The sequence below is a fragment of the Rattus rattus genome, chromosome X, assembly GCF_011064425.1.
Source record: "Rattus rattus isolate New Zealand chromosome X, Rrattus_CSIRO_v1, whole genome shotgun sequence".
Taxonomy (NCBI): Eukaryota; Metazoa; Chordata; class Mammalia; order Rodentia; family Muridae; genus Rattus; species Rattus rattus.
In genome coordinates, this window is record NC_046172.1 from 65,843,790 (window position 1) to 65,915,878 (window position 72,089).

The 72,089-nt window shown below is 42.7% G+C and overlaps 1 long non-coding RNA gene, 1 other non-coding gene and 2 pseudogenes across 3 annotated transcripts; 1 reads left to right on the top strand and 3 right to left on the bottom strand.

The window, feature by feature from the left end:
* Positions 1-8,121: 8,121 nt before the first annotated feature.
* On the top strand, positions 8,122-47,706 carry LOC116888402 (annotated as a pseudogene).
* Positions 10,131-10,233, bottom strand: LOC116889449. The gene has a single exon (XR_004386407.1). It is a non-coding gene; the product is annotated as a U6 spliceosomal RNA (small nuclear RNA).
* Positions 29,736-37,304, bottom strand: LOC116888403 (annotated as a pseudogene). The gene has a single exon (XR_004386307.1). The product of XR_004386307.1 is annotated as an uncharacterized LOC116888403 (transcript).
* On the bottom strand, positions 38,149-40,067 carry LOC116888404. The gene is made up of 4 exons (XR_004386308.1): positions 39,959-40,067; positions 39,010-39,223; positions 38,656-38,796; positions 38,149-38,296 (listed from the first exon to the last, which is right to left on the bottom strand). It is a non-coding gene; the product is annotated as an uncharacterized LOC116888404 (long non-coding RNA).
* Positions 47,707-72,089: the final 24,383 nt, after the last annotated feature.

Sequence of the window (72,089 nt, forward strand, 5' to 3'; positions counted from 1 at the left end):
ATAATATAAGTGACAACAGTCAAGCTTGAGAGACGAATTTTCCATGGCTTGTGTAGTAAAGCGCGCCCTTCGCCTGTCGCCCCTGGGGCTGCAGCAGCGGAAGTGTTTAGTGCTGAGTGGGTCTGGGCAGCTTCCCCTGAGCTTATGTGTTTGTTTTTTTTTTTGTTTGTTTGTTTTTTTTTTCTTTTTTTTTCCCCGATGTCACTAGAGAACTCGGACATTTTGTTGCTAAAGAATCTCCCCTCCCGGGGTTGGGGATTTAGCTCCGTGGTAGAGAGCTTGCCTAGCAAGGGCAAGGCCCTAGGTTGGTCCCCAGCTCCGGAAAAAAAAAAAAAAAAAAAAAAAAAATCTCCCTCCCTCACCCACTTGCACTGTTGTGGGATTTTTTAAAGAGGAAACAGACCCAGACTCCTTTCCCGGCCCTCTAAACATGTATTCTGTGAGGTAACTGTGCCTGCGAGGAAGTGTTAACCTGGGGATTTTTTTTTTTTTGGTTCTTTTCGGAGCTGGGGACAACCCAGGGCCTTGCGCTTCCTAGGCAAGCGCTCACCACTGAGCTAAATCCCCCAACCGTATTTTTATATCATAGTCACAGACTTGTTTTTTTAATTGGTGTTAGATGACATGATTAATAAAAAAGGCAAGATATTTTCAGAATTTGAATTTCAGGGTTTTTTTTCTTTTGAAATAGCCCTTTAAAATTTTTTTTTTCTTTTCTTTTTTTTCGGAACTGGGGATCGAACCCAGGGCCTTGCGCTTGCTAGGCATAAAATTTTTTTATTATAAACAAAATGAAGAGAACCCTGTGGGCCTGGTCCTTCTACCACCCCTCAGTTAAGATCCTGAGAAGCAGGTGCGACAGCAGGCTGACTGGAGTGAATCAGGACTCGTGTGACTTGTGGGGTTTGGGGGAGGTGAGGGTTGTGTTTTGTTTTCTGTTGTTGTTGTTGTTGTTTTTTAATCCTATGTGACAATTCCAATCCTAGCCGTTATCCTCTGAGGATGAATAAGTTCCTCAACCCTGGGTTCTTTTGTATGCTGTGTCCTTTTGGGGTTTGGCCTTACCAAAGCAAAAAAAAAAAAAAAAAAAAAAAAAGGAGGTGCAAGAAGTGTGGAAATCTGCTTGTTTACATGCCCTGGACAAACACCACCACATAACCACGTAGGCGCACTCTAGCAGAAGTATTACCACTCCCTACGCAACATACTTGAATTCTTGAATCTCCTTTGGGGTGAAAAAGGATTTGAAACCATAAAGTGTTTTAAAGAAATGAAATCTTCAGAAACAGACTTTCTCCTCTTTTCCTTTCTCCTCCTCTTCACAGTCTGTGCTCTGTTCAGTTCCCAACACAAACGACGATAAACGGTGATGCCCATTCAGAAGGAAAAAAAATAGTAAAGAGAAAAGAAGAGAAACAGACAGACAGACAGGCAGGCAGACAGACAGACAGAGACAGAGTTTGAAGCCAGCCTGGAACAGTTAGAGCCGGGCAGTGGTGGCACAGGCCTTCAAATCCATCACTTGGGGGGCAGAGGCAGACAGATCTCTGAGGTGAGTTCGAGGCCAGACTGGTCTACTGAGGGAGTTTCAGGATAGCCAGGGCTGTTATATAGAAAAAAAACGTGTCTCCAAAAAATAAATAAAACTAACCAAACAGACACATATATATATATATATACGTTTGTGATATATATATGATATTTTTAGTTATACTTTTCATGTTCTACCACACACCTACCATATTTTATTCACATGCTCATGTGCGCATGCCTGTATGTGTGCGCACACGCCTATATGTGTGTGCGTGCGCACATGCCTATACGCATGCGTAAGTGTGTGTGTGTGTGTGTGTGTGTGTGTGTGTGTGTGTGTGTTTGTATGTGCTAGCTTGCAAATTATCAGTTTGAGTACAGGCACCAGGCCACAGCCCAGTGGCGACGGTGACAGGGAGGACCATGGCAGCGTGTAGCAATCAGAAGACAACTTTCAGGATTTCACTCTGTCCTAGAAAGGTAAAACTCTTCAGCTCACTTTTGTAGAAAAGATGTGGTGATTTCTGCCTGCACCTGACTTTATTACTTATGTCTATATATGTTTGCTTTTAACTGTGAATTTAACAGAAAGGAGAAATTGGGGCTCTGTCTGAGCAATGGTCTTTGGTTTCACATGCACTACATACACTGTTTTCAAAAAGCCTCTAAGTAGGGATATCTGAGCTTCTGTTTTTCTCGTAAGGCCTACGACAGTGTTCCAGTGTCGTATGATTTGTGGAATAAATTTTAAATGATTAGTGTTTCTCTGGAAGTTACTTCTTATCAAGAATTCCAGCAGCAGAAAGTGTGCAGACTCTTCTTTCCCACCGTCCCATGGGTCTCTGGGACCTATTAGTCTTTTTTCTTTCTTTTCCTTTTTCCTTTCCTTTTTTTTTTCCTTCATTTTTTTTTTTTTTTTGGAGCTGGGGACCGAACAGGGCCTTGCGCTTCCCTAGGCAAGCGCTCTACCACTGAGCCAAATCCCAACCCCTTCATTTTTTTTTAAGACAAAGGTTTCTCTGTATAGCGCTGGTTGTCCTTGAACTTGCTCGCTCTGTAGACCAGGATGGCTTTGAACTCAGTGATCTTCCTGCCTCTTGGGCGCTAGGATTACAGGTGTGCACGAACTACTATGGCCTGTTTGTCTTCTTAAGGGTAGTGTTGTGGGCCAGCCGCTGTCTATTAGCCCTCCACTGAACTTTCTTTTTACCTCCCTTACACTTCTCAGGATCAGCCCCGGAACAATAGAGCCAGATACTCACCCTCCCACCCCACCCCACCCATCAGCCCGGGTGCCTGACCGCTGGAGGACACAAAAACAAGTTCAACCAGACCCACGCCTTTAAATTCCAGCACTTGGGAGGCAGAAACTGTTCTCTCCTAACTGCAGCAGGGAGACCTATTCCAGAGACAGACTCTCTAGGGAAGTTTTACTTGTCTTGTTCTTAAGCAAACATGGAATGGCCTATCTAACTTGCACCTGACAAAACACCGAAGAAAATTGCATTAAGCCAGACTTTCAAAAATAATTTAGATATTTAGTCTTGCATTTAACTACAATTAATTTATTTACACATGGGATACATAGTTAAAATTTGTGTCAACTTTGTGTGTGTGTGTGTGTGTGTGTGTGTGTGTGTGTGTGTGTGTGTGTGTGTTTGGTTTGGTTTTTGAACGAGTGTCTAATGTGGCCCAGGCTAGCCTCAGACTCCCAATCTTCCTATCTCTAGTCTCCCAAATCTGGATCAAAGTTCTACAATTAATTTGTAGTTTTCACACTTACAAAGAAATAAGGAAATGTTTAAATGTATTTATTGTGTGTGCATGTGTTTGTGATGTATGTGCGCTCATGTGTGTGAGCTTTCGCATGCATGAAGAGGTTAGGAGGCTACTATAGTGTCTGCCTCTGTTTGTCTGTTGATCCTCCAACCTCTGCTAGCCTCAGTGCTGAGCTTATAGGCATGCAATGGACCACACTTAGCTTATTGGACCCAAACTGTGCTGTTCATGCTCACCCCACAAAGCACTTTTAACCATTAAGCCATCTTCCCAGTCCCAAGAAAACTCTTTTTTTTTTTTTTTTTTTTTTCGGAGCTGGGGACCAAACCCAGGGCCTTGCGCTTGCTAGGCAAGAGCTCTACCACTGAGCTAAATCCCCAACCCCCAAGAAAACTCTTAAATGCACGTTGTGTGTTGTGCATTCAATATCCATTTATTTAAGTCACTTAATGGTAGTTGATAATTTTTTTTTTGAGACAGGATCTCACTCTGTATCACAGATTGGCCTCTAACTCATGATGTAGCCCCAGGCTGATGCTGAAGTCGTGGTAATCATCCTGCCTCTCTCTCCTGAATATTGTGATTACAGGCATGAGACAAAATATTTGGGTTCAACGTTTTTAATTTAAAAAAAAAAAAAGTTTCAATATATCGTCATCCAAGTAAGCCTATATTTTTAATTGGCAGGCAAGATGTGCCACTGGTGAAATTATAGCATGAGAGATGTTTTAGTTTGCTCTCTATTACTGTGATAAAACATTCTGACCAAAAGTACCTCGAGGAGGAAAGGGTTTATTAGGCTTGCACTTCCACATTACAGTAGAAATTAGGGCGGGAACCACAAAAAGGATTACTTCCTGGCTTGCTCGCCTGGCTTGCTCACTTGTTTTTTTATACCTCCCAGGACCACCTGTCCATGGGTGGCTCCACCCACAGGGCTTAAGTGGAGTACCCCCCATCCCCCATCATCGTTAATAGAGAAAATGTCCCTCAGACTTGCCTACAGACCAATCTTATGAAGGCATTTTCTCCCTTAAGGTCCTCTCTTTGAAGGATGACTCCAGTTTGTGAATGAGCACAGGGTACCAACTATTTTATATTTGAGTAATTAACTTCTTTCTCATTGGAGTTGAGGCTCACTTCAGAGGCGGAAGTTCATGCCTTGTGAAAAGCCTATAGTGGGGGAGGTCATAGGCTCTAATGGAGAAGCTTACTACTATTACCTTCCTAACTGGCCACGTTGTGACTATCAAATTGTCTTGTAACCACGTATGCTTAAACCTGTAGATTAGTGCTACTGTCAACTTTGGTGAGAGTAGCTTCTGTTCATGCAGAGACTTTTAGCTCTGAGTACTAAGAATAGGTGATTGTTGCAGATCAGCCCTAAATGGTATCTGCACCTCCTCACTCCCAAGGTTCAGGAAACAAAACAGCAGAGGGCAAAAAGGTAGAGCTGGGAGGAAGGGAGTATTGTAGAGCACTGTCTTCCAAACAAAATGCGGGCTGGAGAAGTGGCTCAGCGGTTAGAGCACTGACTGCTCTTTCAGAGGTCCTGAGTTCAATTCCCAGCAACCACATGGTGGCTCACAACCGTCTGTAATGATGCCCTCTTCTGGTGTGGCTGAAGACATCCACAGTGTACCCACATACATAAAACATACATCTTTAAAAAATAACGTAACGCAGTGGTTGTACTCATAAACTCACAGCCACTATGATTACTTACACAAGGCCTGGACATAGACGGGAGACTGTGGCATTCCTTAGGATTTATAGGCAGTTAACAGTTCCTAGGGGGAAGGGGCCAAGATGCTTCGTTCCTCCTTGCAGAAGAGGTATTGGTAGTTATTGTTTGCTGAGGGAGCAGGGAGGGGAGATCCTTTCTTCATGAACAAAATGCATCTATACATGTACGGAATGTCACAATGATACCCATATTATATTCTATATCCTAGTAAAAATCTAAAGAGTTTTAGCTGGTTATTGTGGCCAGGCAGAGCTACATAGTGAGTTTCAAGTAACCCTTAAGATTTTTGCTGTAAATTGCGTCTTATGCCTGTAATCTCAAAACTATAGTGGCTGAGGGAGGAGGACTCCAAATTCAAGTCAAGCCCAGGCTACATGTGAGGTCCTATTAAAAACAGACAAACAAACAAACAAACAAACAAACAAACAAATCTAGGTTGGTTTTTTTTTGTTTTTTTTTTTTTGTTTTTTGTTTTTTTTTTGTCTTCTGGAGAGGCAAAATGAAAACCAACACCTTATCCTGCTCTGTGTAAAATGTGATGCTTGGTTTCCATCAAGGTCAGTAGGAACTAGTGCTGTTCGTTTTCAGGATTGTTTTGGCTATTCATGCACCTTCATTCATCTATATGTATTTTATAGTTATTTTTGATATTTCTAAAATACAAACAAATAAACAAACAAACAAACATTGGGAGTGTAGTAGGTATTGATTGAGTCTACAGATCACTTTGAACAGAAATAACATTTTAACAATATTAAATGTTCTAGTCAGAGGCAATTATCTCAGACTATTTTGTGTTATAACAACATTCCTTAAGCTAAATACGTCATGAATAGTAAAGATCAATTTAGCTCACAATTCTGGAAGCAGAGGCATTCAAGACTGTGCTGGCCAGGATTGTCTCTTTCTGGTAGGAAGCAATGTTAACTCATAGGACAGTTGTAGTAGGGAAACATCTATTTTGCCCAATATAATGTATGCACAAGAGCAATCAGGTAGATGCTAGGATTATTTTATAGCAACCTCCTCTTAAAACCCAAGAAGTCATCCAGTCTCCTGAGAAGTTAATTAAGTCCTCTTAAAGATGCCATCACATGGGGCTGGAGAGATAGCTCAGCAGTTTAGAGCACTAACTGCTTTTCCAAAAGTCCTGAGTTCAAATCCCAGCAACCACATGGTGGCTCACAACCATCTGTAATGAGATCTGATGCCCTCTTCTGGTGTGTCTGAGGACAGCAACAGTGTGCTCATGTACAAAAAATATATAAGTAAATCTTTTTTTTAAAAAAAGATGCCATTACACTTTTCAGCACCAAGAGTCAACATGAGACTTGCTAGGAGTAAGCCATCTATTTAAAGTATAACGCCAAGTTTGCTGTAGTGGTACATGCCTGGTCTACATTGTAAGTTCCAGGCCAGCCAGGGCTGTATCAAAGGAAAACAAATAAACAAGCTAAAATCTATAACACTGATGAACAAAGGGTTACCTTTGCATTTAATTACATCTGATTTAATTTCTCTCGTTAATGGTTTCTCAGTTGCCAGTGTCACTCATTTCATTGCTTAATCTCATTTCTAAGTGTCCAACCACACTTGACAATATTATAAGAATGGGATTTTTAAATTGTCATTTTCAAAATTTCTCTTTAATGCATAGAAGTTTAACTGACTTTTAAAATACTTTTATTTACTTATTGGGGAATGGATATCTTAGTTTGCCTTCTGTTGAGCTGACAAAACACCATGACCAATGGCAATTTGGGAAGGAAAGGGTTTATTTCATCTGACAACTCAAAGGGTGTAATCCTTCAGTGAGGGAAGTCAGGGTAGGAACTCAAGATGGAAACCTGGAAGTAGGAACTGATGCAGAGAACTTCAAGGAATGCAGTTTACTGGTTTGACCCCTGTCTCAATTGAGGTTTCGATTGCTGGGATGGACAAACAGCATATTCGGTGTGGGGAGAAAAGGGTTTATTCCAGCTGACAGTTTGTAGTCCATCACTGAAGGAAGTCAGGACAGGAACTGAAACAAGGCAGGTACCCGGAGCCAGAGGCTGATGCAGAAGCCGTGGAGGAGTGCTGCTTACTGCCTTGTTCATCATGGCTTGCTCGGTCTGCTTTCTTATAGAACCCAGGACCACCAGCCCAGGTGATGGCTCCACCCACACGGACTGGGTCCTCCCCATATATCATCAATCATGAAAAATGCACCAGAGGCCAATTCCAATGGAAGCATTCCTCCCCCTCACCCCTTTCTTTTCCCTTGTTTTGTTTCGTCTCACGGGGTCTTGTTATGTAGCTCTGACTGTCCTAGAACTCACTATGTAGACCAGGCTGGCCTTGAACTCACAGCAATCCTCCTGCCTCTGCCTCCCAAGTGGTGAGATCAAAGGCATTTGCCCCTGTGCCTGTCTTGGGCATATGTTCTTTTTTTCTATTCTTTTTTTTTTTTTCCGAGCTGGGGACCGAACCCAGGGCCTTGCGCTTGCTAGGCAAGCGCTCTACCACTGAGCTAAATCCCCAACCCCTTGGGCATATGTTCTTAATTGAGGTTCCTCTTCTCAGTTAATAGTAGCTTGTGTCAAGATGTCAAAAAAACTAACTAGGACAAGGGGCTCTGGAATGCCACAGTGTGCATGTGGAGATCAGAGGACAACCTGTGGGAGTTGGTTCTCTCCTCCCATCATTCAAATTTTCACCATTGACCATGTTAGCTGGGAGCTTTTCAAACATGGCCCTTATGTACTCAGACAACTTCCTCTTATTCCTGGTTTACTGAGAGTTTTTAATCATGAGGATGCTGGGTTTCTCAAGTAGTTTTTTATGCTGTCAAGATGATCTTCACTGTGCTCTGCTTGTATCATGGGAATATAGTGTGCCCCATTCATTGATTTTTGTATGTTGAATCAATCTCGCATTCCATGAGTAAATCCCAACTGGATCTTTAAATTCTATCAAACTAGGGTTACCAATACTGTGCTGATCATCAGGGGTGTGGGCTGTAAATTTTAACTTTCTTCTGTATGTCTTTCTGGCATTCATATCAGGACAACTCTGGCATCATGAGATGAGTCGGAAGCATCCCTTCTACTTCAGCTTTTGAGAGGTTTCAAGCATTGATTGTAAAGCCTCCTTTTGTAAATGTGATCTTCATTGAGTTTGTTAGTGGTGTAGCTTAGTTTTGTCTGCTTCTTAAAAACCTTTTTTCAAGGGGGCTGGAGAGATGGCTTGGTGGTTAAGAGCACTGACTGCTCTTCTAGAGGTCGGTCCTGAGTTCAAATCCCAGCAACCACATGGTGGGTCACAACCATCTGTAATGAGATCTGATGCCCTCTTCTGTGTGTGTCTGAAGACAGCTGCAGCATACTTTAGATATAATAAATAAACCTTTAAAAAAAGAACTTTTTCAAGAAAAACAGCATTATTGGTTTTTTTTCTATTTCCTATTTTTTTTATGCTCTAGTCTTTGTCATTTCTGTTTTCTGCCAAGGTTTTCCTGCAGGTGGTGAATCTAAGCCAGCTTCCTTCCTTAGGAATGCGCATGTGTAAACCCCTCTTCATGCGGCTTTAGCATCATCCTGTTAGGTTTTCCGTATTATCTCATGTTTTTATTCCATTTCCAGTTGTCTCCTGATATATTCTGCTTGTCTCGCAGTGTTTTTTCCTTTGTTGTTAGAGGGAGATTCTCCCTATGCATTCCAGACTGCCTTTGAGCTCCTGATCCTCCTGCCTCAGCCTTCCAACTTTGGGGATTACGGAGAGGCATCAGCAGCTAAATCCCTAACTAAATCCCTTCCCCTCACACCCCATTTTGTTGTTCTGGCATGTTAGCTCCAGATCTTCGTGAACGCTCAGCTCTTTTTTTTTTTTTTTTTTTTTTTTAAATTTATTTATTTTAGGTATATGAAACACTGTAGTTGTCCTCAGACACACCAGAAGAAGGCATCGGATCCCATTACAGATGGTTGTGAGCCACCATGTGGTTGCTGGGAATTGAACTCAGGACCTCTGGAAGAACTGTCAGTGTTCTTAACCTCTGAGCCATCTCTCCAGCCCGAACGCTCAGCTCTTAATGCTACTGATTCTGAGTATCGTTCTTTTGTGTTTATGGTTTTAAGCATCTTGTCTACGATTTCTCTGCCGGCGAAACGAGCCAATTCAAGCCAGATTATATTAAAGGTAGGTTTATTGGGGAACTGCTGTCTGGGAGTTCACTGGCCTCAAAACTGAGGCCAGTGGGGTCGCCGTGGGGAGAGGGGACAGGAGAAAAAGGGAGAAAGGGTACACGCGCCGCTGAGAAAAGAGAAGTGGGGTGGGGCGCAAAATGTCTAGATTAAGTAGGAAAGAACGTCTAGGAGAAGGGCAGCCCAGCCCCTGGGCTGAAAAGTTCAAGGTTGTGGCCGAGGTATGCCAGGTAGGGACTCCGGAGTGCAGTAAGAACCTGAAGGCCAGGTCAGGTCCGCTTTGATATGTAAAATAAGTACCTCAGTCCCTTGTTCCAGGGTCTGAAACCAAACTGTCTACTGTTTTGTTTTATTTTAGCACTTTTACCATGTTCATCATAATTAGATTTTCCATCTAATCGTTGCAGATGTCTACTGCACCTGAGTTTGGTTCTGATCTGTCTTTTTGTGAGATCTTTGTGTTTTAGTAAGCTTTAAATTCAGTCTTTGCTCTTGTTGGAAATGAGAGCTGTACCGCGTGTTCACTGTTTGATACGGCCAAGGGAATCCGAAGTTGGGGGATCTTCCAAGAGTCTTTAGTTTTCCTAATTTGTTGTTTTGGTTTCCCTAAAGCCTTCTCGGGTTCAATCTGAGTTGTATGATACCTTACTGCATTTCTCTGATATTACAGGAGACCTTAACGGTAGCAGGGTGTTGGTTAACTGTGTCTACACCACTGAACTGTGGTCATCACAGCGATTCTTCTTGGGTCTTGTACAATTTTTGCTCCCGTCGGTTAGGCAGAACTATGGTGGGCTAGAATTGGGCTCTTTTTTTTCCCCCTGCAGGTCATTTGGGGTTTTATGAAAGCTAAGGTGGGGCAATGTTTGAGCTCAGGAGTCAGCCTGACGGTTAAGGGGCTCAAATCCTTCAACTTCGTCATCCTTGCTCAGGGACCATGCTAATTCTGAATCATTCCAGTTTTAGTATATGTGCTGCAGAAGTGAGCACTTACTTGAACTTCTAATGAGTCACATTTATCTGAGGCAAGAGCTAGGAGAGCACACTGCTCTGAGAGTGTTTCAGAATGTTTTCTTTTCTCTTTCTGCTCCATTCCCTACCAGACTATGAAGATACTTTTCACCAAAAACATGCTCTAGGATTCCTATGAAGAAAAGTCACGAAAGTGTATTGGTAGTCCTAAGCTGAGATAGCCTGAATTATTTTATTATTAAATTTATTCGAACTGACCTCCCAAGAATGCGCCGGTTTATGTTTTCCTATGCTCACTCTGTGTGCCGGAAGGAGCTCTTTTTCGCTCATCAGCAGTGGCTGTTCTCTTCAATAGGCATTGTAATTTTGTGAATGCTATTTCCCTGATAAAGTAATTGTTCGTTTTCTCCCACTTTTTGTGATGCTAAAAATGATGGCTTTGGCCTGGTGTGGTGGGTTTTCAGTGGTGCTTTGTTTTTTCAGAGCTGGGGACTGAACCCAGGGTCTTGTGCTTGCTAGGCAAGCGCTCTACCGCTGAGCTAAATCCCCAACCCCGGTGCTTTGTTTTTTTGGTTCTTTTTTTTCGGAGCTGGGGACCGAACCAGGGCCTTGCGCTTCCTAGGCAAGCGCTAAATCCCCAACCCCCCAGTGCTTTGTTTTTAATAACACACGGAGTCCCACATGTACCACCCATCCATATATGCATGGATATAGGGTCATCCACTGCAAGTTGCTGGACCTATCAGAGGACCACACCACAAACTTCCAATAGATCCTCCGCTGAAGGTTTAGTCTCTCCCCCACTATTGGAATGAGGACTGGCTTGAATGTGTGTGAGCAATCGCAGCTTCTGTGAGTTCTTGAGCACCAGTCCTATAGCAGCCAGAAAATGTTGCTTCACCCCCAGCCCGGATGGTTAACTTTCTGCTCCCCTCCTCTGTGATTTTCTCTGAGCTTTGCACAGAAATGTGTGCAAACCCACCTGTTTAAGGCTGAGCACTCTAGAGGCTGGAGAGACGGCTCAGCGGTTAGAGCACTGACTGCTCTTCCAGAGGTCCTAAGTTCAAATCCAGCAACCACATGGTGGCTCACAACCATCTGTAATGGGATCTGATGCCCTCTTCTGGTGTGTCTGAAGACAGCTACAATGGACTTATATAGAATAATAAATCTTTTTTAAAAGGGGGGAGGGGCTGTGCACTCTACAGACACACTCTACAGATACTGTTCTCTCCACTTTGACTAATTGTTAGTTTCCACATTAGAGCCCTGGTCAGTGCACAAAGAAGTTTCTCTGGTGAGGTCTGAGAGCTACCCTAATCTATGGGTCTAGAAATATGTATTTAAAGATCACTTATTTATTGGTTTATTTACTTAATGTATATGTGTTCTATGGACAATGAAAAAGGAAATCAGATCCTATTATAATAGTTGTGAGCCACCACGTACTATGAGCTACTGTGTGGTTGCTGGGAATTGAACCCAGGACCTCTGGAAGAGCAGTCAGTGTTCCTAACCACTGAACCATCTCTCCTGCTGGAGGTCTGTATTTAGAGACGAGTTAAACGCTTTGTCTGGTAACACACCAGGGGTCTTTGAGTTCCCAAGTTGTGGGTTCTTGGTCAGATTTATAGCATCCATATTTTCTTATTGTGTTTTGAACTTTCTTTTATGTTAGTATTTACAAGTATAAATTTCCCACCACAACTATTACTCCATTCTGCAACTTCTGATGTGCTGTTACTTTGAGATGCTTTTATCCATCCTTGTATTTTATAATTTCCCTTCTTTGATTTTTTTGGATATTTATGCAAGCTGTATTTCAATGTATTTGTGAATTTTCCCTATAACTTTTTTGCTTTTATTTCTAGTGTAATTGTATGTGGTTAAATTCTTTTTTAAAAAGATTTGTTTATTTTATTTGTATGAGTACACTGTAGCTGTCTTCAGACACACCAGAAGATCTCATTTCAGATGGTTGTGAGCCACCATGTGGTTGCTGGGATTTGAACTCAGGACCTCTGGAAGAACAGTCAGTGCTCTTAACCGCTGAACCATCTCTCCGGCCCTGGTTAAATTCTTTTTTAATTTTAAAATTTATTTTTGAGAATTTATGAGAGCTGTATTCATATTATTTCTCTTCCTTCTTCTCCCATCAAAGTCTCCCATGTCCCCTCAACTTCTTCATAAATTTGTGACCTCTTATTCTTTAATTTCTTAGAACTATATTGTTTTATATATATATGTATATATATATATATATATCACATTATACACACACCACACACATTATACAGATGTATATACACATATGTATACATATATAGGTATATGTATACGTGTGTGTGTAATGTGTATGTTACAACTTACTGTGTTTCAATTCAATCTTTTAATATTTATTAAGGACCTCTGACAAGAAGCTATTGGACTGTTGGCATGAGTTTCCCTAAGAGTGGGAAAGAAACATGTCAACAAAATAGAATGGTGCCAACAGCCCAAAAATGTATCCATGCTAATTCAGTCTGATTTGAAATGCTTTTAATAAGAGTTACCTTTAAGCTATAGAGCAGTACAGAATACTGTAATCACTCAGTGTATCTACCACCCAAGCCACTCACTTACTTTCTATGGCTTTAAGAAAGTCTGGGCTGAGTGCTAGGATACCTCACAGGGTGAGCTACAGAACCCAGAATGTAAATATTTATTTTCAATGTTTTCCTGGACATGCCATCTGGGTTTCAGAGTACTTGCTACTGCATGCCTTTATTTTTCTGTAACCTCTCGTGTGTGTGTGTGTGTGTGGGGGGGTGATGTACCTGTGTGGAGAATAAAAAAAAACAAAAAAAAAAAAAAAAAAAAAAAAGTCTGGGCTTCTAGTGCCACCTAGTGACCAAATAGCAAAACACCAAACACTGACCTTGTTTGGCTGGAGTTTAGCTCCAGGCTGGCTGCAAAATGGAGCCGTCTAGGTAAAATTCTCAGAGCTAGTATCTTTGCAAAGGGATACCGGGCTAGCACCAGCCTTAGCACATCCCAAGGAAACCCTAGGTTTTTGCCCTAGGATACAGTCTTCTGAAGACTGAGGCCTACAAATGAGAAGCTTGCTTTTCTACTGCTGTGCCTTTGTACTGTTCTGAGTTATACAGTCAGATCACACTATCACTCAAGACCTCTCTTTGACTATCTCCTAGCTAGTTATACACTGGATTTTCAGGAGACAATTTTGATTCATTTCTATTTTTCTTTTCTTTTGAATTTAATTTAATTAATTTATTTATTTTTTGCTTATTTACTTTACATTCTGCTCACTGTCCCCCTCTCAGTCACCTTCTCCCACAATCCTTCCCCCATACCTCCTTCTCCTCTGAGCAGGTGGGGGCCCCTGGGTATCCCCCCACCCTGGCACATCAAGTCTCTGTGGGGCTAGGGGCTTCCTCTACCACTGAGGCCAGACTAGGCAACCCAGCTTGAAGAACATACTCCAAGTACAGGCAATAGCTTTTGGGGTAGCCCCCACTCTAGTTGTTCAGAACCCACATCTTGGAGGACCAAGCTGCACATCTGTTACATATGAGCAGGGAGGCTCTGTTTGTTTTTCTATGTACAAACCTTACATTCCTATATGTTTACTAACCTGGTCATTTGTGGTTGACTCCTTGACAGTTGGAATTTTATAATCTTGCCATTTGGGAAATAGATTGATTGTCCTTTCTTCCTCAGAGTTTTGACCACCTGCTCTCCTTCCCCAAGAATGAACAAGTTTATTTGTGTCACTTGCTACAGCACCTACAGCCATTTCCCCCCTGTTACATAATTATCACCAGGTCTGTTCCCAGGCAAACTGTCACTCACTCAACAGAGCTGAATAAAGATGGCCTCCGGCATCATAATGAAGACTCATAGAGACCTATAGAACATTCACACCCTGTGTGGGCTTGTCCCATACCAAAGATTTGTCACACTCCCACTGCTCATTAACTTGGAGCTCGTTTGCACTGGAATTTGAGGTGTAGATTTTTATAAAATCTACATTCTTCATTGTGTGTGGCCACTGTATTCTAGAGTTGATAGAATTTCCTTAAAGATTTGATACAAGGGGGCTGAAGAGATAGATCAGTGACTAAGAGCACTGGCTGATCTTACAGAGGACTTGGATTCACGTCCCAGCACCCACATGGCAGCTCACCGCTGGCTGTACCTCCAGCGCCAGGAGATCTGACTCAAGCATCTAATCTCATTACTGGCCATGCAGGGGGCGCACATGCTGGTAGTCAGTCAATACACATAAAAATAAAGGAGCGAGACAAAGAAATCTCTCCTAGGACTTGCAGATGGGCTCTCTGTACATTGAAACACTTTGAATGCCCATTCAGGTCATTCTCAGTGTTGCCTTGCACATCACTTTACTGCCCGTGTTGAATCTGAAGGCCAGTTACAATCAGATTAAGGACTTTTTTTCCTCCCTATTTCTCCAGAATGTGACTTGAGTAATGGGCACAAAGATGACTTTGTAGTTTTCCCCCAGAATGTGTAGAAACAAAATTTCAAGGCTCTCTTCCCCATCCTCACCTCAAAGCATCCCTTTTGCCAGCTTCGACTGTGTTGTCATAACCTAGATAGGAACACTATAATTACTTTTTAAATGTCCGCCTGAGGAAATTCATGTAAGTGGACCAATCATAATGCCTTGAATTGATCTTCAGGGAGCCACCAAACAATCAAAACACATAACCACAATTATTCGAGGGTTTTATGCCCACATTTTCCCACTCTACTCCAAGTAAACTACATCAGCGAGCAGAGCTGCTGGCCTTCAAATCCACCTCCATGCACTTTTGATCCTTGCGGCTTTGTAGGAAGTTTCAAAATCAACGCATGTGTGTGCAGTGCTTTTTAAACCTCCTAATTTTTCTGCAAATCTCTCTCATGTGTTTTCAAGGACTTGGCTATTACTACTTTATTCAGCAGGGATGAGTACTTAGCAGCCAGCTGTTTCCCTTTCCAGAGTTCTGACCGCTGCTATCCAAGCTGCTCTCAGCTATTTGGTCTCCGACTTAGGCATCTCCAGATAGCACTCAGATAAGCGTAGAAGCTAACAGACCTGTTATTCTTAGATCTTTCGCCTTCCTGAAAAAAGAAACTACTTCCCCCAACATTGTTACATTCCACCAGACAGGTAGAGCAAGGACCAAGAAAGTTTTCACAAACTTTCCCATTATTTTTCTGGCTTGCTTTGCTTTTTATCAAGGAATCTCTTATGACTGCCATGAAATTCAGGCTGGAATTGACAATGACAAAGCCAACTTCACTCCACTGCACTTTTTCTTTCCTTCTGGTTACAATTATGACTGCTCTTGCTTGCCCTTCAGTCCCTGTCCTTTTATTCAGAGAATTCCATAACCCACTATAAAAGTGGATTTTCCTAAGGTAAAGATAACTTTGGCTTCCCAACCGAAAAATGTCCATTTCGCTTTCACAAAACAAATAACAACTGCAAACCACAAGAATTGGGAAGGCCTCTGTTTCTACTATTTTCAATGTGCTCATCTCCATTGAGCTTTTTCTCAGTGGCTGTTACTGTTTTAATGGTTCCTCGAAAATCGGTCAGTTTATAGTTGTGTCTTAAATATTCCCTTCGGAAAAGAGGGGTCCAAAGTTCCTCTTTTACCTAATCTAGCCCCTTGTCGATGTCGCCATCTTGTGGGCTCTTTGCTCCATTACATAGCTTAGGATATGAGGATTCTGGAGCCGACCATGTTTGCCACTGAAGGCTTATACTGCCAGCAATTGAATGGTGGAGGCAGGAGCATAAGTTGAACAAGATATTCCAAGCTACCCGAGACTCCCCTTCCCCAAACAAACATAAACAACTGATTGTGGCAAATTTTTGTTGGACATTTGCGTACTCCCCACACTCATACTGCCCCCCCCCCATTGACTTGTGTTTTAACATTGATTTATAGATATTTTATACAGGATTTGTTGTTGTTGTTACTTATTGTTGACTGGTTAGTCTTTTTGTGTTTTTTTTTTCTTGAGACAGGGTTTCTCTATGTAACAGCCCTGGCTATCCTAGAACCTGCTTTGTATAGCTGGCTGGCCTTGAACTCTCAGAGATCCACCTGCCTCTCTGCCTCTCTGCCTCTGCCTCCTGTGTGCTAGAATTAAAGATGTGCACCACCACCACTTGGCTTTATTTTATATAATTTTAACGCAGTGATTTCTCAAGTATATTTGAATGTACTCATTTCTAAAGTGAGTATTTCCCTTTGATTGCTGCTTTATATTTTTAAACCTCACTTTTCATTTTATTACTATTTTTTCCTGCCAAAAATGACTCCAAGAAACAAAATAGGAAAAGCATATAATAAAACATTTACTAACCACATCCCCCAAATGCTAAGGAGAGAGGTACAGTAAACAGTTCCCAGATTATGGATTTATCTCTGACACCACTGATTCTTAGCATCAAGAAAACTTTCTCCACAAAACATACAACAAGGACAAATATTGAGCCCAAGGTTTTACAAGTTCAATGGGCCTCCTCAAGTTGATTCATGAACTTCATTTTCAAAAACAGTCTCCTCTCCCCAAGGACCAGTGAGCATGGCAGAAGAGGAAACAGAAAGACTTTGTGATGTACAAGCAAAGCTGGATGGGAGCAGAACAGGGCCTTCTGGACAGAAGTGCTGCACTTGCGAATTCAAAGCACCTATGGGTGCCTGACTATGCTTGCATTAGTCAACATTCCAGGCATAAGGCAGCACTAGAGTTGACAGCTTCTGGGAGAGGGAAAGGGAGGTTGTTTGTTTGTTTGTTTGTTTGTTTTGACTCCTGTACATCCTAGAAATGCTATCCTCTCACAGTCAACTTGTTTTGGTAGGTACTCAATGTTATCAGTTAGCAGCTTTCTATAATACTAAGCAATACCAGCATCCGTCCTCAAAATATTTTATTAAATATTTTGGAGTATTACTTTTCTACCTTCAAAAGGTAAAAGATATGCATTCCAGTAATAACATATGTAGAGTGGTCATTTTCATTCGTTTGAAGAAAGACAAATGAAATGGGCATTGATACTTAAACAAAGTGTCTCACTGTTAAAGCTTTAAATATCTTGAAAGCTCAACAATTATATATATGTATATGTACATACACACATATATATAATTGTATATATATAGTTGTATGAACAATGTATATGTATACACACACACATATGTGTGTATACAATTGTTTTATGGCTATTTTCAAGACAGGTTGTTTTCCCTGTATAGCCCTGGCTATCCTAGAACTTGCTCTGTAGATCAGGCTAGTCTTGAAGTCAGAGATCCCCCTGCCTCTGCCTCCGAAGTGCAGGAATTAAAGGGTCTCATGCATCTCAGCCTGGCCTGAATTCACTATATAGCCAAAGAGGATAACCTTGAACACCCAAAACATCTGTCTCTACCACATAAACCTAAGCGTTGCAATTACAGACCTGTGCCAAGCACAACAAACTGTAGAAACACTAAGAACATGGAGCTATTTCAGTATTCTTGGAACGGTAGGTGATTAGCTTGGGTGCACTTAGTGTGGGCTTCCATGAATTTTCATGAAATTCTTAAATTTCTACTGAGAATTAATGACTTCTGGGGAGAGGCCATTTTCCAACATTTGTTTGAGTTCAAAGATGGTACTAAGAACATGAAAGGGTTTCATTCCAGCTTTTCTTTGGTACTTTCTTTTGTATGTGAAAGATGCTAGAATTTTTAAAGGCTCCAATTCCTTTAATATTTCAGACTGTCGGGGTTGGGGATTTAGCTCAGTGGTGGAGCGCTTGCCTAGCAAGCACAAGGCCCTGGGTTCGGTCCTCAGCTCCGAAAAAAAAGAAAATGGAAAAAAAAAATTTCAGACTGTCTGAATGGTATAGAGGGCTTTTGCCAAAATAATCACGTTCTTGGAGAATTTTGTATTCATTTTACTTGAAGAATCTGCCTTTTGCACTCAGGATTTTTTTTTTCCTCCCTTGAGCTTCAGTAATGCTACATCCTATTTCTTTGTAAATAATTTTCCTTCATTTTCTACTTTTATAAAGTTTGTCTCACTTACCAGCAAAGTTTTGGCCACTGAAAATTGACACTGGGACTAGAATGAGGACATAATGCCCGAGAGCACACGCTGCTTTTGCAAAAGAGCCAGGGTAGATTCCCCCAATCGCCCACGCAGCAGCTCAGAGTCACCTGTAACTCCAGTTCCAGGGGATTTGATGCTCTCATCTGGCCTCTATGGGCTCTGCACACCCACACTCTTAAATTAGGTTTTTTTTTTTCCCTCCATCTTTATTAACGTGAGTATTTTTATTTACATTTCGATTGTTATTCCCTTCCCGATTTCCCGGCCAACATCCCCTAACCCCTCCCCCCCCCTTCTATGTGGGTGTTCTTTCCCCCATCCTCCCCCATTATCGCCCTCCCCCAACAATCACGTTCACTGGGGGGTTCAGTCTTAGCAGGACCCAGGGCTTCCCCTTCCACTGGTGCTCTTACTAGGATATTCATTGCTACCTATGAGGTCAGAGTCCAGGGTCAGTCCATGTATAGTCTTTAGGTAGTGGCTTAGTCCCTGGAAGCTCTGGTTGCTTGGCATTGTTGTACATATGGGGGTCTCAAGCCCCTTCAAGCTCTTCCAGTTCATTCTCTGATTCCTTCAACGGGGTCCCGTTCTCAGTTCAGTGGTTTGCTGCTGGCATTCGCCTTTGTATTTGCTGTATTCTGGCTGTGTCTCTCAGGAGCGATCTACATCCGGTTCCTGTCGGCCTGCACTTCTTTGCTTCATCCATCTTGTCTAATTGGATGGCTGTATATGCATGGGCCACATGTGGGGCAGGCTCTGAATGGGTGTTCCTTCTGCCTCTGTTCTAAACTTTGCCTCCCTATTCCCTCCCAAGGGTATTCTTGTTCCCCTTTAAAAGGGGGGGGCAGGAGGAGGCAAGACTGGGGAGGAAAGGGTTGCGGTGCAGGTTCCACAAACAAAACACTAAAATGGAGAGCTATAGTAGAAAAGGAGGCTGTGTTGCAGCAGAGCCTGGTGTCTTTAGGCTCTGGGCTCCCAGCATTCCAACACTCACTAAGGGCCAAGCGACCAGGCAAGCTGCTACCTGCTGGTCACCCAACGTCCAGAACTGCTTTCCCAGCTCTCAAAGGTAGGTAAATGGGCTCAGAATGCACCCATTCTTTTCTGCACCTCCCACGAGGTCCATACTCTCCTCCTCTAAGCTGTGCCCTCCTCCTTTGCACAGTCGGGTCAGCCTGCTAACCACGCCCTACCAGAAGGACCCTGCCTCGAGAGCCCTAGGTCCCTCCCCACACCTCCCTCAAAACTTCCCCGCGCCCCCTCAAACCTGGTTGGCGCTGCCCTCAGTGCCCCTCCTGTATCAGCTGCAGTCTCCGCTTGACCCGCAGAGGCGCTGTGTAGTACTCCACTCCTTCCCAAAAGGACCCGCCAGAGCCACGCACTTGCGCTCTGCCCGTTCTCCATTCGCCTCGCTTTCCGTATATCTCCGCTTCTTGAGTCCTGCAGTAGTTTGTGTAGGACCGGTACCCACTCCGGGCAGGCAGCTGCGGCGAGCGAGTGATGGAAGAAGCCAGAGAGGTGGCCAGAACGGAGCGGTGGGTGAGATGGGGGCTAGGGACAAGAAAGATGTCCGGCGGGACACTGGGGAGGTGGCTGGTGATTGGCGGGTCAGTGGAACGGTGTCTGAAGTTCCTGCGCGATAGTGGGGAGGTGGTTAACGTGCTTGGCGGGTCAGTAGAGAGGTGGCTTGAAGTTCCTGCCCGACAGTGGCGAGGTGGCTACGTGGTTGGCGGGTCAGTGGAGAGGTGGTTGGATTGCCTGCGGGTCAGTGGAGACGTGGCTTGAAGTTCCTGCGCGGCAGTGGTGAGGTGGCTAATGTGCTTGGCGGGTCAGTGGAGAGGTGGCTTGAAGTTCCTGCCCGACAGTGGCGAGGTGGCTACGTGGTTGGCGGGTCAGTGGAGAGGTGGTTGGATTGCCTGCGGGTCAGTGGAGACGTGGCTTGAAGTTCCTGCGCGGCAGTGGTGAGGTGGCTAATGTGCTTGGCGGGTCAGTGGAGACGTGGCTTGAAGTTCCTGCGCGGCAGTGGTGAGGTGGCTAATGTGCTTGGCGGGTCAGTGGAGAGGTGGCTGGAAGTTCTGGCGCGCAAGGGGGAGGTGGGTAACGTGGTTGGCGGGTGAGTGGAGAGGTGGCTTAACGGGGTTGGCGGGTCAGTGGATAGGTGGTTGGCTAACGTGCTTGGCGGCAGTGGTGAGGTGGCTAATGTGCTTGGCGGGTCAGTGGAGAGGTGGCTGAAGTTACTGCGCGACAGTGGAGAGGTGGCTAGAGTCCCTGCAGGTCAGTGGAGAGGTGGCTAACGTGTTTGGTGGGACAGTGGAGAGGTGGCTTGAAGTTTCCGCGCGACAGTGGTGAGGTGGCTAACGTGCTTGGCGGGTCAGTGGAGACGTGGCTGGAGTGCCTGAGGGTCAATGGAGAGGTGGTTAACGTGCTTGGCGGGTGAGTGGAGAGGTGGCTTGAAGTTCCCGCGCAACAGTGGTGAGGTGTCTAACGTGCTTGGCGGGTCAGTGGAGAGGTGGCTGGCTAACGTGCTTGGCGGGTCAGTGGAGAGATGGCTGGCTAACGTGCTTGGCGGGTCAGTGGAGAGGTGGCTGGCTAACTTGCTTGGCGGGTCAGTGGAGAGGTGGCTGGCTAACGTGCTTGGCGGGTCAGTGGAGAGGTGGCTGGCTAACGTGCTTGGCGGGTCAGTGGAGAGGTGGCTGGCTAACGTGCTTGGCGGGTCAGTGGAGAGGTGGCTGGCTAACGTGCTTGGCGGGTCAGTGGAGAGGTGGCTGGCTAACTTGCTTGGCGGGTCAGTGGAGAGGTGGCTGGCTAACGTGCTTGGCGGGTCAGTGGAGAGATGGCTGGCTAACGTGCTTGGCGGGTCAGTGGAGAGGTGGCTGGCTAACGTGCTTGGCGGGTCAGTGGAGAGGTGGCTGGCTAACGTGCTTGGCGGGTCAGTGGAGAGGTGGCTGGCTAACGTGCTTGGCGGGTCAGTGGAGAGGTGGCTGGCTAACGTGCTTGGCGGGTCAGTGGAGAGGTGGCTGGCTAACGTGCTTGGCGGGTCAGTGGAGAGGTGGCTGGCTAACGTGCTTGGCGGGTCGGTGGAGAGGTGTCTGGCTAACGTGCTTGGCGGGTCAGTGGAGAGGTGGCTGGCTAACGTGCTTGGCGGGTCAGTGGAGAGGTGGCTGGCTAACGTGCTTGGCGGGTCAGTGGAGAGGTGGCTGGCCAACGTGCTTGGCGGGTCAGTGGAGAGGTGGCTGGCTAACGTGCTTGGCGGGTCAGTGGAGAGATGGCTGGCTAACGTGCTTGGCGGGTCAGTGGAGAGGTGGCTGGCTAACGTGCTTGGCGGGTCAGTGGAGAGGTGGCTTAAGTCCCTGCGGGTCTGTGGAGAGGTGGCTAACGTGCTTGGCGGGTGAGTGGAGAGGTGGCTTAAGTCCCTGCGGGTCTGTGGAGAGGTGGCTGAAGTACTTTGCGAACAGTGGAAAGGTGGCTAAAATGTCTACTGGACAGTCGGAGGGGTAGTTAAAATGACTGCGGCAGAGATCCCTAAAATGCCTGCCAGCTGCGTGGAGACCTAGGTAAAATGCCTGCCGGGTCCTGAGGCGATACTTAAAATACCTGCCTGGTAGCCGGGGAGATAGCTAAAAGGACTGCCGGGTTCTGGAGGAAAAACTTAAAATGTCTGTCCCTTATCGGGACAGGTGGCTAGACTACCAAACGGGGACCTGGAAAGACAGCTAAAATACCTGCTCGAGACCCAGACTAATGGCTTAAATGGCTGCCTGGAACCATAAGACTTCCTGCTGGGGACCTGGGGAGATAAAATGCCTGCTTCATAAACCCTAGAGGTCGACTAAAATGTCTGTCAGACAAAGCAAGGGTAATGAAAATGTCTGGGATAGTGTAGAGGTGGCTGGCTAAAATGTTTTATAGGTTGATAAGCAAAACGATGAGAAAGCCTGGCACATAGCTGAGATGCGGTGTGGAGCAGAAAAAGAAAGCTAGCTAGCTAAGGCGTGGACTGCAGCCCTGGCTGGGATCCCCACCCTCACAGGCTATCAGGGAAGCCTCGTGCCCAAGTCAAATTCAACAATATTGTGTCACTGCAAGTGTCTTTTTTCATGTAAGATCTTTGCTCCTGAATATATTCTTTTGTAATAAGAGTTTTACCACCACGTGATCTAAACACCGATGTGCTTTTACCTCCAGTTTAATGGGGTTTTCTGATTGTATGCCTTTGGGTTAAAACTGCTTAAAGAATGTGGTGAAGGCACTCTTAGCCGAACCAAAGCGCAGATTCGGTAAAGTTGAAAATTTACTGGTAGCATGTGAAGTAACCAAGAACTAATAACTAAGGCTATGGTAACTTTCTTTGGGAGGCCCTGGAAGTCGAGACCTAAAATGTTGGTTCTGCATTCTGTTTATTTCTGTTTATTACCTGATCTCTGGTATCATTGAAATTCAAAAATAATCTGCTTTGAAAACCCATTAATATCCAGTCTTTACGACCTGGGACGAGGAGTATTTCCGGAGGTGGGGGTGGAAGGCAAGACAAAACAATTCTCAGTGGTTTGTAACTGGAAAAGTATACTCTTATTTACCATGGCATGGCAAATTCCTCCTGGAAGTGTTTATTCTGCATGTCCAGATGAGCCAACAATAGCACTAAAGAATTAATCCAGTTTAGAAAGGAGGGAAATTAATGACTAAGTTTGGTTTTGATGTGGTTTGGGGGTAAATTTCGTTTTTTTTTTCAATGTTTGCCTTATTTCTGAAACAAGGTCTCAGTAAATAATCTCAAACTCACAAGATCTGCCTGCCTCTGCCTTCAGTGCGACAGCGCTGATTTTGATTTTGATTTTTTTTTTTTTTTTAAGTATAGAATAGAGTTTATTCAGGACATGGGGAAGGGAGTTAAGAGGGTACTAGGGGCAGAGAAAGGCAGAGAGAGAGAGAAAGTAGAAGAGTAGAGGCTGGCCATGAGCATGTGGAGAGAGAGGGGGGAGGTAGGACGGGAATGGGGACAAGGGGGGAAGAGAGGGGAAGAGCAGGAGCCTGATTTTGATTTTAAAGGTTTGTTTTGCCTAATGTTCAGTTTTCAATGTGGAAGAGATTTGGAAAGTGCCGATTTTGTAATACTATGCAAATACTTACTTGTGTTAGTAGGCAGACAGACATTGAATCCCCAGAATATTACATTGGAGGAAGAAATTGAGGTTTCTAATCAACTGCCCTTGAGATAGAAAGATTCCCCTCTAAGATAAAGGTAAAAGCTTTGGTATAAATGCCACAGCATGGCAAAGTTTCTATGCCAAGCTATACACGTAGAGGAGGGGAATCACTAGCTAAGAAATTTGAAGCTGAAAAGGGTAAGGAAATGAGTTTTCTAAAACTTCCAGAAGGAATGCACCCCAGCTGATAATCAATTTCAACTGGGCGGCTCACATTGAACTTCTGACTTCTAAAATTATAAGGTTATCTGTAGAGCCGTGTTGCTTTAAGCCCCTAAGTTTGTAGTGATTTTGTTATAGCAAATAACGCTAGTGCTACCTGTGTCTTTGTATCTTCTTAGAGGTTAAGGTGGTTATGGAAACATCCAGAAAAAAATCGTGAGATAGGCTAAGGCACAGAGTGTGTCTCTGTAAAACACCTTTACCTAATGGCTGAATCAGCTCATTAGCATAATAAAATACTAGATTGGGTAGTTAGAGACCAAACAGTGGCTTATAGCTCTAGAGGCTAGACCTCTCTAAAATTGAGGTTGGGTTCTGGTGTTATCCCTTCCTGTCTTCTTAGATTGTAAATGGCTGCCTAATGGCTGCCGTGCATCCGGTAAAAAGACATGTTTAGGCTCCATTCTTTTTTTTTTTAAGATGTTATTCATTTATTTTATATATGATGAGTACACTGTAGCTGTCTTCAGACACACCAGAAGCAGGCATCAGATCTCATTACAGATGGTTGTGAGCCACCATGTGGTTGCTGGGAATTGAACTCAGGACCTCTGGAAGAGCAGTCAGTGCTCTTAACTGCTGAGCCATCTCTCCAGACCCGCAAATAACTTTTAAAAACCTTAAAATAAGTGTATGGGTATTCTGCCAGCATGTATGTCTGTGCATTGCTGCTGTGTTTGGAGCTCTCAGAGGCCAGAAGAGAGCACTGGATCCTCTGGGATTGGCGTTCTATATGCTTGTGAGCTATGTGAATACTACAAACTGAACCCAGGACAAGCGCTCCTAACTGCTAAGCCATCTTTCCAGCCTCTTAACCTTTTTGTTGTTTTGTTTTTTAAGATTTATTTATTTTATATGTGTGACTACACTGTAGCTGTCCTCAGACACACCAGAAGAGGGCATCAGATCTCATTACAGATGGTTGTGAGCCACCATGTGGTTGCTGGGATTTGAACTCAGGACCTCTGGAAGAGCAGTCAGTGCTCTTAACCACTGAGCCATCTCTCCAGCCCTAGGGTCCATTCGTAAGACCTCATTTGATTCGAAATTACATCTTTTATTTAAAAGCTTTATGTACATAGGCAGTCAAATTCAAATGATTCTTTTCTTGCATAGTTTGTGTGTGTGTGTGTGTGTGTGTGTGTGTCTGTTTTGTTTTTTGAGACAGCATTTCTTTGTGTAACAGCCCTGGGTGTGTTGGAGCTATCTCTGTAGACCAGGCTGTCCTCAAACTCCTGCCCCTGCCTTCTTCTCTTGTGCCGTTGAATAGATATAGCCTCAGATCTGGTGAATAATGAGTGGATTATTCAAAAGCAGATTTGGAGGCTTCTTTACGTGTGCTGGTATTGCCATGCCTGAAGCATCTACACAGCCTTTTCTGGAAAATGGAAGTCAGGCCTTCTATTGCAATCCTGGTGGAATTACACTGTATAGGTCTACTTTATTATCAGCATTGTTGTTAGATTTTTTTGTGTACAAGTATTCTGCTTGTTTGTGTGTTTATGTATCACCTGATGACTACCAGTGTCAGAAGAGGGTTTGCTAGGATCCCCTATAATGGAGTTACAGATGGTTAAGAACCACCATGTGGGTGCTGGGAATCAAACCAGGTTCTCTGTGAGAACAGGAATTGCTCACATTAAAAATAGTAATCCTAGCTGGGCTACATAGTTAGTTCCTGGCCAACCTCGCTAGAAAACACATGGTCTTCTTTAAAAAATAAATAGTAAACATGGGAGCTTACTATTTAAATACACTCAAGGCCCTAGCCAGCATTCATAGCAAATTATAAAACTATTTAGGAGGTCCTTGTATAATGAAAATGGAAGTTGGGGGCTGGAGAGATGGCTCAGTGGTTAAGAGCACCGACTGCTCTTCCAGAGGTCCTGAGTTCAATTCCCAGCAACCACATGGTGGCTCACAACCATCTGTAAAGAGATCCGATGCCCTCTTCTGCTGTGTCTGAGGACAACCACAGTGTACTCACATATATTAAATAAATAAATAAATAAATAAATAAATAAATAAACGAAAGTTGACTAATAAATATGAAAGCCCAAGAAATTAGAATGAGGCTGGAAGTGAAAGTCCAAGGTAAAGGAATTACAGCAAAAAAGTGAGGGTTGGAATGTTGATGTTAACTGGGGAGACTACACACAGAAAACCCTTAAGGCAGGCATTGGTCTAAGTGAGGTTTGATTGTGAAGACCAACTCATTTTAGACGGATGGATGTTATCTTTATCAGAATGCTATGTTTAAACACACCCTTAAATTGACTGCATTCTCAAGATTTCCTATGCTAGTAATTGCTGCTTTTAGTGTCGGATTTCACTATGAGTGGTAAAAATATGGTTGTAGAATTTTTTTTAAGACAGGGTCTCACTGTGCATCCCTGGGTAAACTGGAACTCAATTTGTAGGCCAGGGTGGCCTTGAATTAAGGGCGTGCACTGCCAGTCCCAGCGTGGATGTACCTTCTTCTTTAACCAGAGTCCTTAGTGGAGCTCTTGATACTAACATTTATCACTTTCAACTTTGTTTTCATAACTGTTAGCTTTCTGATGAAAAGGCTTGGAACCCATGTTTTCTGTCTGACTCCACCACCACTCAAAGTGGTACTCAAATTATCCTTGTCATGTTTAACCTCCACTCTGAGGCACACTGAAAATCTAATGATGATGAGTTAATATATCCTATTCCTTTTGGGACCATTAGCTCAAATATTACCTTGAAACCCTTCAGAGCTTTATATAAATTACTAGAGAGCATGAACTGAAACCGATCTTTTTTTTTTTTTTTAAGATTTATTTATTTCATGTATGTGGATGTATGGTTGCTGTGTTCAGACACACCACAAGAGGGCATGGGATCCCATTACAGATGGTTGTGAGCCACCATGTGGTTGCTGGGAATTGAACTCAGGACCTCTGGAAGAGCAGTCAGTGCTCTTAACCACTGAGCCATCTCTCCAGCCCATTGCAGGTTTTTTGTTTTTTGTTTTTATAAAAGATTTATTTACTATATAAGTACACTGTAGCTGTCTTCAGACACACCAGAAGAGGGCATCATTACACATGGTTGTGAGCCACCATGTGGTTGCTGGGATTTGAACTCAGGACCTCTGGAAGAACAGTGAGTGTTCTTAACCAGTGAGCCATCTCTCCAGCCCATTACAGGTTTTTTTTTTTTTTTTCTATTTTTCGGAGCTGGGGACCGAACCCAGGGCCTTGCGCTTGCTAGGCAAGCGCTCTACCACTGAGCTAAAACCCCAACCCCAGGGGTTTTTTTAATATAAAAAATTTATTTTATTTATTATATATAAGTACACTGTAGCTGTCTTCAGACACCAGAAGAGAGCATCAGATCCATTACAGATGGTTGTGAGCCACCATGTGACTGCTGGGAATTGAACTCAGGACCTCTGGAAGAACAGACAGTGCTCTTAACCTCTGAGCCATCTCTCCAGTCCATTGCAGGTTTGTTTTTGTTTTTTTTTTTATAAAAGATTTATTTTATTTATTAAATATAAGTACACTGTAGCTGTCTTCAGACACACCAGAAGAGAGCATCAGATCCATTACAGATGGTTGTGAGCCACCATGTGGTTGCTGGGAATTGAACTCAGGACCTCTGGAAGAGCAGTTAATGCTCTTAACCAGTGAGCCATCTCTCCAGCCCATTACAGGTTTTTTTTTTTTTTTTTTTTTTTTTTTTTCGAGCTGGGGACCCGAACCTAGGGCCTTGCGCTTGCTGGGCAAGCACTCTACCACTGAGCTAAATCCCCAACCCCAGGTTTTTTTTTTTTAATAAAAGTTATTTTATTTATTATATATAAGTACACTGTAGCTGTCTTCAGACACCAGAAGAGAGCATCAGATCCATTACAGATGGCTGTGAGCCACCATGTGGCTGCTGGGAATTGAACTCAGGACCTCTGGAAGAGCAGTCAGTACCCTTAATCCCTGAGCCATCTCTCCAACTCAGACGGGTCTTTTAAATAGGGGTTTTTCTTATTATAAATTTTTGTTCTTCGACCATTTCATAGGTATATAGAATGCATTCTGCTTACTTTCCACACACTTAATTTCCCTCCCACCCTGGCTAGCACCCCTTATCCCTTACAAAATGTCTCTGTCTTATTTGCTAGTTTTGTTTAGTGTTTCAGTTTACCTGGGACATCAGTGTGACCCTGAGTTTGGAACTAAAAGAGACTGGTGACCTCATCAGTGTGTACATTTGAGTGCCCCATGGCCCAGTCCATTAGTTGTGGATAATAAGTGGTAAGGTTTCATGGGGCTCTTGGAGTTGGGCCAGCCTTTTCCAAAGATGTTAAGATTTAACAGATCCCTCACTCAGACTCACTTGCAGCACCTTTCTATCTTTCTCTTACCAGTCAGGCTGTAGATAAGGTTTTTATGTTTTCGTTGGCTCCTTATATTAGCACAAGGTGAACCGATCTCAGGTAAAACATCATTGCCTTTCTGGCCCATTGGATGGAAATGAAGGCCCTATTTTGTTGGAGCACTTCTACTGGTTAGGGATGGCTAGGTAGATCCATGTCTAACTATAAACTACTTACAGTACAAACTTTCCTGTGAGAATTTATCTTTTCTCATAGGAGGCAATTTCACCATCTCAAATTCTAGAACGATTAGAGGCCCTTTTCTCTACTCAGGGACTTCTTTCTTGTTTTTTCATTTCCACAATCTTCCAAGCCGCCCACCTTTAGCCTCGGTATTTTACTTCTCTTGATTTTATTGGATTTCTCCCAAACAACTTAAACTCTAAGAAATGAGTCCTCAAGCTACCCACCAAACTGGGTGATTAAACTATGTTTTTAAAAAGAACTGGCTAGGCCTGGTGGTGTAGGCTTTAATCCCAGCACTCCTGAGTCAGTGGCAGATGGATCTTTTTCTTTTTTTTTTCTTTTTTTCGGAGCTGGGGACCGAACGCAGGGCCTTGCGCCTGCTAGGCAAGCGCTCTACCACTGAGCTAAATCCCCAACCCGGCAGATGGATCTTTATGGGTTTAGGGCTGGCCTAGTGTATATGGATTTCCAGTCAGCCAGATGGCCAGTGAGACCCATTACTTAGGGAATTAAAACTGAGGTATCCGATATGATAAAAGGACCACTGAGTTAGAAGCTATCATCTGGAAACCAGGCTCAGTGGTGCACACAGAAGGATCAGGAGCTCAGAGTCATTCTGGCTACTTAGGGACTTGGAGGCTACCTAGTTTTGGTTACATGAAAAAGAAAAGGAAAACGTGAGGGTGGTGGAACGTGACTCATCAGTTAAGAGCACTAACTGCCGGTCCAGAGGATCTGAGTCATACCCCTGCTACACACAAGATGGTGTCTGTAACTTTAGTTCTACGGGATCCAACACCCTCTTCTTGCCTACAAGGGTACAACACCCAAACCAAATGCATAGACTTGCATACGCACAAAATAAAATTTAAGGAAAGGAAATACAGCACATGTTTTCAAAATAAAGCATTTTATTTAACAGCATACTACCCTCCCACCCACCCACTCACCCCTCACCCACCCACCCACCCACCCACTGACTCATTGTGACATGTTGGTGGTCATTCATCAAAGCAACGCTTTTTTTTAAAAAGTCTTCAAAACACCCAAAGAGTCCACAGTTCACAAAGTCCAAGTGTCTTCCATTCCGCATCCGTTCCCAAGTCCAGGTGTGTTCCATGTATTTTGATCTAGAGCTCTTTCACAGTTGGTGGGAAGATGATGCCAGTCTTTCAACAGACTTGTTTGCAAGTTCATTTATATGACCAAAGCAGATGATGGTAGGACGTGCTTAATCGGTAGCAATATTGATGGCAGAAACTGTGAAAGGAACGCTTTGTTATTTTTTCCTTTGCACTCTCCAGAAATGTAAGCCCATTCCTACCCATACAAAGGGATAATACTGAGTCCAGCCAATTCCACAAATTAAAAGCTTATATTAGTAACACTTCTGATACCAGATTTTTAATGAAAATGAAAAGCAAAATATTTTGAACCACCAGACCTCTTCAAACTGGCTCCATGTATTCTGTCCCTTTTGTGTTTCCTTCTCTGAGGATTTTGTGATTGGCTCGCTGAGTAAAGTCTAGATACTTTGAAAGTATGCGTGGGCCACAGTGAATAAGAACCTTTACAGCAAATTGTGACTTCAGCTTTAAGGCAACTTGGATAAAGAGGTCACATTGATTGAACTAATATATTTCATTCCCATCAAGGCTTAGCTGATAGCCATTTAGGTGAAAATACATTTCCAGAAACATTTAGCGAATTAATATCAGTTTTGTGGAACTGCATTAAAAACAAAGCAGTCCAGATAGCTCTGACCCTTTCTTTCACTCGTCCTCCTGTCCCACCCTCTGTGAGTGAAAGAAAAATCGAAAGGGTCAAAGCACAGTCTGTCCTTCTTGTAGAAGGCATTTTTGGGTTTTGTTTTTTCCAAGTTCTTTCGATTTGGTCTTTCCTCCAATTTTCAATTTTATTATGCTTAAATTTTATGCAAGCATGTTGAACTTTAATGTTATTTTCATCTACTGGCATTATTTTACCATTGCAAACCGCCTTGAATATATACACTTTCTAGTAAGGAGAACATTTCTAAAATTACTGTGTGCTAACTGATGCTTTATGAGAGAGACCCAGTCAGGCAATTTACATGCATTAGCATGTAAACAGGTGAAAGGCAGAACACAGGCCAGTGTATTTATTTCACAGCCTGCTGCAGCTAAAAACAGGTTGTTTGCCACAGGATAATGCAAAGGAGCTAAGATTGTGGAATTTACATGGCCATCCTGGTGGTCACAGTCATAGGTAAAATAGGACTTGGGCTAGAACATTGAGCTTCTTTGCGTGGAGGGCTTTTGTAACTTTAGGGTCAGAGTTGCTACAAAACCCAGCTTTCTACTCATTGCAGTGGCCGGAGAAGAGATGAGGACGAAGGCTTAATTACATATTACTTGGGGACTAAGTTGTGCCACTATCCTGAAAGCAGACCTCAAAATCCAGCACTTCCTGGGAAGCTAAATCTGTTTGCTTCCTTTATTTTCAAGTCTCAGGAGCCAAGTGAAGGCTCAGGAAGAGACATGCAAATGCTCGTAGAACAGATGAGGCAGTCAAAGGCAAGTGTCCTTCAGGCTAGAAAATGTCTGAGCTAATATTTTTTTCATAAAGAACATCTCTCTGCTTTGGGAGGCATCTGTAAGTCACACGAAGTGCCTGCCCTTTGGAATAGAGGTGTTTCACTTAGCATCCAGTAGCATCTTCCGCAATGTGTGGAACTGAGTGAGGAAAGAGAACCTCTCTTATTTCCACTCTACCAAGCAGGCCCATAAGAAGAACAACTTATTTTTATTTAACTCTCCTCCTCCATGTCTTGATTTTTTTTTTTTTCTCCCCAGTTAAAGTGAGAGCTGTAGTCTCTTGTGTTACTGCAGTCCCCTCGTGAACTACTGAGGTAAAGTGCACTTTGGCTTACATCCTTTAAATGTCTTTGTTCTTTTGAGTACTTTTTTTTTGAGAACTGCACTTTACTCACCCTCGGGTTAAAAGTGTGAGTATGACAGTATTTTCTTATTGCTCACATGTCTCTGAGGCAGGCAATGAGCAAATATGTTTAGAATTATTCGTCTTGATTCTCCTTTGAAATACTTCAACTGTAAGGAAAGGAGAGCCGGTAATGAATTAAAGCCGAGACCTTAAGTCCTTTTGGCCTAGCTTCAAGCTAGGCCAATGAGGAAATGACCTTTGGAGCTTCCTTAGTTAGCTAGGAACATCTCCATTTTATGTTAAAGGAATCTTGGCCTTTGTTGAGTTTTCAAAATCTCTACGCCAAGCCAGTCAGTGAGTCTTCTAGGCCATACCTATTTAACTAATCCATCAAGCATAGCACCCTCAAGCAAACAGCCATTAAAATATTTATTCGGAGACTGGAGAGATGGCTCAGCGGTTAAGAGCCCTGACTGCTCTTCCAGAGGTACTGAGTGTAGTTCCCAGCAACCACATGGCGGCTCACAACCATCTGTAATAGATCTGGCGCCCTCTTCTGGTATGTCATAAGACAGCAACAGTGTACTCAACATACATAAAATATTCTTTAAAAACTATTATTCACTCAGTAATCAGATATATTCTACAGGCTGGGCATGGGTGCACACATCTGTAATCTCAGCACTTGAGAAGCTGTGACAGAAGATTCACCAATTAGAACCAGCCTGGGTTGTATGAGACCATGTCTCCTCTATGATCAGTGATATATGTACTAGGTCCACCCGACACTTTAGTTTTAGGACCTAGGTTACCATATTTAATTAGCTGTTGTGCTCTGCATGCTTGGTTTCTCCAGCCTGTACTTCTAATTTGAGAGGTTCTAGACCACACTAAATACGTAGCATCTGATGCTCTGGGCCCTTCCTTTCTGTTCCCTCACTGATATCCATGCTGTGGGATTACATGACTCTGACCCTATATTGTCACACCTTTACTGGCAAGGTGTTTGTAATTCATCTCCAGCAGCAGCATTCAACATTTAAGAAAAAGTACCTCTCATTGGTAAATTTCCATCTCCTCAGTCAAGCCCACCGGGAAGTATCCTTCTAGACAGGATAGCCCATTTAGGGCAACACTTAGCACACTGCCTTATACAAATCTATTTTTTTTTTTTCTGTTTTCATTTCCTCACTGAAGTGAAATGAGGCTTTGGTCTAGATTTTATTCCTGTGAGTACTACATAATGCTACAAAGCAATCTTGGTTCACTCAACACATAGCACAGTAAAATTATTATTAGGTGCCTTTGGGTGATAAGCATTCAGCCATTATGAAACTTAGAAAGTAATCAGTGTTCCCTGATAAAGCCAACGGTTAAGTCCTGGCTTTATAGAACTGTAGACTTCATAAAGCGCCACACAGATCTCTGTTGTGGATTAATAATGGTAATGAATTTTTGTATTTCCAGGTGCCATGTCTGGGGATAAAAGCAAGTAGTCATTGCTCACTAGGCAAACATTGCATTATATGGCAGCTTACAAATTATAAATTAATCTTGTATACAATTTCTTTAGATACACAGGACATTAAGAATGGTCTTCGCATCCCAATGCCTAGCAAGGGCACTGTTTTATAATAAATGATTGCCATTCAGTGCGGTAGTCATCAAATGCTGAATGCCTCATATATTCAGTGTTCCACAGTCACCTATTTACTTTATTTTCACAGTATAATAAATGTGGCAGAATTTTAAAAGTCTGGAAATTGGCACCAAATAAGAAAATGAATTGTTATATTTATATGGTACCTCAGAGTTCATAAAATGCCAATATATATTACTCTTAGCTGTGGACACAATGAAATGTAAGTCTGTGTATCTCTCTAGCACCCATAAAAGAGTATATATTTAGTAGACAATATTTCGCCTCTAGGTTTGAGATTGATCTCATTGAGGCTGGCCTCATTTCTGGGCTCAAGTGGTCCTGCTGCTTCAGCTACTTGAGCTCAGAGCATATGCTAGCACTCCCAGTGTGTTAACTATTTCTACTATTCTCATTGTGGGCCAAAAAAATACAATGAAAAGTTTGTAGACCACGCCTATTTTGTAGGCAGCTTTATTTCTATAGAAAGTGTGTCACGTCTTACACTTGTGAACTGCCTTACAGTTAAAGTACACAGTGATAACGTGTTTCTCCGTGACATGTATTACCATGCCCTCATCACTAAAGTCTTGACTGGTTAAGTTAAGCGTTAAGCATTATCTCATTCCTTGTAAATGAATACTACAGGGTGCAAACATTCATGACACTTACTCATGAATATTTCATGTACCCAAAACAATACCTGATACACGAGGTTAGGTAGCATTCATTCATCTGCACACAGGGAGCAATTAATAACTGTACAATGCTTTATTTTACAAAGCACTTGAACGCATTCTTTCATAAATTTTACTTCTGTGTAATGTCCCTCTTTGTTATTATCTCCAGTGCTGAATGAACACGGTATTTGGAAATTAGACGGTGATCCGAATGGGGTAATCAATCACCTGTATCTGTGGCCTATTTTGTAGTTTAAAACTCAGTTTTCGTGTGCTTTCTCTTCTGCTACCCGGTATAATACAACTTACTGAGCCTCACCAGAGCAGTAGAAGAAACACACTGCCCTTAAGTAGATGGGGTATCCTTCATTCAAGCCTCATTAAGTTTACATATGTTTTTATTCGTTATTCCTACAGCAATCTTTGTGCCTAAAGCACATAGAACTGTAGAATTCGGCTGGTATATAATACACACTCATAGTCAACACTGACTTGGAAGTTGTCGTGTGCTTCATGGTTTACGTATTCATACATTTTCAGGTTACCTGGTAATATCTTGTTACCGGGAGTGACCACAGTTAAACATCACATCCCTAGTACTCAGCATAAAAATATGCATAAAGAAGGAAATTAATGTTACTCAGACATATAAATGGCATTTATTTATATGAAGGCTTAAGCAAGTACAGGCAATGGGCCAGTCAGTGCCTTTTGAAAAGGTTTTTTCTTTATTTTAAAAAGAAAAACATGCAGCTGAGGCCAGCGGCCCACAAAACCTCAGGTACAGTCTTATGCCTGCCTTATATATAGGAAAACTCAAATCATGATTTCAGATGCTCGCTATGCATGATTGCCAATGTGCTGTCAGCATGTTAGTTTTTCACCGTATGTCTTTAAGTTGACTTCCCCTTACAGGGGAAGAGGAAGGCACAATAAAAATTAAGCCTGTTAAGTAGTCCCCAGATTCTCTCATCATTAAGCCTAAAGGTGAGTGTTAAACCCAGGATTTCTTTTGATGAAATACGTCAAATTACTCGGCCACTACTATGAACAGTGGGTTCAGACCTCATTTTGTCCCCAAACCATTATTAGAAATTCCACACCCTGCTCACCTAAGCCCAAAGAAGGAAGGTGATGTTGGCTGGTCCTTCTCAGAAGGTTGGCACATCTGCATATTGCTCGTCTAATTCTTCTCACTGGTCTGGAACAACTCTTCATATTTTCTCTAGATAGCCTGACATTGTTTTCCCCTAACAGCCTGATGTTTTCCTTGTCTTGTCAGCCTAGGGCTTCTGACAGAGGGAGAGTGGAAGCACAGTATCTGTATGGGTATCTGTATCCTCAGGGAATAGCAAATGTCAGACTATATATATATATATATATATATATATATATATATATATATATACTGACTGGATTTTGTTCTCTTGTCTCAAGTGGAGCAGATGTGAAGAGAAATGGAAGTTAAAACATCAAAAATTTAACAAATGCCTAAGATCAAGTTTAAAACAGACCCCTGCACAATACTATCAACCTAACAATATATTCCTTTATGGGGAATGACAACAATGAAAATTACATCCTCAAGGGAAGCCAGCTTAAATAGAAATATAAGAAATGGAAAGGGTGCTGGGGTTGGGGGCCTCATCTTCTTGATCTTGAGATTTCTATCCTTCCAAAGTTCTGGGCCATGGGCCTTTATCTCTTAAGACATTTTGTCCACATAGGATTGGGTCCTCGGGTTTTATGCTTGGACTTAGCTCAGGTTTTCTGTCTTATGATGTAGCTCCCGGTTCTTAGACGTCCCCGGCGTCCTGTAGAAACAGTCCCTCTCCTTTGAGTTGTCAGCATTCTGTCGAGCCAGCTCAAGATGGGCCATGTATGTACTTTGGTCCTTAAGTCCCAAGTCACAAAACATCTGTCTTCCGCTTTGGGCTTTTTAACATGTGTTCACTTCAGATCCACTTCAATTCTGACCGGACAGACGAAATGATGTATTTTGTCTTAGATTATTTCTCAGGGCAGACTGGTGTGAGGAACGACTCCACAGGTAACATTCTGGACCTATTGGGAAGGGGCTATGAAGCCCGTCACACACGACACACATGCACACACACATATGTACATACACAAAGAAATAGCCAAGAGAGGATTACTTTAGAATACGAGAGAGAGAGAGAGAGAGAGAGAGAGAGAGAGAGAGAGAGAGAGAGAAATGCTCAAAGTGAACAGGAAGAAGGAAACACATGCAAACACCAAGCAACAGAATCATGATGAGATAAGAAATCACCAACAGCAAAGAGACACAAACACAAAGGATGAAAAAAGAGAAAGTGGCCCAATAAAGGCAGGAAGGAAATGTAAACAAGAAAGTGCTAAGGATGGAAAAACAGCAGAAAGAAGAATGTGAAATGGTGAGTCGAAGGACTGACAAACAGAACTGGCACAAAGAACAAGTGGGGTGAGCACAAGAAAAAGAGAGGGATGCATACAACATGTGACCCAAAGGCGAGTCAGGAAAGACAGGAGTGAAAGAGAGCTAAGAGAACTAGCAACCAGATAGAAAAAACAGAGAACCACAGCAGACCCCACAGGCACCAGAGAAAGTAAAACAAAGCTCAAAGCTCTACAAGAAAAACATGCAAGAGAAACGTGGGGATAGGTAAGACAGTGCAGACAGAGAAGACACTTATGACACACAATGCAAAGAAGAAATACATACATAAAACAAGGAAGTAGATACATAAAACAAGGAAGACATGGACACACAAAGCAAGGAAGAAATAGATGTAACAAAGAATTAGACACACGAGGAAGTAGATACATAAAACAAGGAAGACATGGACACACAAAACAAGGAAGAAATAGAGGTGACAAAGATTAGAAGGAGGAAGTAGATACATAAAACAAGGAAGATATATATAGACACACAAAGTAAGGAAGAAATAGATGTAACAAAGAATTAGACACACAAGGAGGAAGTAGATACATAAAACAAGAAAGACATGGACACACAAAGCAAGGAAGAAATAGAGGTGACAAAGGAGTAGAAGGAGGAAGTAGATACATAAAACAAGAAAGACATGGACACACAAAGCAAGGAATAGAGGTGACAAAGGGTAGAAGGAGGAAGTAGATACATAAAACAAGGAAGACATGGACACACAAAACAAGGAAGAAATAGAGGTAACAAAGAAAAAGACACACAAGGAGGAAGTAGATACATAAAACACGAAAGACATGGACACACAAAGCAAGGAAGAAATAGAGGTGACAAAGGAGTAGAAGGAGGAAGTAGATACATAAAACAAGGAAGACATGGACACACAAAGCAAGGAAGAAATAGAGGTGACAAAGGAGTAGAAGGAGGAAGTAGATACATAAAACAAGGAAGACATGGACACACAAAACAAGGAAGAAATAGAGGTGACAAAGAATTAGACACACAAGGAGGAAGTAGATACATAAAACACGAAAGACATGGACACACAAAGCATGGAAGAAATAGAGGTGACAAAGGAGTAGAAACAAGGAAATAGATCCACAAAGCAAGGAAGACAGGCACACAAAGCACAGAAGGCATAGATGTAGCAAAGGATTAGACACCGAGCAAGGAAGAGATAAATAAGACAAGGAAGAAATAGATAAAACAAAAAATTGAACACACAGAGCAAGGAAGAAACAGGTACACAAAACAAGAAAGACGCATAACACAACACACTAATGGTTGAAAGAAGGAAGCAAAGACCACCAGAAAGAGGGTAACAAGAAACATGACACAGGGAAGGGCAAAGGAAAAAAGAAATAATTGCCATTAGTACAATGCACCAGACTATCCACACTAACTACTCCCCTGCTTATATATGTAACTTTAAGCTTAAGGCTTCCTTAACATAGGACCATAGAATAAGCGGGTAAACTCCGCCAAATGGCCTAGTCATGCAACTGCAGGACATACACTTGTTTGCCAGGCACTAAACTGAACACTTTCCATTCATGATTTCATTTGACCCTCACAGACAGGTCTTAGCAGAACTAAATTTGCAAAGGTCACACAACTAAGGAGTATCACATTTAAACACAATGAACTTCTCAACATTGCTACGTGGATTAATAACTTATGTGATCGACAAATGCTATAGGTGGCTGCGCATGTCAGCTTTGCTTTTTCCCCTTCTATTTAAGAAAATGGGCTTGGTTTTTACAGTCTTTGCAAGTCTGCTGGGTGCTTCGTGCTTAGCTTCTCACAGATGGAGATAAGAAATAAACTGTTTAAGGCTTTCCAATATTTAAGCCTGTAAAAATGGCAGGGTACCAAGCCAAAAACAAAAAAGAAAAAAACCTCGACAACTAGAGGCTAAAATCCTCTTGTGATAGAACTGGTAAGCAGATAATAGTTTGAGTTGCTGCTGTGAGGCCAGCTGATAACGTGGAAGCCTGTTCATCTTCCGTCGGGTACAGGGCCCTGCCTCACATTATCACATTAGATACTCTCCACCCAGCACCACCTTCCAGTAAATGCAAATCCTCAGGACTGCAATGCTGCTAACTTACCTCATTCTGTTGCCCTTAGGATGCTAAGTCAGACATGTTGATCCTCTGGTCGTATGTAAAGCTGGCATTCTTCCATGTGTTTACATTTCTTGATCGTGCTGAAGGTTCAGTTTTCTGTGCTGCTTTGGGGAAGGGTGATATTTGGTAGATGGCACTACAAAAAAAATAAATAAATAAAAGCTGTGTAAGTGTCAGGAAAGAAGTACTGGGACATCCTGGCTCTTTAACTTCTGCCTAATGATAGATACTTCTGTATGGATTCCTGCCAGGTTTTCCTGTAGTTAGAGGCATTCATCATCAGTAATGTTAGCCTAAAAAAGATAAGCTACTCAGGCTGGAGGGATGGCTCAGTGGTTAAGAGCACTGTCTGCTCTTCCAGAAATCCTGAGTTCTATTCCCAGCAACCACAAGGTGGCTCACAACCATCTGTACTGGGATCTGGCGCCCTCTTCTGGTAAGTCTTAAAACAGCTACAGTGTAATAAATAAATAGGTAGGTAGATAAGCTACTCACTTGTGTATTACTGGTAGGGTAGCAGAGTGCATCTTGAAGTGTGTAAACAGCTGGCAGCATTCTCCTAGCTTCCAGGGAGAACCAAATAGAGCAGAATGGCTTCCTCCTGAGGTCGGTGCCACTATTGTGGCAGCTTTTGTCCTAGGAAAAACATTTGCACAGTTTAGTTTCATGTCCATAATACATTGTGCAGGTCTACCTACTCACCCACATTCACACCCTTACAGTAAGATACTTCTATCACAGCGGACATGGGAAAATGATAAATTATAATACTCAAGTAAAAGGCTGACTATAATCGAAAACAAGATCAAGATCAAAATTAGTATTAGTACACTGTTCCAGAAAACTTACCTATTTTGATGTAGGGTGGCTAGCTGTCTTTGAGCCTTTGTCTTCCTTGCTGGGTTCTGGAAAGTGTCTCACTGAAATCGGGGCTAGGCCTGTTGCCCAGTGGTGGTGAGCTATTCCCCTGGAGGATCCTCATGCCCCATCTCCACCTAGGGATCGTCAAAGGGAATAGGTCGCCAGCACTGCAAAGCACCAAGCCCAGACTCTGGGGGGAAATCTGGAAAAGAGGTGACAGAAAAACCAACTGTTGAAGTCAAGAACACTGGGAAAGTTGTCTCATTATGTAGTAACCAGCAGTTGTGTTAAATAGACTTTAGGGGCGGGCTTGGAGAGAGGACCCTTAGGGATTTGTAGATCTTAATGTTAACTTAGAGACAGACATGAGAATTGCCCCATCTGAGTGCTTTCTGGCTTTTATTCTGTTACCTACTAATGAGTGATCCTTTGTACATTCACATACACTGGGGATCAAGGGGTTAAGCAAGTGAGAATCATTCCCTTCTTTTAATTTATGCTTTCAGTAAGTAATACCATGCCAGAACACTGGCAGAGTGGATAGAATTGGCTCAGTGCTTATGCTGTGTCTGTTCCTAGTAAGTGGTGTAGCATTGGACCTCGGAGTTCGAGGATATTCGGAGACCAGAATTGTGACAGGCCTACAGAATGTGACAATAGCCAGATCTACTCTACCAAGTACCAAAGGGTAGGGTGCGAGAAACTAGCCTTCATTCCTCTGATTATCTTTTAGGCATTTTAAAGCAGAAATATTACATACTCGAGTTGGTCATAGAACGGTGAGACTGATTCCAAGGCCTAATCAGAAGGCAAGTGTCTCATTGGCTATGCCAGGAGCCCAGGAGATGGGGAGTGCTTTATTGATTCGCCTATCTCATTCTCTGATGAATGAGATCAAATAGACAGAAACTCCCCAAAAGGGAATTCTTCAAACTACCTTTTTTTCCCCTCTGTGTGGCCTGTAAGCTTTTTCTTCAGATTAGCTAGGGCTTGAAGGGAAGAGCTGCTGGAATGGAATGTAGCCTGTATCAGCCGCTGGCAGTCTGTCTGTCACATCGGGATTGTTCCTGTGAAGAAAGACAAGGCTCTCATTAGACTACAAAAATTGTTGAGAAATCCAATGAGGGTATAAACTAGGAAGTATAACCTGACACAGACCCGTAAGGGCAGAGACTCAAGTCAACCAAGTAACGAGTACCTTTGTGCTCTCCAGCACTCTTCACTCCTCTAAATCCAGGCAATCCTTCTTGAGGCAGGGGCACAAAACCAACTCCAGATTCACCCCTGGAAAACAAATGCTCGTTATAACAAATGAAGCGAATGATAATTTGATTACTAACAATGCAATATTCATATGCACAGACCAGTGTTCCTTGAATTGGTGGAAAGAGCTAACTGGTGCTAAGAACTCAGGGTGTGGACATGTTCTCATGGATCCTGAGGTTCTTGAGAGATGGGAAAAGTCTTTGAAATTGAAAGCATGTCTACGTGTCAAAGACCTTTCATTTCTTTTCCTTTTTTTTTTAAAAAAAGTGCTCTATCTGCATGTGCGCCTGTGTGCCAGCAGAGGGCACCAGATCTCTTTATAAATGGTCATGAGCCACCACATGGTTGCTGGGAATTGAACTCAAGACTTTTGGAAGAGCAGTCAGTGCTCTTAACAGCAGAGCCATCTCTCCAGCCCTCTTCTTTTAAAATGAGGCAACGAAATTTTCTGATGACTATACAAATATAGCCACCTTCCCCTGGGACGAGCCAGAGGACTAAGTAGGGGACAGGCAGAACAGGATCACTGCACTGGGATGACAGGACACAGGTTAGGCAGTACACATGCAGAGATCTGGTCTGGTTCTGTCACGGGGTTTGGCACAGTCGGCTGGCAAAATCCACTACTTGCACTTCCCACCATGTAGTGGAGGTGTGATTCATAAGCATTTTCCAATCCACTTGTTCCACAGAATTCTTTGTTTACAAAGTCCTAAGTCTGGGTCAAGCCGTTGGACGGCTTGGGAGAAAGCTCATTGTTAATGTAGTCCAGGCAGCCTGAGGATGGCAGTGGCCAGCTGGTGGCTTTCCATTCCATGATTAGTGACAGTGAGGGCTGGGTCAGGACACAATTTGGGGGGAACTCTTTGTATTCCATCAATCATGGGACTCAAAGGTGGCCTCCAGGTCCTTACTTTTGTGAGATGGCACCTCCTAATGGATATCTCAATCACGGACCAGCTCATGTTCCAGATGTCTTACTAGATGTCCTAGCCAATACCATAAGGTGCCATTGAGGTCATTAGGACTAGGAATTGGCCCGGATCAATGAGCTGCCTGCTCACATAACCTGATCATTTGAATAGAAACTGTCAGTGATAGTGGGTTTACTGTGAATATCAACAGTACCAGCTTTCTCCGGGTCACTGGAGTCTGAGTCCTAACCTCTATTTCGGTCCGTAGGAGGCAAGCTGAAAGCTCTGGGTGCCTAGGCAAGCCTGGTGGGGGATGGGTTCAGTCTGCGGTACTGGAGTACTAAGGAGAGACGGAAGCTGTAGCGAACTGTCTTGAGTTAGTGTTCCCAACACATTCTTTAAAAGGATCTCAACAAGCTTTGTTCTTTGCAAGTGTTTCCTTCTGAAGCATTTACTTATACAACAATGGTCTTGTTTCCTAACAGTCAATAGCTCTACTACCTCCTAGTCAGCCAGACAATGCCATGCTTTTTCAGTGTGGAAACACGCTGCGAAGGAATTTACTGAGGAATTAAAATGGTTAAAGTACTAGAGGGTCATTTGCATGCACAGTGACAATGGGAAACAAATGCAAAACTGTTAAGTGTTATGGACAAAGATGTTTTTTCAGCTAGGCCTTTTTCTACACTGAAGTCAAGTGTTTGTTGTTTCAACTTAAAGTACCTGTTAAAGTACCTGTTAAGAAGTGCTGGTTGGGGGCCCAGTGTGGTGTGGGCCTTTAATCCCCGAACTCTAAGCGGAGGGCAGAGGCAGGCGGATCTCTGGAGTTTGAGGCCAGTCTGATCGATAGAGTTCCAGGACAGCCAGGGCTACACAGAGAGACCTTGTCGCAAAACAAAACAGAAAACAAACCAAAAATTAGTTTTAATTATTTTTCATTTTTAATGAAAAAGAAGAATTAAGCAAGGAGGTACATAAAGTAGGCCATAGTAAGACTCGTTCATAAAACTTTGATTTCTTCATTGTCCTTGTGATAAAAGGATTGTAATCTAAAAAGTTCTCATGGGCTGTTAGTTCATCTATCTGTTCTGTGCAGGAATACAGTGAAAATGATTGAAAAAACCAAATTATCAAATTTATATTTCCAATTCTTAAACTTAATTCACGAGCTCAAGCTTCCGAACTAAAGACATAATCCCTTGGCATATAGCCAGGGCAATGACGGGGCCGTTTACTTTTAATTTTCTTTCCATGCCTCCAAGAAGTAAAAACAGAAGGCATTCAAATCAACCAACCAGACTCCCCACATGGTACTACTCGTAGTCTGGATGAAGAGGGCAAAGTAGGCACTTGCCCTCTTTAAGAAGTCAGGAAATTTCAACCCCAGTAGACTTCCTAAAATACTTACTTTACAATTCCCACAGACAGGTACTTCACCATGATTCCCTAAAACGATCATATGTTTATATTCCATTAAGTCTTTATAATATAATCAAGGAAATTTTGTAAAATATCATTGCTTCCCATTTTAGCATACCCTGGCATAATAAGTCTGGGTACACAGTAGTAATTCTGAAGTTTCCGTGGCATTCATGTGTTGTGTCTACGTTAAGGAGAGCCAGAGACTTGGCAGTAGTCACTTTGACTTTTCAGTGGGTGGCACAGAAAGAAACACCAATGGGAAAAAGATCGCTTAGTAGCTACAAGGCAGTGCATACTTACTGTACTCTAAACAGCCACAGTCTGATGGAACTGAAGAGCCTTGGTTCAACCTGGATCCTGAGCTGGATGAGCTGCTTGATATCCTTCTCAGAAAAATAGTATCTTTTTTTTTTTCAGTAATGCTGAAGAACTGCTGTTGTGATGACTATTTTCATCGGCAATGTCATATGAGACGCTCGGCAGTGGGATGGCAAGATGGCTCGGAGGGTGAAGGCACTTGCTGCCCAGCCTGATGATCTGAGATTGATCTCCAGGACCCACAAGATAAGGTAGACGAACCAGCTCCCATTGTTGTCTGATCACCATGTGAATGAATGACTAGTCGCAGGAACATGCATGCGCACACATACACACACTCATACACAGTAGCTCTTAAAAAAGACCTTAAGAACTCGGCGGACGCAAAACCCTTCACGCTAGAGAAAGCTATTTTCTTATTCGGCACATCTCTCCTTGAAGTGTACACTTAAAGGAATGATTAGATCCTGGCATACATATTTTAAAATGTAAAGTGGGGAAACAGCTCTCTAACTTCCCACTTTATGGTGGTTTATTTCAAGCCACTTCAAATTACTGCCAGAATTTAATGGTGGATAGAATAAATGTGGCTTATAATTTTCGAAGGCGACTTGACATGTTCTCGAATTTAATTCTTCCACAGCCACCTTTTAAAAATAAGTAGGGGCTGGTGAACAATGTCAGACAAAATATAAAGATTAGGTCGTCTTCCTAAAAATTAATCATACTAAAGGCCACACAAAGATTGATTTTTGGCTTTTTAAGCTTGCAGAACAGACCAAGCAAAGACGCTTGTCTTAAACATTCTGCAGTATTGCAGTGCTCTATCTATGCACAGACTCACCGCCCTCAGCACACTGACCGCTTAGTCATCAAACGGCTATTTTTACTTGAGAAAAGCTAATGATCACACACAATCCACCTTGCAACTCAAATGCCTTTCTTAAAATGTAAAGCTATCAATAACTTTTCTGGCAGTTGGTACTGTACAGTAGCAAGCAGCAATATACAAAAGCCGAGTTTAAAGTTTCTTAAGCTCCTGGAGGAAGAATGGAGAGAAAAGTGCTAAACTTCCTTCTGTGGGAGACAATTTTTCTGTTGATACTATATAAGGAAAGCCCCAAATAAAAGGTGGCGATCCAACTCCCAGAGCACCTTGCCTCAAATATTTTGCACAATAAAGCATTAATAATGGTAGGCAAGACTGGTTCCTGGCCCTAGAATGTGCCAGCGATTGGAATTGGAGTAATTTTAGAAATGCAAGTTAAAGAAGGCTCATCCACCTAGTTTTGGCCTGCTTTTGCTATTCAGTATATAAATAAACACGTGCAAGTTTATTAATAGAAAATAGGGTGTTTTGGGCAATTAACATCACCCAGAATAATGCAAGAACTGGAAGTGTCTCTGTTCAATGGGACCAAGGAGAATGCAACTGAAGCATTGCAGCCATATGAAGGGAGTAAACTGATGGCTTCTGGGGGTGTTGACTTTAAGTCAAGAGAAGTCACTCAGTCAATACGGTGTAAACAAAGAGGCCAAAGGGATGATGGAGTGATGGGCTCGGGAAAGGGCACAAACTCTTCCTTAATGATGGGTTTCTGAGAATTAGTAGTCCAGAAGAGTGGTTCATGGACAAGCTAGGGGCCGGGCAAAAGGAAGACAGTATAAAGTGTGAAGTCGTGACTATTTACGATTTTATTTAGTAAAGCAGTGCATAAAAAGGGTCCAAATATGGGTCACTGTCGGGTGTACGTACTGTTGTGTTGTATTTTACTTTATTATATCAATGAGAAGTAGAGAAGGGGTTTGCTCAACAAGTCAGAGTAGAAAATACCACCAAGAACTGCCATTGTGCCTATTATAGTCCCGAAATAAGTTTAGGGAAGAAAAAGCAAGCCATTCGTCAGTCACTGTGCTCATGGACAGACAGTCTCGGGTGTCTTAGGTGGCTCAGCAAGGTCTGAATAATAAAGGGGGCTTGTGAGGACATCGGATTCTAGGCACGCAGTCATAAATTATTCACACTAACAATCATGGAGCTTGGTTAGTAGCCTTGATGGTATGGAAGGACAGCACAGAGGTCCTTGACACTTTTGCTCAGTAATCATCCAAATGCTGAGGTTATAGTTACACTCAGCAGCCCCAGTCAACAGGTAGGCATTTCAGATCCTTTTCTGCCATACAGGTCCATGATGTGGAAGGGGACATACTGACATTGTCAAGAGAAGTGCTCAGAAGTAACCAGCGTGCCTCTGGGGTCAAAGGAGTGCAAGGATGTAGCATCCTACTCCGAACGTAGTGCTGGACAATGGCATTAACGCACTTTGAAGTCCAAGTAAAGAGCACTTCGTGGAGCCCCCTTTCTGCTTTAAAGCTGGAAGAGGGTACAGTAGTTCTCACAGAAGTGCTTAGACATCGTTCGTGTGAACTTTCCAAATGACAAGTCTTGAGCAGAGACACCACCTGCTGAAGGTGGTGTGAGTGGGATCCTTGTCCAGTGCACAGAGCAGGAGGCAGTGCCTATGCAGACATAACCTATGATGACAGTCCGCAGCCTTGCTTATCAGCAGACCCTGATATACTGCAAATGAAAGGTGAAGGGCTCACCCTTGTCTACTGGCAAAGACAAAGGAAAACTCGCTGTATATTAATGGTCCACTAGCGGGAACCTTGGGGGGATAAAAAGTATAGTATCCCTTGCAGTAGTGCAAAAGAGATACAGTGGTCCTGAAAGTTAATAAGGTTGTGGACAACTGTGATTTTACACATTAAGTGCCCAAGTATTTTTATTAAAATGAATTGATCATGTCCCTGTCATGTATATTAATGTTCAAGGGACATCGTGTAATCAATTAAAACCACACCCTTTATGCAGATATTAAGTCCTTAAAGTAATAGACAGTCCTGGAAATTAAAGAATGGAAAGGAAGGGGATATCCTTACCCAATGTCCAGGAAGATGAAGAAGCTATAAGATTAGTAACCCTTGCTGTACCGCAAAAGGGTTTGAGAGTAGGATCATATCCAAACTGAATGAGCTGCGTGCAGTTAACGCACACTAATATGCAAGGCTCATGCTTGTGGCCATGACAGTTTTGCACTTTTGCTGTTCAAACATAAGGGTCTTTGACAATGCGCATTCCCTGCTGAAAGGGAAAGGCACAAGACATAAAGGCAGAGAGTGATTTCCTTCTGTAGTAAACAGAAAAGGACCACTACAATCAGTCATTATTAGTAAGCCACAAAAGGGGCCCTTATAGGTCAACACCACTTCTGTACTTCAACGTGAGGGCCAAACTGATCCTACTAAAATTGCCAGTATGTACACAAGCAGTTTGAGAAAGGGGTTTCAAGTGAACAGCACACAGTTCCATAAAGCCAAGAGAATATGAATGACAGAAGTCTTACCTTGAAGGACCATTGACAGTATTGCAATCATTTCAATCTGTGGTCTCATGAAAGAGGCTTTATATTAGCGAGCCCCTTCACTTTGATAAGTCCAGGAGTCCTGATCTAAAAGCCTCAGCTGTGGACATGAGAATATGTACAAGACAGTGAACACTGTGCACATTTACTATGTCAAGGATCTTAAGGACTGAGCCCCTCCTGCTGTAATACAAGTAAGGTCTTTACCAGACTCAGATTACTACAGCGAAATGAAGTATGCACGTCAAAGACTCCACGGCATAGTGGTAGAAATCGGTTATGCCAACACTTATGAAGCACAGGCTAGATCCTGAGCTCAAGGCCAGCCTGGGATCTATATATATATTAAGTTCTGGGCCAGCCTGAGATATAAAAACAGAACAGATTGATCTGGGTTCAAAGGTCTTGAATACAAATGAAATGACTTAGTTTGGTTTCTTTATCCAGTGCTTGGGAAGAGGGACTAATGCAGCTCTGCGCACAGAAACAGGCACGTATGTTTACATTACAGGTGGCAATGCCGGAAATTCCCGTAACTGGGACTGAGAAGCAAGAGGATTGAGTACCTGCCCAGCCCAGGATACGTAAGAGACTATTCCCTCAAACCACCACATGGTGGGGCTGTAGCTCTATGACAAAGTGCTTTACTCGCATGCCCAAGACTCTAGGTTTGATCCCCAGTACAGCAAAAAAGACCAGAACAGAGAAGTGGTCTTATTGATTGGCACTCTTTATTGTCACCCATTGGGGTATGAGGGTATGGGATCTTGGTTAGTAACAGAAGGAACTTGAGCAACGGCAGTTTTGCACAATTGTATAAGAGGCTTCAGGTAATCAGCAACACTCTTGACATAAAGCAGAGGTAGTATTAGGACCTTGAGAAAAGATTCAGGATCATGCATAAATATATCCATCTGTCCCAGGGCAGAGGTTTTTAACTGAAATAAGGAGAGCCTATGGGACTAGTATACAATATCATGAACAAATGAATGTATTCCATCAGTTAAAAAGATGTGACTGGGGACAGCACTTGTGCCAGCATCAAACAGTAAGTATATAGTACGCCCTTTAATGGCCAATGCCTTGGGAATTGGGACTGAGCACCTTTACTGTCCGATATCAGACCCGTGTTTGCCCCTTTGTTAAATGCACGTGGGGCTGGAATAGCTAGGGTCTAATCCAATGGATAAATTATGGGCACAGAATCATGCACTGCATAGAGTGCTCAAGACAATACGTGAGAAAAGACAACTGAGCACTGCTCAGAGACTTGGCACTGGGACTATTGCAGCAATGACAGAATGGTTTTTCCTTAAGGAAAGGAGGCTTGAGAGATGATAACCTCCATGGCAAGTCTCTGATATAAAACTCTTGTTCACTTGGTGTATCTTGATTAACATGAGGGACAAGAGTTCTTTGTTACACTGAGTCCATGGACAAGTAAAGTAGGACTGTGTGCAAAGTGAACTCGTGACTTAGGAAGTCATCGTGGGGGGGATATAGGACCTCAGTCTTGTAGGCTGAGTAGTGGACATTGCACTTTAGCACTAGGACTGTGCAAAGTGAATTTGTGATCTAGGAAATCAGTATGGAGGGGGTATATAGGATCTCAGTCTTATAGACTGAGTAGTGGACATTGCACTTTAGCACCAGGACTGTGCAAAGTGAACTTGTGATCTAGGAAGTCAGCATGGGTTGGGGTATGTGTGTATAAGATCTCAGTCTTATAGGCTGAGTAGTGGGCATTGCACTTTAGCACCAGGACTGTGCAAAGTGAATTTGTGATCTAGGAAGTCAGCATGGGGGGGTATATAGGATCTCAGTCTTATAGGCTGAGTAATGGGCATTGCATTTTACTATTAGGACTGTGCAAAGTAAATTTGTGATCCAGGAAGTCAGTATGGAGGGGATATATAGGACCTCAGTCTTGTAGGCTGAGTAGTGGGCACTGCATTTTAGCACCAGGACTGTGTGCAAAGTGAATTTGTGATCCAGGAAGTCAGTATGGAGGGGATATATAGGACCTCAGTCTTGTAGGCTGAGTAGTGGGCATTGCGCTTTAGCACCAGGACTGTGCAAAATGAATTTGTGATCTAGGAAGTCAGTATGGAGGGGGTATATAAGATCTCAGTCTGATAGACTGCGTAGTGGGCATCGCATTTTAGCACTAGGACTGTGTGCAAAGTGAACTCGTGACTTAGGAAGTCAGCATGGAGCTGGGGATATAGGATCTCAGTCTTGTAGGCTGGTAGTGGGCACTGCATTCAGCACTAGGACTGTGCAAAGTGAATTTGTGACATAGGACGTCAGTCTGGAGAGGAGATATAGGAGGGCTGTGTGTTAGGCTGTGTGGTGTGCACTTCATACTATCGCAAGAGCAGTGTGCAAAGTGAATTTGTGATTTAGGAAGTCAGTATGGAGGGGGTATATAAGATCTCAGTCTTATAGGCTGAGTAGTGGGCATTGCATTTTAGCACTAGGACTGTGTGCAAAGTGAACTTGTGACTTAGGAAGTCAGCATTGAGGTGGGGATATAGGATCTCAATCTTGTAGGCTGAGTAGTGGGCACTGCATTCAGCACTAGGACTGTGCAAAATGAATTTGTGATCTAGGAAGTCAGTATGGAGGGGATATATAGGACCTCAGTCTTGTAGGCTGAGTAGTGGGCATTGCATTTTAGCACTAGGACTGTGTGCAAAGTGAACTTGTGACTTAGGAAGTCAGTATGGAGGGGGTATATAAGATCTCAGTCTTATAGGCTGAGTAGTGGGCATTGCATTTTAGCACTAGGACTGTGTGCAAAGTGAACTTGTGACTTAGGAAGTCAGCATGGAGCTGGGGATATAGGATCTCAATCTTGTAGGCTGAGTAGTGGGCACTGCATTCAGCACTAGGACTGTGCAAAATGAATTTGTGATCTAGGAAGTCAGTATGGAGGGGATATATAGGACCTCAGTCTTGTAGGCTGAGTAGTGGGCATTGCATTTTAGCACTAGGACTGTGTGCAAAGTGAACTCGTGACTCATGGAGGGGGTATAGATGGATATCTCAGTCTTATAGGATGAGTAATGGGCACTGAATTTTAGCATTGAATCAATGAAGATTGGAATTTCTTTAGGCAGAAGTGGACTGGGGATAGGTCTGAAAGAATCTGGGCGTGGGACTAGGGATTGGGTTGGGGCAGGGCAGGGCAGGGGTTGGGCTGGGTTGGGTGGGGACCGGGCCTGGGGCTGGGGTTGGGACTGGGCCTGGGGATGGGGCTGGGGCTGGGGCTGGGGCTGGGGATGGGGCTGGGGCTGGGGCAGGGGCTGGGGCAGCAATATACTAAGTCTGAGGAACTGGATGCCATAAAGGCTAGAAAATACAGAAAATTGAAATGTGGGCATTAAAATTACTATTACAATAGTGAGTCTAATAGAGGACATAGAGCACTACATTTTAAGGTTCTTGCTGACAAGTAAAGCCATTAGTCAATATAGTATCAAAGATAGCAACAAAAGCAAAGCCTGAATTGGTATAGAGCTTCAAATACTCCTTCTGATATCCAATCATAAAGTTAACTTTAACGTTAACATTATCTGTCATGTGACTCAAAAATTCTAAAAGTAGTTCACTAGTCAAAGAAAGCACATTTAAGTGCCGAGTAACTTCAGTATCATCTGCCAAAAAAATTAATGAAAACTTTAAGGACTCCAAAGTAACAGATCATTAAAGGCAGTTAAAATGATTTCTATAAGTAAGCAAAGCTCCTAAATGCATTTTTAAATAATCACTTCAGCCTTAAATCCAAGCACTAGCAAACCACGCTATCAGACGTATCTTTGACATCAAAGCATTCATGTAAATCAAAATCCAACCCCAGCAATAGTAATGGGGTGGATTCTAGAAGAAGGGAGGATTCTACCTCCTGGCCAGTGATTTGTGATCTACTGTGACTCTGGCCAAGGTCACCACTATGCCCACAGTAAACTCGGAGAAGCGCTTGAGATCACGGTGCTGGCTAAGTCAGAGGCCGAGGATTAAGTAGACTAGTCTTAGGCCACTGAACCAACAATACAAAAGAATGGGGTGAGGCGTAGCTTGCACCGCGATGTATAGAGCACTGTAAAAGACTATCTTAGACAAATAGGAAAGCAAACGGATGGGTCAAATGTCCTCGCAATGGCCTTAGATTCTTTTCTTTCTTTTAACAGGTGAGATTTCAATGATTCACATCGACCTCGGGAACCCGCAACCTCAGTCTCTCGTATCGGATCAGATGTCACTCAACACCTCAATGTTAGAATTGCAAGCATGTGCGCTCCCACCTGGGTAGGCACTTCGAAATAACGGAGACTGAGCACAGATGTGAGGTACCAAGCTAACTCACGTCCTTATGGGACAGTGAGTCATCAGTCTAATTCCATCCTCTCCACGAAGCAATAATGCACATTTCTGACTGCTTACGTCAAGCGGACACCAACACTTCGCAAAGTCGTGCCTATTTCTGACGAAAGTTAAGTCAGCGGCAAAACCAACACTTCCAACTAGCCTTTTTCCTCAGCTTCGAGTGACACAAGGTAGAACCAACCACTCGCTACCATAATGCATTCCACCACGGGCAAATCCCAAGTGGCCAGAGCCCGCCAAAAATGTACCAAAGGAAACCCCTTGAGGGCTGATCACATGACAACCGCCATCTTAGACAAACTCAAGAGCATGTGCCACATTGTCCCTAAACTAACTCAGCCATGAAGCTGACATGTGAAAAACAAAGCCCTCCGCCTTATACTGCAGCAAGAGCTTGAGCCGCCATCTTTTCTTGTATGACCTAAATGCCCTATCTCCATTGCTACATGTTAGAGCCAACCTAGGGCTGTCGAGCTTCGGGTGCGGTACCCGAGCCGCCATTTTGTAGACATCTAAGCAGCCCTTAGAGCTACGGGGGGCCCCACCAGGGGTCCAAATGCACATCCGGAACCCTATCCCCTAGTCCTCTGCGGCTCCCACCCAACACCGCACACGAACATTAGCGCTCCTTGACTTTCTACTTCCGGATAGCACAATTCCTCCAAACGCTGCCACAAATCAAGTCCAAACCCGCACATATAAAGAAAGCCTTTAGCTAGCGCAGCGCACATGGTTGGCTTCTATCCAGTTCCCTGCGCTCCTCCGCGTCCTAATTCTTGGCGTAACTGGATCGAGAATATCTGTGTCACGCAGAAACCGTAAGATGGCGGACACGGGTTCTCCACGCCCTGAACACCCACTCGGCTTAATCGCCAAGTCGTTTTTCTAAGCCATAGGTTCACTCACACAGCCAAACGATCAGCAGCAACAGCAAACGGAAATACAAAGGCATAGATATATTCCAGGTAGTTCAATAACTCACAAAACCATTATTTCCATCCACCAAATGCCCCGATGGGCCGTGAAAAAAAAAAATTAAAGCAGGTATCCACAGCCCGATGGGCAAAAAGGAAAAAAAAAAAATTAAAGCAGGTATCCGAGGCCCCGTTGGGCATGGGAAAAAAACTAAACGCAGGTATCCGAGGTCCCGATGGACCGAGAAATACGGCGTTTTTTGGTAAAAAAAAAAAAAAACAGGTATCCATGGCCCCGATGGGCTAAGGAGAAGAAAAAAAGAATAAAAGCAGGTATCCACAACCCAGATGGGCAAGTTTAGAAGAAGAAAAGTAAGAAGAAGAAAAAAGGATTAAAAGGCAGGTTAAGTATCCCAAGCCCCGCTGGACATGGAATAGCTGGGAGGACACACAGGTATCCGTGGCCCCGATGGGCAAAAAAAATGTAAAAACAGTTAAAGAAAGAAAGGTAAGTCCACCACACACAGCTGTCAACTAAAATGCACGACAGACAAATACTCCTTAAAAATGAAAAATAGACCAAAAATATTACAAATATCAAAAAATATGGAGGACGTATCAAGAAAACCTTACGAGAACATATCAAAACATCAAAAATCTTATGTAATTTTGATATGTTTTCTTAAATACACCATAAGGCATGGTGGTAGGGGGACTAAAAATGTTCCCCAAAAGTCCTTTAGATGGAGAGAAACCACGGAGGAAACCTCACATCCACGGGAGATGAGCAAATATGGCTGCAGCAAGCAGTTGCTCGCCTTTAACTGACTGGCGCGCTGAAGGCGGAGAGACCAGAAGAGGAGTGGCCACAAAGATTGGAAATCTGACATCTTATTGGACCTTTAGTTCCAACTATATTCTTAAAAATGGACATAAATGAAGATGGTGGTACGTAAGCTCAGTGACAGAACTCGCGATTTCCATTATTTTATATGGTAATGAAAGATTATCCTATTTTACAGCTTTTGCACACTATCCATAAACGTTAAATAATGTACACTAGGTCACACACCATGTCTATGCAAATTTTCAACATATCTTCTACTTGGACATCCGGCCTTGTATCGCTCCGCGTCTTGGAGACAAGAAAAAGTTCCCATGAATTAGGTGGTGAGCTCAATCCAGGTCAGGAAAGGGTGAGAATGCCTCAAAAAATGGCTCCGTGATTCCTAAATTATCAGAGTACTGGTTGTGACCTATTTGCGGGGCTTACGCTTGGAATTTTGCGTCTTGGATTTTTACGTCTTGAATTTTATGCTTGGAATTTTGCGCTTGGTCATTTTAGTCTTTCATCCAGTATCCAGGAAACTGATGGCTCCAAACTTTGAGAAAAAAATGAACTGAAGAACGTTACTCGCTAGCAGTAATGGAATATAATGCCTAAATGCCAAAACCAAGCTTGAAGGAATAATAGCTCGGTGGTACTGTACTTAACCCGAGAGAAACTGTCAACTTAGAGAGCTGTCAAATTTTGTTAACTGACAGACAATGAATACCCACATGAAAGAGACCACTAGGTATTAGAAAATCAAAGGTTGTCCTGCTGATTCACGCTGACAAATAACTCCCACCCTACTCTAAGTTCTCTTTAGGCGTCCGATGAATAATAAAGGACACAAAATTCCTTTGCTTCTGGACCATCAAAGTACCTGCAATTCACTAATCTTACTGTTGGGGGTGGTTGAGGTACGGATGGAAAGTGGGCTACAGAATAAGGAAACTCTGTTTCAACAAAAGAAAAAGAAACTTAGAATAAAATAATAATACACAAAGACTAAATAAACCAGCAGGTGGCAGCATGAATCTTTCCAAAACATTTGAAGTCAAACTTGGAGTGTAGAAGGATTCCGATCTGAATTGAAAGCCAAAAGTTGGTCTAACTTTGGTATCAGAAGAAAGGGCGAAAGAAAGACATTCAGTTTACTATCATTGAAAGAGACCATCTTGTCAGAGTGCCTTGCTCCAAGGTAATAATGCTAGTACAAAATTTGGTAGAGCAATCAGGATCGAAGTAACAGGCACATGGGAACCTTCCAAAAGCATTACCAGTGAAAGACAGACATGTGACAGAAAAAAGACCCAAGGACCGGCTTTTCACAGCTAAGAGCAGCTGTCATCACAATGTACATGGTTTTGTAAAACAAGACCTTCTAAATGAGGTAACAACTACCTTTGAACTTGTGAGGTACTGGTCAGATTATGCAAGCCAGTGCAACATTTTGTGGGGATGTGAGAGAGAATCATCAAATAAAAGAGTTGAATTTACTCTCTGTCTTCTACAGAGTCCCAATTCTTGCACACCTCACTATTCTATCGCACACCTCACTATTCTATCACAAACCTCACTATTCTATCGCACATAATGTACTTCAAGGGATGTTGGGTTTCAGAGACAATTTCTAGTCTCATCAGAAGAAAGCATGAAGGGATATGTGTTAAAACTCAGTTCCTGAGCTAGATAGGTGACTCATAGCTTAGGAGCACTGACTACTTTTCCAGATGTCCTGAATTCAATTCCCAGCAACCTCATAGTGGCTTACAACCATCTGTAGTGGGATCCGATATCTAACCGCTCTGATGTGTCTGAAGACAGTGACAGTGTACTCACATTAAATAAATAAATAAAGATTAAAAACAACAACAAAAAAAAACCCAGTTCCTATACATTTAATTGGGCAATGCATTGCACATTCTTAACATTAAGATTAACAATACTGTGGTGGAGCATCTGGGGTAAGACAGTGTCAAGTCAATCCATGTAACTTAGAAGAAGTGGAGAAGGGAGAAGATGATGGGTCAAGAAACAAGTGACAGGACCACTAAAAAGCGAGAAACGGGAGTTAAATGGTCCTCCAATGTGTAGAGAATAAGATTCTGGAGCACTTGGTCTACATGAGAGGTTTTCATCAAGCCCTTGTCTTTGAGGCTCAGGCATCTATGAAGAAAAAGTGGTTGGAAAGACTGGCAAATGACTTGAAGGACATCATCCAGACACAACACAACTGGCTTTGTTTTGTTTTTAAGAAAATTAATGTGGAGTTGTGTTGGTGGGAAAGAGTTGGAGGAAGGAAAAATCAATCAAAATGGATTATATGGAAAAAGAAATGTTGAACGACACTACTGGCTCTGTGAACAGAGAAAGTTGGAACCACAACTAGAGGTAGACCAGTTGTCCACAGTAGTTACATACTACCAGTCTCTCTTCAGAAAATCCACATTTCTTACAATCCTAAAGTATATGCGTGGGGAGGGAGAGTTTTGGTATAAAAAGGTTGAAACACTCCCAAATTCATGAATCAACAGAACGTCCATATTCCATCAAACCAGTATACAGATTTAGTGCGATTCTCATCAAAATTCTAATGACATTCTTCACGTAAATAGTTAAAAATCGTATGGTGGGGGAAATAGAACTCTGACTAGTCAATACTGGGCAAAAAGTAATGCTAGAGATGTCAAAATAGCTGTTTTCAAATTATGTGACAAAGCAATGAATGGTAGGTAACTCATGCCTGTGAATCCCAGTCCTTGGGAACTGAAAGCAGGATAATCACAAAGAACCACACAGAACTTGAGACCAAATTGAGCTACATGACACCCAACTTACACTTCCCATATTATCTGACCCTTCACAGAAATCAATCTATCAAAGATCATGTAAGAAGAATGACTCCCATAGGCTCATGAATTTTCCCACTAAGCCATCTGGGGGTTGGGGAGGAAGTGGCACTACTTTAGAAGGATTAGGAAAGAGATTTGCCACTAGGGGGTTGGCTTTGAGGTTTCAGAAGCCCAAGCCAGGGCCAATGACTGGCTTTCTTTTTGCTACCTGTGAATCCAGATGTCAAACTTCAGGACTATGTCTGCCTGAATGCTGATATGCTCACTGCCATGATGACAATCGGCTTAAACCCTAGAAAATGTTAGCACCCTATTCAATGCTTTTAAAAGTATTGTGGTCAACCAGGTGGACATAGTACATGCCTTTAACACACCACCCCCCAAAGCCTAAAACACGGTCATTTATGGGTCTTAAGACATGGTTGAGATTACTCTTGAGGTGATGAATATTCCAGATGACTGAAGTTCAAGATTTAGACCCACATCAGATGGATCTTTACTATAGTTTCAGTGCCAAAGGATCTGAAGATCAGGCTTCTATGTGCACCTTCCCAGACTTTATAGCCAGGGCTATGGAGAGAGACTCTATCAAAAAAGACAACTCATCTTTTGTAATTTCTCTGAAACTAATAAGTAGAAATGCTAAAATTAAAGGATTCTGAAATTATCCTGTGATTTGTTTCTTCTGTGACTCCTGCTTTTATAACTCTAATAAACTATTCCAAGGTAAATGTTAATGTCTCACTATGACTTTCATAGCTACATAAGTGTCCCTGGTGTCTTTATCCAGATATGACCATGTCGTATCCACAGTTCATTTCCAAGTCTACGAGTGTAGTTTCCTATTTACATAACTCTTTGTGAAGCTGGGATACCGAAACACCACTCTGTGTCAGTGATCATTTCAAAAATTATAGTGTGTGTGCGCGCGCGTGCATGCATGTGCACAAACATGTATGTAGTGAACGCCTTAGGATCAATGTCAGATGGCTTGTCTTTCACATGGTATTTCATTAAATTTAGAGTTTACCAACTGCCGTAAGATGGCCAGCCATGAAATCCATGTCTCTGCCCTACCAGAGTTGCAGTTTCAGGCACATACTACTACCCTCACCTTTTATATGACTAATATGAAGCCAAACCAAGGTCCAAGTGTTTGCTAGGTGAGCACATTACAGACAACTCCTGCTATAACTAGCCCTTTAATTACTTGACATAACCATTTCAAAGTTAGTACTGAGTCAGTAAACAGCAACAGACATGGAAGAGTCCAGCTGCTTTTCTATATTTCATACATTTCTATTTTATGATTTGCACACGTGTTGAGATGTTACCTACGTCTAGAGATGGGGAGGGGGGATAGAACACAAATGAGTAAAGCCTCTTAAGTGGTTACACCTATAATCTTAGCCCTGGAAAGTCAGAGGCAGGAGGATTGCCATGCGTTTCAGGTCAGCCTGGGTTATACAGCCTTATCCCAAATACAAGTTGAGGTTAATAACATACCTGTGTATGTAAAAGTGGTGCCTTGCAAACATGAAAACCTAAATTGAACTTTCCAGACCCATTTAGAAAAATCCCTGAATTCCTATAGAGATATGAGAAGTCGAGACTCGAAATTCACTTGAAGCTTATTGGTCAACTAGGCTGGCATGCGTATGGTTTTCCTAGGCTTCTCCAAGCTGACATGCTCACCTGAACTCACACATGCTGTCCATGAGCACACACCCTCACAGACCAACAATAATAATAACGATGAATTACTGTTTTAGTGGTTAGGATAGAAGACCACCAGCATAACCATCACGAGATTACTGGAAATGCATGTTTCTTGTGCTGTTTTTTAACCTCCAGCTAAGGGCAAGTCCTGTCCATGAAATTGTTCTACTCTAAGCTGGACATGTTGGCTCACTGCTGTAACTCCAGCGTGGGGCAGGTTGAGGTAGAAAGATCAAGACTGTTCAAAGTTGTTCTCAGCTACAGCAAGTTTGAGGTCAGACCCTCTCTTGCCAGGCAATGGTGACGTACATCTTTAATCCCAACACTTGAAAAGAAGAGACAGGCAGATCTCTTAGTTCAGAGTCACTGTGCTCTACAGAGCAAGTTACACAGAGAAACCCTGTCTCAAACACTCAAAAACCACCAAAACCAATCAACAAAACCAAAACACCCTCTGTTTTAAAAAGCAAAAACAAGTGAACAAACGGCCTGTGTGTGTGTATAGTCTGTATATATAATATGTATATGTATAATATACACACAGATACACTTAGAGATATGGAATGTATCAGAGTAATATATACATAAAATCGTGAAGGCCGTCAGTATGGAATTTGACCCTCTTCGTGGGCTTATGTCCTTTTTATTGGGGATCTTATGACCTGGGACCTCTTGGGATCAAGTTTACTGCCAGCTATATATTCTGAGTTTAAATAAACACATCCTTTCTTTAAAAAAGAAAAGTGATTGTTTAATTAATGTGCATATGTGTGGAGGTAAAGAGAGACCAACTCATGGATACAGACATGTTTTGAAATACTCATTTTTCATGAGAAATGTGATTTTCAGACATTGTCCAAAAGTCTTTTCATCATCTGTACTGATATTTTTTTTAAACATAACATTTTAATCTTTACTGTTGGTATTCCAAAACTTTTTTTTACATATTCACTTTACATCCCACTCACTGTCCCCCTCCCCGTCATCTCCTCCCACAATTTTCCCCCCACCCCCTCCTCTTCACCTCCAAGCAGGTGGGGTTCCCTAGGTATCCCCCCTCCCTGGCATTTCGAGTCTCTGTGAAGCTAGGTGCTTCCTCTCCCACTGAGACCAGACAAGATAGCCTAACTAGGACATACCCCTGCTGGCAAATGTTTTCTGGGATAGCCCCAGCTCCAGTTGTGCAGGACCCACACGAAGGTCAAGCTGAGCTTTTGCTGCTGCATATGTGTGGAGAGGCCTAGGTCTGGCTCCTGTGTGTACATCAGTCAAAAAAAAAAAAAAAGGGGGTAAATCTAAAAAATTCCTGACATAAAACATCCAGGATGTCTGGGACACTGTGAAAGGACCTAAGCTAAGAAGAACAGGAATAGAAGAAAGTTGAGTCCCAACTCCAAGGCCCAGAAAATATTCTCAACAAGATCAAAAGAAAACTTTCCCAAGCTAAAGAAAGAGATGCCTATAAACATACAAGAAGTTTATAAAACACCAATTAGACTCAACCAGAAAAGGAAATTCTCCCAGCACATAATAATCAAAACACCAAATCTGCAAAACAAAGAAATAATGTTAACACCGGCAAGGGTAAAACAGTGAAAAACCAAGAAATGGGTTCTTCAAGAAACTGGCTGAGCAAGAAACTGTCTGCAGACGACAGGGACTGAACCTCTGTCAAGAGAAGGGAGAGAAGCACGTCTGCTTTCTCAGACCTATCTCATGAGTGTTGCCATCTCCTTTCTAGAAAAAGCTCAGAGTATTTTTAGCACCTATATGGCAAATGGAGTTTTGTTTTTGCATTAAGACTTACTTTATTTTACTTGCATGAATGATTTTTTCTGTTATGTATATCTTTGCATAACCTATGGGTCTGGTACCCAAAAAGACCAGAAGGGCACTGGATATCCTGAAATGAATGTGACGGACAGTCATAAATGCCAAATAGGTGCTAGAAACTCAATCTAGAGCACCCAACCACTGAGCTCCATTCCAGACTGGAAATATTTTAGAAAAAAAGGGAATCTCATCTTCTCCCATTTGTATTTTTATGTTTATTTATTTTGTGTGAAGAAGGGTCACTCACATCCCTCAGGGTGTAGTGTGATAGGGGGTCAGTGAATGACTTAACACAGAGTTAGTTCTCTACATCTTCCGTTTGGTTCCCCAGGGATTGACCTCAGGTGTGCGTTAGGCTTGGCAGCAAGTGTCTTCACTGAACCATCTCACGGGCTCCTTTACCCCATTCTAATGAGCAAATGATTTAAAAGATGAAATCAGAAGGGTGTGATGGAACACCCCTGCTATCCAGCATGTAAGAGGAAGAAGCAGAAAGATCATGAGTTCTAGGCAAGCCTTAGCTATAGTTTGAGGCAAGCCTGGACTACATGGAATCCCATAAAAAGGAGCAACAACTCGAGACAAATTCATTAGCTGGTTGTTTCTTTACAACGAGAAAGCAGAAGGATATTGAATGATAAGAAGCTCTGTCTGGGTGCTAACATTGAACAGGCAGAGGCTAACATTTTGTCTCACATAGCCCAGGCTGGCCTCAAACTCCCTATGTAGCATAGACTTGCCCTGAATTTCTGATCTTCCTGCCTTCACATTCAAAGAGCTGCGGTAGAAGGCCTATGTCACCACATAAAGTAAAGGTTAGTTTTATCATCTACAATATGATGGGCAGTCACTAGAAATTTGAATTTATAAATGTACATTAGATATTTCTTCAGTATTTTAAATTAGTTCTTTTCCCATTTTGGTTTTAAGTTTGTTTCCTAAAGGAGACCAGTCCTTGAGTGTGACAGTTTTGTGGCCTATGCACCATCCTTGATTGTGTAGCATAGTTTTCCTAATCATTTTGTGACTATGGTAGAAAAGACTTAAAAGAAAGGCAGACATGTAATCTTGGCCAGTGGTTATGAAAAACAATGTAGTTTCCTCAAAGAACTAACAGAGAGGGCTGAGATATAGCTGAATAAGCACTTACCTGGATGGCCAAGGCCCTGGATTCTATCCACACCTCAACAAGAATTAAGCAAAAGCCTGTAGCAAACAGGTATACTCACTTAGGGAATGGAAGCAAAAGGGTCAATTCAAGGTCATTTTCTGCTACATTGTAAGTTTACCGATAGTTGGAGATCTTTTTAAAATGATTTATTTATTTGTTTGTTTATTTATTTATTTATTTATTTATTTACTGAGATTATAATATAATTATATCATGTTCCCTTTTCTTCCTCCAAACATGCCCACGCACATCCCCCACCCTCATTTCTCTCTTTTTCTTTAATTGTTGTTGGTGGTGTGTATATGTATCTTTGTGTGTTCCTAAATATACGAACACCTACCAAGTCTATATAATCTTAATTGTACATGAACATTTTCAGGGATGACCACTTGTTATTGGATAACAAATTGGTGTGCTCTTCCCTGGAAAGACTATTTCTCCTGCTCTCAGTGTTCCTTGGTTGCCTGTAGTTTTGTCTAGAGTTGAGACGTGAACGTTTACCCTTCCACGTTAGCCTGTCTGCTGTCCTCGTTCAGGTCGTGTTTAGGTAGCCATGTTGTTGAGACTTCATGAGTGTAGTAGTAGCAGATCTTATCTCTGAAAAAAATCTCCAGCAGATGGTATGAAGGGTACAAGATGCCATTCTCTACATCACTGAAAAGCTCACAACTTCAGTTGATCTGTATTGAGCCAACACAAGAACGGCCCTGGCAACCCTCAAGGAAAGAGGAGCCACGTGGGTGGCTCTGAGAATCTTAGGGGGTCAAAAACTAAAACTAAGACTTGAACATGAGAGAGAGAGAGAGAGATCTGTAGAAAGAGAGAAGAGTGTGTAGGATGGTGAGGAGCTGGAGGGCAAGAGTAGTTAGTATGCATGGCATTCTTGCAGTGTCAAGGAGGTCAGAGAGTATAGGATCCCCGGGAACTGGAATTACAGAGGGGTGTGAGCTGAACCTGATTCGCTCGCTGTTCTAGCGCAAGTGCTCTTAACAGCTAAGCCATCTCTACAGCTTCTTTTATTTTGTTTCATTTCATTCCAAGGACTGTTTAAGCTGACCTCGAAATCACTATGTAAAGCAAACTAGCCTTGGATTTCTGGTGCACTGCCTGCCTACGAAGTGTTGTGGTTACAAGTGCGTGCCACCGATCACCGGCATAAATTCATTAGGCATAAATAAGTAAATACATAGATTCTGTATCTGTTCTTCCACTTGCACACCAATGTTTCCCATCTCAACTCAAGCTTTGGATGACTGTAGTATATATAGTCTGGATACAGCAGCAGGCAGTGCAAGTTGATGGTCACAATTATGCAACCTGAGGACGCCTCAAGAAGGTAGTGTTCTCTCTAATTACACAGTGTTGTGATTCTTGATTTATACTGCATAAAACTTAAGACTGCTTGTTGAATAAGATGAAGAAAAGTTATGAGTGGGTATTAGGAGGGGCATGAACTAAAGTCCAGCAATAGTAGCTATATAACTTGGGTTTTTGGGGTTTACATTATTTAATGGAAGCAGTTTATAACCAAGGTTGAGGGAGAAAAGAAAACATTTGTTTATCTTCTCATTCTGTCATTTCTTTTTGCATTTTTGTGGCTATGTGCATGTATAGACCAAAGTTTAATGTCAGAAGTCATCCTCAATAATTCTTCGACCTTGTTTACTGAGGCAAGAACTGACATTGTTAGTCTTGTTAGCCAACTTGCTCTGGGGATCGTGATCCAAAGCTGTAACAATAGGAGGGCTTCTTCACAGGTTCACATCTTGGGATTTGAACTTTGGTCCTATGCTTTTTATAGCAAATACTTAACCTTTCTTAGCCTCTCATTACATCATTGAACAGTTTCAAGGTTTATTTCTGCTTTTATTTATGTGTATCTGTCTGTGTGCACCCCCAAAGACCAGAAGAGAGCATCAGATTCCCTGGAGCTAAAGTTATAGGTGGTTGTCAACTGCCTGAACCAAACTTGAATCTTCCAAAAGAGCAGCAAATGTTTGTAAGCACTGAGCCATCTCACCAGTTCCAGAAGTTTGTTTGTTTGCTTGTTTTATTTGCATGACCTTATAAGCTGATCTTTGAGGGTACTGGTGAGGCTGCAATATGGTAAGAAATGTGATTAAGATAAAACCATGGAATCTGGGCAGTGGTGGAGCACACCTTTAATCCCAAGCATTTGGGAGGCAGAGGTAGGTGGATCTCTGTGAGTTTGAGGCCATCATAATCTACAGCGGGAGTTCCAGGATAAGCGGGAGTTCCAGGAGAGCCAAGGCCACACAGAGAAACCTGTCTTAAAAGCAAACACAAGCAAAATGAGTAGATAATAATACATTTTGGAGGCTGGAGAGATGGCTCAGCAGTTAAGAGGATTGGCGCTCTTTGAGACAATCCAGGTTCAATGCCCAGCACCTACATGGCAACTTACAACTGTCCAGTTCCAGGGTTTCTGACACCCTCACATGGACACACATACGGACAAAACACCAATGCAAATGAAAACAAAAATAAATCTAAAATAAAACCATGGATCAAAATTTAAAATTTGTCAATAGCTGCTGCTTAATAACGGGGACTATGTTGATGTGAGTAGTCTGTGCTGCCATTTGAGGCCATGTTAATGTACTTGGTTTGTGCTGCTGCAGAGGGCCATGTTGGGGCCAATGATCCTGCTACAGCTAGGGGCAATGGCAGGAGTGGGGGTAAGAGGGGTGGTCACGTTGATGTCCATCACCATTGCTGCCCCTGAGGGCTATGATGACGTTCATGGCCCATGCTGTGTCACTGAGCTGTTTTGAGGTTTGAGGTCTGTACTGCCACGGAGACCATGTGGATGTCCATGGTCTGTAATGTCACCAGAAACCATGTGACAGAAGTATGTAATCTATTCTGTTGACTGCAAATGGGAAGAAAACCACTTTTGCAGTGTTATTGATGACTGCAGACACAGTTGAGAAAGAGGGACGATGTTTTAAGGACAAGCCCCTACTCCCCCCTCCTCCCAAAAATAGCAACCTAGGCTGAAAGCCATTAAAGAGAACTTTTAAAAATTGTGATAGCTCTGTACAATTGATGGGTAGGAATGGAGGTGGAGAAGGACTCAGGTTTCTTTAAGGAGCAGGCCACTGGGAGTTTGACGTGACAAGCTAATGTTTTATACAGTGTGGAGTGACTTAGAATAGCATAATCTGATCACCAATGTGGTTAAGTGATAAGAGTTACAGAAGGGTCCAATGAGGGCTGGAAAGATGGCTCAGTGGTTAAGAGCACTGACTGCTCTCCCAGAGGTCCTGAGTTCAATTCCCAGAAACCACATGGCGGCTCACAACCATCTGTAATGGGATCCGATTCCCTCTTCTGGTGTGTCTGAAGACAGCTACAGTATGCCCATATATAAAAAAAAAAGAAATCTTAAAAAAAAAAAAAAAAGAAGGGTCCAATGACCCTGTCCCCATCATTGGAATATTGACTTGAGATTTAAACTAAAAATAAGAGAGACATTTCAATAGAGAGCAAGGAGTACTCATAATAAGAAATTTTCCTCAAGGTGTAGTCTGATTAACTCTTGTGTCATATGATACTGCAAGATAGCCCAAAGAAGCCCTCATTTTGGGTGGCCATGATGGCACACACCTGTAATCCTATCATTCAAGGCATCAGACAGAAGAAATGCTTTGAGCTTGAGGCTATGCCATGAGAGAGTTCTTCTTGTTTTTTTTAAAAAGGGTGCTTCACGTTTGAAGCCTACTTTCACCTTGCATCATGGTGCACTGTCCTCATATGGGGGAAGGTCTGTCCTGGGAGCTTTTGATGTTCTTGGAGTTCAAGATGAATAAAGATTTAGGAAAATCAGTTATTTCAGAGCATTTAATTCTGAAGGGGAATGGAATTATTTAGGAAGATACTCCTTCAGTTATTAACATGCCTATGCAGAGTCAAGCAGGGGTTAGAGACAAAGGAAACGACAGACTCAAAATGAAGGCAGAGATTCAAGTCTTAACTCCTGCAGCTGCTTACCTTGTGAAGCCAAATAGGCCGTCCATACCTTTAGAAAAAGCAGTTTCTGAGAGCCCCTTAGGAAAGGACAGAAATTTCTAACAACAGTGTAACTTAAATTGTAAGAAAACTCAGGACTGTTTCGAAGACTGATAACATGCTTCCTCCTATGTTTCATGTGCAGCTTCGGTTTGCTTCTGGCCTTGCTCCCCACCCCTCTTCCATGTGGTCTCGTGTAAGTCAGGCTGATCTGGAACTTACTGTGTTGCTGAGGATGAGCTGAACTCCTGATCCTCCTTCCTAACTTTCTCAAGTGCCAGAATCCTAGGCAAGCTCAGTGTTTCCTTGATTTTCATTAGACTGATAAAGAATAGTTTTATTTAATCCTACTAGAGGCAGAGGCAAGAGGATTTCTAAGTTCCAGCCTGGTCTACTTAGTGAGTTTCAGGACAGCCAGGGCTACAGAGAGAAACTCTGTCTCGAGAGACCAGTGAAGAAAGAAAAACCTTTTTCTTGGGGCTGGCAATATGGCTCAGTGGTAGAACTATGGCTTAGCATGTAATTAGAAGGTCATGGATTCAGTTCTTAGTAAAACACACACACACACACACACACACACACACACACACACACACACACACACACACGGGCTGAATTCTGAGCTGCAAGACGCTAACTGATAAAGCTTTGCCACTAATCGTATAAAAACCTTGAGTTCAATCCTTGGAAACTATGTGATTGACACACCCGCATACATTCTCTCTCTTTCAATCTCTTTCTCTCTCCCTCTCTCCCTTCCCCTCCTTGGTCCTTCTCTCACACACAAACATGCAATAAATAAATAAATGTAAAATATTAGAAGAAGTTTTAAACCATTTATATAAAATTAAAAGATAAAATACTTTTAGATGAGAACAAGTATAAGGTTTTAATCCTAAAAACTAAAGATTGTTCCCAAACGGACATAAAAGAGTGTTGAGGGAACCTCCAGAAAGTGTAAACTTATTGTCAAAGGCCAGAGGCACAGTGGTACACGCGGTGACCCTAGAACTAGGGAGGTGAAGGAAGGAGAGTTAGGAATTCAGTCTCATTCTCTGATCGTCCTGAGTTGAGGCCAGCCTGGAAAACCTGGGGCCCTGTCTCAAAAACAAACAGCAACAAAGATGTATACATGACTTGTAAGGCAAATCTTTAAAAATTAGCCGAAGTCACACTGTTCTTGGTATTTATTTCATCAGTTTTGCTGCAGACATTAGAAAGAAATTGATAACGCAGCCAGTTGGGCTCCCAGATACCTCTGAATCAGCTTTTATATTTGCCTTTTGTTTAGTTTTGTTTTTTTTAAATTTTATAAAACAATTTTAAAGATTTTTTTTATGTGTGTGCGTTTTGCCTGCGTGTAGGTCTGTGTACCACACGTGTGCAAAGTGATAGGCCCCATGAAGTGGCTGCTGGGCATTGAACCCAAGTCCTTCACAAGAATAATATTAAGTACTCTTACACACTGAGCCACCTCCCCAGCCCTGCTTTTGGAAAAATTACATACACACAAGAAGCCAGAAATCTGAGAGACAGTGTGTGTCTGTGTGTGTGTGTGTGTGTGTGTGTGTGTGTGTTTGTGTGTGTGTGTTTGTGTGTGTGTGTGTGTGTGTGTGTGTGTGTGTGTGTGTATGGTGGTGGTGGTAGTGGTAGTGGTATTGGCAATTGGTGGTGGGAATAACATGGGGGTTGGAGGAAGAAATGGGAGAAAAATATGTAATTATATTTGGGTTAAAATTTATAGTCACAGGAGCATATCAAATTGATTGTCTTGGTTCTGGGGTGGGGGTGCAGGTCATCATTTCTAAAACTTGCCATCTCAGAGAAACTCCAGGCAGAAGAAAGAGGATTCCAAAAAGGCAAATTCTGGGTACGGCTGAGGAGACCTAGCACAGCAGAACTGCCTACAATGGGAAAGAGAGAAGAATGTGCTATCATCTGGAGAGAGGACAGGCCTCAGCTCCATGACAGCTGTCTCAGGTTGCCTTGTTAGCAAAGCTCTTCTCAAATAACTGCAGATACTACTGAGTGCTTTTCGGGTAACTTTCAAAATGGTTTTAATTAAATACACACACACACACAACACATTGACACACACACACACACACGCAGGTATCGCAGTGCACACGGAGATCAGAGGAACAGCCTGCCGGAGTTAGTTCTCTCCTTATGTACACGCATGCATGCATGTTTGTCTGTGTAGAGAAAGGGATGGGCATGTGCGTTTAGCTGCGCGAGTTGGGGATGGCTTCCCCTGGAATTGAGGCGGTTGCATTTCTCCCCTACCCCACATGGCTGGTAGGGACTGACTGAACTCTCCATCCTTTGCAAGAGCAGTAAGCACAGTTAACCACTGAACAGTCTCTCTCCTGCCCCCGTGCCTCTTGGTGCAATAGGATAAAATGAGAATTGTTTCTTTCTCTTTTAAATGGGAGTTTTGGTCTCTGGCCTTTATTGATAAACCCAGGATCCCTTTTCTAATTTGTGTAGCAACCTGTATTGGTGTGACCCACCAAAAGCCAAGGAGTTATTGTCAGCCTCGGCCCCGTGAGTTGTTCCGTAGGAATAAGACACGGTATAACACTGAGTCTTTATCCACAACCATGAGACATTCCCAGGCATGTGGCTTACTTTGCCACCTAACCTCTGTGACACGTGGATTGCAGTTACAGCAGCTACAGCAATGCTGGTAGCTAAAAACACAGAAGCGGTTCCGATAGAGGTCTCGGGAGCAAAACACAAGCCGGAAACAGAAAGGAAAAGAATTCCGGAGGGGAAGAGAAAAACTAATTAAAGACAGGCCAGAAGAGCCAGAGCATGTGAAAGAAGCTAAAAGAGGCAGCCGTGAGAGGAACCGCAAGCGCTCAGTCATCTGCGGAAGCAACCGCTGACAGTCTGGGTCACATTGCTGGAGCAGCCATTAGGGAAGAGCGTGACAGTGCGGCGCCGCGCGGCGCAAGGACCCTTTGGCTGTGACGCATGCTCTCCCCCCCCCCCACCCCCCCCCCCCCCCCGCCTCCGCGGCGCCAGAAATCCAGGCTTCTATAACTTGTAAGATGGCGGCGTCCACACGTATGCGTCCTTCCCGGGACTAGCAAGGCAGCTAGAGGATGACTTAATGAGAGTGGAGAAACTGGCCAGTTAATGAACGTGCCCTGGTGAGTGCCGGGTCACGCGCTGCCAGAGAGGTGGCCTGGACAGCGGTCACCACTCAGACCGCATGGTCTGGCGCATGGTCTGGCGCATGGTCTGGCGCATGGTCTGGTGCATGGTCTGGTGAGCGGGACGAGTTAGCCTGTTGGCACTCCCCTATTCCGCCCACAATAGATAAGTGATCAGTCCCCGCATCACCGGACCTACATGGATGAACCTGTCAGGCCGGGGAGGCTCATTCCTAGGAGAGATCCTGTTTTGAGGTTTCTTTTCGTTTTCCTTTGTCTAATTAGAGTTTGACCGATCGTGAATGTCTCCATAATGGAGTGTTTATTCCAGCTCCCCAGAGGCCTCCAAGAACAGCCTCAGCTCCTTCTCATCAAAATTTAGTAGTTGATAAAACTAGCTTGTTTGCAACATTATTTATGGTATAATATGCTCCCCCTCCCCCATAACTTTCTTATGTATTCCAACTGAGGATGTTACTGAATATGTAGTCTGGAAGCATCTGTTATAATAGGCCTTAAAAGGTGATCTGTGTTCTGTTGTTGGATGCTGTTGGATTCAGTCAAAAGAAATTTTCAGTACCTTAATCATGGCTGAATAAAGTATGAATTTGGAAACATTAATGTAGCTATATTTCGAGAAATAAAAAAATATATGGAATACCAAGTTTCAATGTATCGGGAGCTCAGTATTGACTTTTTAAGGCTTAATCCCTTCAGAAAAGCAGACGATCCGCATACAAATAAGTGAAAGACCTAACTTTGAGGATGTTTGTGTGGCTCTCTCTTTTTGTGGCAAGAAATAGGAAACAACCTGTGTCTCCATCAGTAGGAGAGTGCTTAAAAAGTATATTTTGACTCTTTGATATAAAAGACGATAGGATAACTTGTTATATTAAAGTAAGTTATAGAATAATATGATCTCATTTTTTTCATATGTGTATGAGGGTGACAAAGGAATGTTAAAATTAACTTTGTTTTTTAAAACATTATTTTGGCAGCTTTATACAGTATGACCTATTTAACACAAATGCAAACACAGTGAATAAAATCAAACGCTGTCACTATAGTTGGAAGTTTTGCCATATCTAGCCACAATTGGGTCGTGCTCTTTCGTCGTTCTGTAGAGTAACTATTATTTTTAGTTTAGTGATCATGCTAATTTTAATTTTCCCCACTAGTATTGAATTTGTGGAACTTAGGACCCTGTGGTTAGGCAATCATACTACCAATTAAACTATATCTAGATCTGTCCCACTTTGAAGATTTCTTTTTTTTTTTTTTTTTTTTTTTTTTTTTTTTTTTTTTAGAGCTGAGGGACCGAACCTGAGGGCCTTACATGCTTTGGCAAGCGCCTACCACTGAGCTAAATCTGTAACCTAAGATTTCTTTTTAATTGTGTGTGTTTGTGTGTAGGTATGTGCATGTGAGTACAGTTATGGAAGGCAGAAGAAGCCATAGGATCCTGTGGAACTGGAGTTACAGGCGGTGTGAGCCCACCTTTTGAGCCCCTTTCCCCCTTGTTTCCAAAACAAAGTCTTCTGTAGTTGAGGCTGTCCCTGACCCTCACTGCCCATTTCTAGCTCCCAAGCGCTAGGATTACAAGCTTGTACCACCATCCCCAGGGTGTAGCTACCTTTAAAAGAAGTATTAACCCAGGCTGTGGTCTTGATTTTTTGTAATCTCTTTCTGCCTCAGCCTCTAAGTAGCCTGCCTGATTACAGCTCAGCTACTTTTTGGCATGGTTTAACATGGCTGGTATTTTGCGCCTCTCAACCTTTGTAACCTCAAGTTCCAGAGATTCAAATCCTCTTCTGACTTTCTTAGATTTTCAGGCACGCATGATGCACGAACTTCATGCAAGAAAAAAATGTTCATGCATATATGGGAAATGAAATATACATTTAAAATTTTTAATAAGGCCTTAAAAATAAAAGCAATCATTTATTTATAGGATATTCTTAGACAAATAATGAGTCCATATCAGTAATTAATCTTTATTAATTATGGATACAGGACAGCTATTCCCACTGCATAGACAAAGGAGGTTTTTGAACAGAGCATTGATAAGTTAAAACATCCACTACAAGTCACTTTAAATAGTTCTGCATGCAGGCAAAGGAAGTCACATATTTGAGTCATGCGAATGCTATATTCCTCCGCACCCTGATGGCACTTTTGACGAATAAACAATATAGTGCCTGAAATACAAATTTGGAATGCTATTTTCCATTTGTGTAAAACGTTTCTGTGTTGATGGATCTTTCTGCAGAGAAGCAGTGGTTCGGGACTTTGACGCAGTTACTGACAGTAAATCAGGCAGTCATGAGTAAAGACCATGGCTTCAAAGAGTCATGTGTGGTCCCAACGAGAGGGTATCAGGACATCAGTGATGAATCTGACCCTCTCTGACATGTAATACCATCACTTACCAGGTTCTATGGAGATTTGAAGGCAAGAAATCTGGCAGATTAGGCTCCAGTACTGGGCTGTACATGTGACTCCCCCAATATGGCCTTTGTAAAGCTCAGGAGAAAATGCCCTTCTGCTCCACCCTTGGCTACACCAAGGGCTCTGAGACTGTGCTCATATCAATTTTTTTTCTTGTGTTTTTGAGACAGGGTCTTGCTATGTGGATCAGGCTGGCCTGGAATTTCCAATGCTTCTGCATGGTCCATCAACCTTATGACTATGAATTGACTTTAAGCAGTTGAACCAGCACTAAAAAACAGACAAATATTTCAGTTTCATAATTCCAACCTTCATTGCATATTTAAGTCTGGTACTAATATGCTGGTCTATTTAAACTGTGTCTTTTGCCTTTATTATTTTGTTTTACTTTCCCTTCTATTGTCATATAACAGACTGACCAAAGGCAAAGGAGAGGGAGAAAGGGTTTATTTGGCTTGTATTCCAGATCATAATTCCACTACTGAAGGAATTCAGGGCAGGAACTCAAGCAGGGACTTGAAGAAGAAACCATGGAGGAGTACAGCTTGCTGGTTCACCCATACTTACTAGCTTGCTTATACATCCCCGAACCACCAACCCAGGGAAGGAGGCTGCCTATCAGGCCATCAGGCCAGGGCTGACTTGATCAGTTCCTCAGATGACTGTGACTGTCAGGTTTGTCCTCAGGTATGTGAACTGTGTAATAGTTGACAGTTAAAGCCAAGCGATGGCAGTTTCTCTCTCCTCTTTCTCTCTCTCTCTCTCTCTCTCTCTCCCTCTCTCTCTCTCTCTCTCTCTCTCTCTCTCTCTCTCTCTCACTCACCTCTTTTCTTACAGTTTAAGACAAGCGATGTCCAGTAAAAGGAACTACAGTATATAGGCCTTTAGTGGTGTGGTAGTAAGATATGTGGGTATTTGATAAGTTCTGAAAGCCCCAATTATTCTGTCTTTTAGTGCTTCTGTGCTCCTGGGTTGTGAAGTACCACTGCCTACCCTACTAATTATCTCTCCCCACTCCATGTAAGTGAGATATGATGTCAAGAGACCTATGGGTTGGAAACTTCAGGCTGCAATCGAGTACCCAGATACGTCCCATTTTCTATCTCCCTTAGTCTCTGATAAAGCAGTCTATTTTGAGCGGAAGCCGTGTTCAGTACAGAACGCACTTATGCATTTTGAAATGGCTAAATATACTTGAAGGTGGTTGCACCCTCCTAAGCATATGGGCTTTTTCTCAAAAGTTCATCGTGGAAACCTGGAGGTAGAAATCATGAAGTATTTTTGGAGTCTGCATGGCATCACTCTCCCTGCACCCAAGTGTTTTGTTTGTTTGCTTGCTTTATTGTTTGTTTATTTCTTTGAGACATGGTCTCTCTACATAGCCGTGGCTGTTCTGGAACTTACTATGTAGACTAGGCTGGCCTTAAACTCACAGAGCTCTGCATGCCTCTGCTTCTGCCTCCTGAGTGCTGAGGCTAAAGGCGGGTACTGTAAACCAGAAATCGTTAGCGTCCATAAGTTTTCTGCCAGCAGTTTTGGGTGGCTTTGCATCTGTAGGTCAGTCTGGGAGCATCACATCAAGGCTGTTTTGCTTTGCTCCGTTTTAGTTTCCAGCATGTAGAAGATGCGGAATGTAGTTTGTTGTACACTTATCACTTTGCTATTGTAGCATAAGACTGATGTTTTTCCTATTGTTACGTGGGACTTGACAAAGTTTCAGTTTATACTGGTTTGTTTTTAACATATTAGCATATTGATTTTGTTTTATTTTGGGATAGGATCTTCTGTAACTCAGGCTGGCCCCAAACTCCCCATGTGGCTGAGTCTTCCTTGAACTCCTGATCCTCCCTCCAGTCTTCATTTCCCAAGTGCTGGGATTACAGATGTACTCCACACAGCTTTCACACTGTTTTAAGAAACTGGCCTGGGATAGGCTAGTTTGATGAAACAATCTACTTTATTGATGTATTTACCTTTTGTATAATATTCTTTTGGGTTTTCTTTTTCCTAAACACCCCTCCGCTTCCCCAGTATTAAGTTGGAACTCTGTGGAACATGGTGGGCAACTCTAAACTCTGAGCTACATCCTCAGCCATTACATTGTTTTATTTTTGTATTTTTGAAACCACAGAATCCTTGTAAAGAATGCTGGGCCTTTCTTTTCTAGTTTCATAGGATGACCTACTTAGACTTGTGTCTGTGGCTAGATTTTGATCAGTCTTCTGAATATTTTTTCTGTCTTCAAACATTACTGCATGATCAGAAACCACCACTACTCTAGACTGGCGGTAAAGGCCTTCTTTGTTTTATTATAATCTTAAAAGTTCCAGACTTTAAACATTTCTGTGATTTGTATGTACACACGCTTGTTTTGG